Genomic DNA, 72,089 nt, shown 5'->3' on the forward strand with positions numbered 1-72,089 from the left:
GAGTGTCCCTCACCGCTTCAGCAACTTGGGACAACGAAGCCGTTGTGTCATTGAAAATGCTTTTAAAATGTTCTGCCAGAAGATTACATTTCTCAAAGGAATAGCTGACGATTCTATCACCCAGGTGAATTTCGACTGGTAGCCCCTCCTCCTTTCGTTTGGTATTCACGAATGACAAGACCTGCTTTGGATTAAGCCGTAAATTAGCCTGCACACGCCTTGTGTAGCTCTTGTAAAGAATGCGGTTATATGTGCGATATTCGTTGCTCGTTGTTGAAAATAATCGTTAGGTGAATGGGTTACGAGTACGACAGTATTTACGGAGGGCCTTCGATCTCAGACGCTTCAAATTCCGTAGTCGAGCATTGGACCATGCGGGTTTGGGAGAGGGTCTCCTCAGTGGGACAGAATCAGTTATTGCCCGGCCAGCGACCTCCGCGAAGTAGTTGACGACTTCATCAATAGATGAACACGTGTCAAGGAACTGCCAATCTGCCTGGGCAAGCGAGTGACTCAGCGCGACGAAATCTGCTCTACGAAAGTCGAGCTCATGTACATCAACAGGGGGGGCTATCGTAGCGAACAGGAACAGATAGGTTGATGGAAACTTCCTGGTTCTGGGGCTTCTAGGATAGAGCATTCCAGTCCTGCAGCTTCGTTGGCCAGAACGAGATCAAGCAGCCGAGAGTTGCTATGCAGTATCTAGTTGATTTGCGTTAAGCCATGAAGGTTGAAACCATCAAGGAGAGCACAGCAGGATGCGGGAATGTTCGAGCGAAGAACATCAATACTAAGAAGATCGTTTGCAGGAACGTTCCATGAGAGCCCAGACTGATTGTAGTCACCAAATACCAGAGCTAGGTCGTTTTGTTTTAGTCGAGAGAATACGTTACTAATCAAACTGATGTGGTTTGCAATGCTGCTTGAATCAGATTTCCGGTCTGGAGGTAGATACATAGCGTCAATACTTATTGATTATTGATTATTTTGACCCACAGCTGCTCTAGATAAGTGCAAACTGGAGCAGGATCGATGCAGGAGCTTAGGCGTTTGGATACCGCATTCAAGACGTCTCCCCTACGCGATTTGGTACTATTCTGGTCAACAAACGCATACTTGCCTGATGTAGAAGGTTGGAAGATCATTCCACGTTCTGCTAGCGAATGAGCAACATCAGGGTCTGTTGTCTCGTCACATGGCATTGCATTGAAAGTATTTTTTCACCGCGAAAAGTTTTTTATTTGCAAGTAGTTATTGTGCCTTAGGTGACTCGCGCATTTCGGAAGGAAGCAGCCGATCCTGGCGAAGCCTACGGTCGGTCTGTTCAACATTAACCCGCTTCGACGATATCGAAATTCTTGCCGCAAAATTAGCCGTAGTTAGCAGCAAGAACGGTTAAACAGTGGCAATCACACGGACTGGAAACAATAACCAGCAGAAAGCAGTGAGCCACCGCACGGACGGTGTGTACGACCGGCATCTATTGTGGCAGAGCAGCAACAGTATAAGCAGTAGAAACGGTAAGGGCAAATAATAGCACGTATCTGTTTTTTTGTATACCCATTCCTCTGACTGTTTGCTTGTGAATCGTCTGTCTCTCCCCCAGTGGAATCGTTCCACATAGGGTGGTTCTTTAATAAAAAATTAATTACTTCTTAACGAAAGTTTTCAATTTCATATGGATGAAGGACAGGGGGGCGTCAAGCCTCCCAATGATAAAGTAAGAAAGCGTCATTACCAGGCGTCTTCTGCTTCGCCTTGGGTTGTCTACTTTCGGCAGAAAGAGAAAGCCCTAAACTTCTTAGGGATTAAAAGAACGTTGACGCGTCGTTTCCCGGGGACCGAATTTTATCAGGTCAATCGGAACAAACTGCGTATAACTGCACTCACATATAAAGTCGCAAATGAGATTGCTGACGACGAGGGTTACAATGAAGAGTATTACGTCTACATCCCATCTCGAGATGTGGAGATAGACGGCGTGGTCTCTGCAGTGAGCCTGACGTGTGATGACGTCATGGAAGGTATGGGGCGCCTTCAAAATGCTGCTACATCTACCGTGGACGTTCTGGGTTGCAGGATATTGTATTCAGCGACCACGGTAGATGGTCAAAAGACTTATTCCCCTTCAGGCTCACTACAGGTGTCTTTCGCTGGATCGGTTCTCCCAAAGTTCTTAGAAATTGAAAATGTTTTTTTCACGGTGCGACTTTTTGTACCAAGGGTATATAATTGTACCAACTGCAAAAAGTTGGGTCACACAGCTGCTTTTTGTGACAACAAGCCCCGTTGTGGCAAATGTAGCCAAGACCACATGGAGGGTGCTTGCCAACAGGAAGCAACTAAATGTGCTTACTGTGGCAAAGAACCTCTTCATGCTTTGCAGGACTGCCCCGCGTACAAGAAGCGTACCAACAATGTGAAGCGTTCAATAAAAGAACGCTCCAAGCTGACGTTTGCAGAAATGGTTAAGTTGCAAAATGGAACCTCTGCTTCGTTGGCATCAGCCGCTCAAAATGAAAACACTTTTGAGATTTTGTCTTCCGATGAACTGGACTCTGACATAGCAGATGAGAGTGAGTCTCCGGAGGTACACGTCCCTGGTAAAAGGAAGCCGACTAGCTCCCCGGGAGTGCGCCGGAAAAAAAAAAATAAAACCACTCTCAAAAGCATGCAAAAATCTGAAGGTAGCGGGGATTTATTGAAAAAGCCGAACAAATCGGTAATTGCTGCTCCATCTGATCCTTGCTGCAGCTTTTCCACCCCGCCGCTACCTAATAAAGGTAATCGTAAGAGATTACCAAAAATAAACACTACGTCTACTCGCAATTCAAAGAAAACCCTCCCGTCCAAGCGAGGAAAGATTAAATTTAAGGACATTGTGGATAACATTTTGAATGCCCTCGGCTTTCCCGACGAATCGCCACTTCGAGGGCTTATTGACCTGCTTGTTCCTATAGTCGGAAACTACTTCAAGCAATTGACTGCATCATGGCCCCTCATTGGTGAATTCATATCTTTCGATGGATAATTCGTCGAGTGAGGATCAAGATATGATCACTTTATTACAATGGAACTGTCGTAGTTTAATACCTAAATTAGACTCGTTCAAGTATTTGATTCACAATTCTGATTGTGATATATTTGCACTCTGTGAAACTTGGCTTTCTTCTGAAGATGAACTAAACTTCCACGATTTTAACATTATCCGCCTGGACCGAGATGATTCATATGGTGGCGTACTTTTGGGGATCAAAAAGTGCTACCCCTTCTATAAAATCTCAATCCCAATAATTTCAGGCATTGAAATTGTCGCTTGCCAAATAAATGTGAAGAACAAAGATCTTTGCATAGCTTCTGTATATGTCCCTCCAAAGACTTCCATAAACCGCCGTCAGCTTTGGAGTTCAGTTAATATCCTTCCATCTCCAGTTCTAATACTTGGCGATATGAACTCACACGGTACTGGTTGGGGCGAATCATACGATGACAATAGAGCGGGTATTTTCTATGATTTGTGCGACGATTTCAACTTGACTATCTTGAACACTGGTGAAGCAACACGTATAGCAAACCCTCCTGCTCGAGAGAGCCGTCTTGACATTTCTTTGTGCTCTAACTCACTATCATTAGATTGTCTGTGGAAGGTTATCAATGATCCCCATGGTAGTGATCACTTGCCAATTATTATTTCAATCAAAAGTGGTCGTCTAAAAACAGATCAGTCAATTCAAGTTCCTTTTGACCTCACGAGGAACATTGATTGGCAAAAATTTGTATCGGCGGTAACTCTTGGTATTGATTCTACCGATCCTCTACCACCACTGGAAGAGTATCGTTTCTTTACCGAGCTAATCTACAAAAGCGCATTAGAAGCTCAGAAACGACGTGTTCCAAGTGCATCCCTCAAAAGAAGACCCGCCACCCCTGGCTGGGATGACGAATGCACAAAGTTGTATCTTGAGAAATCCAATGCCTTTAAAGATTATCGTAGACATGAAAGATCTGAGCTTTTTGAAAAGTATCTAAAGCTTGAAAAAAAGCTTAAAAACTTACTAAAAGCAAAGAAACGAAACTACTGGCGTACTTTTATCGAGGGACTTTCTAGAGAAACCTCGATGACAACGCTTTGGAAAAAGGCTCGCTATATGCGAAACCGCTCATCTTCCAATGAGAGTGAAGAATACTCCTCACAATGGATATTCGACTTCGCTAAAAAGGTTTGTCCAGATTCAGTTCCAGCACAACCAACTTTACGGGATACAGCCCGAAGTAATGGTTCTCTGGATGAACCATTCACAATGCTGGAATTTTCAATGGCACTTCTTTCATCGAATAACTCTGCTCCGGGTAGCGATATGATCAAATTCGACCTTCTAAAAAACCTCCCTGATATCGCTAAAAGACGATTACTTAACCTGTATAATTCATTTATGGAATTCAATATAGTTCCACCAGCATGGAGACAGGTTAAAGTAATAGCTATTCAAAAGCCTGGGAAACCAGCGTCTGATCACAATTCTTACCGTCCGATCTCTATGTTATCATGCCTGAGGAAATTATTAGAAAAAATGATCCTATTAAGGCTTGACCATTGGGTTGAATCAAACAATCTACTTTCAAATACGCAATTTGGTTTCCGAAAGAGTAAAGGAACAAACGATTGTCTAGCGATGCTTTCATCTGATATTCAACTGGCCTTTGCGCACAAGGAGCAATTGGCTTCAGTCTTTTTGGATATTAAGGGCGCATTTGATTCGGTTTCCATAGACATACTGTCAGACAATTTGCACAGTAATGGATTACCCGGTATTTTGAATAATTTCTTGTATAATTTGCTGTCAGAAAAACAAATGACCTTCAAACTAGGTCAACTGACAACTTCTAGAATTAGCTACATGGGCTTACCCCAAGGTTCATGTTTAAGTCCCTTACTTTATAATTTCTATGTCAAAGATATTGATAACTGCTTAGATAATCTATGCACGCTTAGACAGCTTGCAGACGATGCCGTGGTTTCCATGAGAGGTCCACGTGCGGAAATCTTGCAAAGACCATTGCAAAATTCCCTAAATAATCTGTCTTTCTGGGCAAGAAATTTAGGGATCGAGTTTTCACCGCAAAAAACTGAATTGGTAGTGTTTACAAGGAAGCGGTTTCCAGCCCAACTGCGTCTAAATCTTTTGGGCAGAGACATTACCCAATCTTTAACCTTCAAATACCTTGGAGTCTGGTTTGATTCAAAATGCACTTGGGGTACCCATATTACGTATTTGAAACAAAAGTGTCAACAAAGGATCAACTTTCTACGATCAATTTCTGGGACATGGTGGGGTGCTCACCCGGAAGACCTCATTAAACTATATAAAACGACTATTCTTTCAGTTCTTGAGTATGGCTCTTTTTGCTTCCTCTCGGCAAGAAAAACCCACCTAATTAAATTGGAACGCATTCAATATCGTTGTTTACGTATTGCCCTTGGCTGTATGCATTCAACACACAATATGAGCCTAGAGGTCCTAGCGGGCGTAAAACCCCTGCAGAACCGTTTCTGGGAGCTCTCATTAAGATTATTGATCAAATGTAGTGTCAGTAACAACCTTGTGATTGAAAACTTCGAAGAAATGCTCGAATTGAGCATCCAGTCTAGATTCGTGCGAATCTATCTTAATTATATGTCATCGGATATTAGCCTTCCTTGCTATAACCCCTCTCGTGTATGCTTTACTAACTACAGTTCCCCCATTGACTATGATCTCTCCATGAAACAGGCTATTCAAGGAGTTCCAGATCAACTTCGACCTATCTTAATTCCCCGCATTTTCGCTGAAAAGTACCAACAAGTCAATTGCAATAGAAGATTTTTCACTGATGGATCACGCATTGATGGATCCACTGGCTTCGGCGTCTTCAATGAATACTCAACCGCCTTTCGGAAACTTCAGGAACCTTGTTCCGTTTATGTTGCTGAGCTAGCAGCAATCAACTTCGCATTGGGGATGATTTCCGATATGCCCATAGACCATTACTTCATCTTCTCGGATAGTCTCAGTTCGATTGAGGCTATTCGGTCGATGAAACAAGGTAGGCACTCATCTTATTTCCTTTCAAAGGTAAGGGAGCAGATGAGTTTGCTGGTCGAAAGATCATATATGATTACCTTTGTATGGGTCCCCTCACATTGCTCAATCCCAGGCAATGAGAAGGCAGACTCTCTCGCAAAGGTGGGCGCACAACAAGGCGAGATTTATGATAGAAGACTTTCACATGATGAATTTTTCCCATTAGTACGTCAGAGTTCTCTTTTAAGTTGGCAAAACGATTGGACAAGTAATTCTCTTGGGCGGTGGTTACATTCCATTATTCCAAATGTTTCTTCGAGAGCGTGGTTCAAAGGTCTGGATGTAAGTCGGGGATTCATACGAGTGATGTCAAGACTTATGTCCAACCACTACTCGCTAGACGCTCATCTCTATAGATTAAACATCGTTGACAGCAATATATGTAGGTGCAGAATCGGTTATGATGACATCGATCACGCAGTTTGGTGTTTCCCGGGTAATGACGCCTCCAGAGCACGACTATTGGATACCCTAGTGGCCCGAGGTAGACAACCCTTCCGTGAAGTAAGAGATGTATTGGGAACACGTGATCTTCCCTACATGCAAGCGATCTACGAATTCCTTTGTTTGTCTGATGTTAGAGTTTGATGTGACCATCCCATCCTTTCCAAACAATTTCCCGCCATTGTGTCCCAGTCTTATTATCCTCCTGTTCCTGTGCTACTTGCCCCTGCCCAGCCAGGATTTGGTCAACCGTCCGAGAGTAGTATCTGAAGGAGGCTTCAGAAACCAGTTTCCTACCTAGCTCCTTCCCATCGAAATTGTTACCCATTAACCTCGAGCCCGCCACGAGTAATTGGTACCCAATACTAACCTAGAACTACTGCTATATAAAATGTAAAATCAAACATTACTGATTTTGGCTCCGCAAAGTGTCACACACGACTGAGCCTAGTAAATAAACGAACTAGTAAAAAAAAAAAAAAAAAAAGGTTGGAAGACCCCTTCACCATTCCCAACCACAGGGCCAGAACGACTACGATGACAGGAATCAGTAAGCGCGACTGGGTTGAGTGGCTCAGGGGCTTCCTTGAGGCAGCAGGCAGCGCGTTCTGGTCTGGGATGTTCCAAAACGTGGCGAGCAAGATCCGGTGCAGTGCTGTATATCCCATCGGTGATGTGGGATTTGAAACCATCGGAGTATGACGTATTGCTGCAACTCGGAAAGAAATCAGGCGGAGAGGAGTTTGTTATTCTAATATACTTGCCGAATTAGGTGCTTGGAAGACTCCGTCATCATCATCAACCACAGGGCCAGAACGACTACGCAGGCAGAAACCAGAAGGCGCGACTGTGTTGAGTGGATCGAGAGCTTCCTTGAGGCGGCAGGCAGTGCATTCTGGTTTGAGCTGATCATGATAAGAAAGAATGGTGGTCGGTACAACATAATCTCGGTACTTGTTGTCGATTTCTCTTCTTATTTTTCTTTTGGTAGTTCAATACATATATTTAAAGGAAAAAAAAATCGTTTATTCTTTTAATTTTCGCTCCACAGTGCTCAATCGGTTCCAAATTGGGTCCTGATTATCTTCCCAAATTTAAGCTCATTTGATTAGAAACTGACTTGACTCAAACTATTTGAAGCTTATATGGAGATTACTATAGGAAAACCAAACTTTGTGTTCATTGCCTTCTAGTCTTTTTTTTCCATATTGCACTGCCAAAAAGTTCTGCAGATGTTCTTATGGAAAATTCTCTCAGCTACAGCTTTGCAGAAGATCGTTTTCCAGCCAAACTTCAAATTAAATATTGATGACAGATTGATAATCTTATGGCAAGATTAAGCAACTGTATTCTGGGCAACACTGTATTATGCAGTGTGACATAGTAGCCATGATATTTGTGCTCTATTCTTCGCTACAGAAACACCAATGTTGCCTGCTGCCCAACAAACAATTTTAGCTGCAGACTAGCTTATACAGGCAAATATTAGCCGTATAAGTCATTTTTTGGCTGTATAAGCTAATCTGCAGCTAAAATTGTTAGTTGGGTGAACAGTTCATTGAACATACTCATAAAACATCAGTGACTTGAATCATGAATATCTTTTGTTCCGTACATTTGATCGAAAAGTAGTATTAGACAATGTTGTAGCTGAGAAAAATTTTCTACAAGCAAAGCAGTGTGACATTGTGCATTTTTAGACATTTGGTTTTCCCATAGTAATTTCCAAATAAACTTCGTAGGGTTTGTGCCAAATCAGTTTCTTAATAAACTAGTTAAAATTTTGAGAGGCTAATCAGTACCAAATTTGGAAACGCTTGAGCATCGTGGAGCAACAATTTCAAATTTTGCATCAGTCTACTCTCCATATCGTTAGGACATCAACTCAGCTTATCGTTCACCAAAACGAACCCTGCTGCAAACCCTAACTTCTTACCCAACATCCCTGTGAAGTCTTGTAAGCGGTCACGGTAGTCGACACATTTTCTGTGATAATTGACTGCCTTTGCCTCGACACTTGCAAAACAAGCTATCATAGTACAGTACCAAACTAAAATGTCGTATGACAGGCTCTGTCATACGACACTATCGCCGAAGACCGTCTCGAATGTATGTATTTTAGTTTTTCTCATAATAAGAGCTGCTGATGGTGTGTTTGTGTGAATTCTGAAAATAGCAAGCAATGATGTCCTAGTAATAATATTTCTGATCAGAAATGGTTTGATTTACACCAAATTGAGGAATTACAACGAAATCACACATGTCATATGATAGCTATTTTGATAATTTTCTTTTAGCTTGAATGTTATTCTACCGCTCGTGTTGTGTGAGAGAGACGACGGCAGAGCATGAGTGTTCGAATACAAACAGACTGTCGCGCACGACAACGAAGCGAGTGTAGTAAAAAACGTCAATTGTTTCAACCCCTGTCCCTGTGATTTCACAAGTGCAGAGTTCAATCGTCGTGAAGGAATTCTAGAAAAAATAAAAAATATTATTTAGCATTGATTTTCCACCAGAAAAGCTCAAAACTACCACTCATTTATCTGGTCATATCTCAAAAACTATTTGTCAAAATCATTTGTTCTTGAAAACACATCAAGAAGAAGAGTTTTCCAAAGAGTGGTGAAAATTTGAGCCCAAAATATTAGGAAATAAAAAATCGCGCCCATAGAGTTCTCTACCTTCTTCTTCTTCTTCTTCGCATTTCAAGCTTATTGCTATCGCATATTATCTTATTGCGTGCTCTCAACTTAGTGTTCTAGATGCACTTCCACAGTTATTAATTGAGAGCTTTCGATGCCTGTACCATTTTTGCATTGATATGATTGTGTGGCAAGTCCAATCATACTTCTATGCCCAGGGAAGTCGAGAAATTTTCCAACCCGAAAAATTCCTAGACCGAACCGGGAATCGAACCCAGCCACCTCCAGCATGGTCTTGCTTTGTAGCTGCGCCTTTACCGACTGAGCTAAGGGAGGCCTCAGTTCTCTACCACCTTTAGTATTAGTGAGAAGTTTCACTAATACATGCATTTTACTGGTTGAAAAAAAAAAAAAAAAAAAAAAAAAACAAACCGCTGTCAAGTCGAACACATGACAGCTGATTTTGTGGTTGAAAATAATAAACAAAACGATTTTACACGACTAAGCTCACTAGGTTGTATTAGTGAGATCTTACGTCGAGAAGTCAATGGTGCAAATAGGCCATTTTTTGACAATTTGGATACCTGCTGGCAGGGTGCCTTCCATTCATTTTGACTAAAAAAATGTTTTAAGAAATTATGGAATAATAAGATATTATGAAAATATTTTGATTATGTAAACAACAAGAAAAGATTGTTAAGTTTGGGTTTGACACATAATACCTGCCAATTTTGCTACATGAGAGACGCAATAAGCGATTTTGTAATTTATCTCACCCACTCTTCGCTCTTCACTCTTCGCTCTTCACTCTTCGCGAAGAGGCGATCAGAAAAACGCTCATTGTGACTCTGTCAAAGCTAAATTTGCAGGTTTGATGGGTGAAACACAAACTTTACAATCGTTTCTTATTACTTACATATACAAAATATCATCATAATATCTTATTATTCCATAATTTCATAAAACATTGTTTTAGTCAGAATGAATGGAAGGCACCCTGCCTGCTGGTAATCAGTGTGTTTACTGTAGTTACTATAAAAAAAATCAAAATGTGGGTACACCTATGCAAATTTACATTAAAAAACCTTCAAATTGACGTTCTAAGATCACAAATAGCTTATTTGGTTATGGAGCAATCTCTTTTGAAAGTTGAATTTTTTTTTAAATCTCGAAAATCCAGGAAGGATCTAGGCATTTTAGAGTAAAATCAAAAAATGCGTTTGTTCAGAATGCCAAAATAAGCGTTTTGATCAAGTTTGGCTTAAATCCGTGACATCGACCACAACTTTTTTAAATTCTGTACCCACTTGAGCTGGAATGACTCATATAACGTTTGCATTTAAAAAAATGGACAAAAATTGTGAATTTTTCATGTGTTTACCCTAGGGGCAAGACAGCTCCTAATCATGGGCAATTTCTGAGTTGATTTCGATGCACTTCGAGTGCTCAGTGAGAAAGATCACTGTCATTTGATTTCTCACTTTTCGCATCATAGCAACATATAAAGGTGCACCTTTATTCGAAGTCGAAAAGCTGCTGTCAATCAAAACATCAATAAAAACATGTTTACAGAACTTATTAATTCAGCGAAACTTGGAGACACTTAAATTGATTGATTTGATTATCCTGCATCATCTCTGCTTAATAACCTTCGCTCAATCCTTATCAACTGTGAACGTGAACGGAACCTATTGCTGCCTAGCTACCTTACGGCGAATGCTTGTCTGGCTTGATATGGTGGAAAAACTCGATCTGCCTGACCAAATACTCAAAATCCGGCAAATTACGTACTCCGCACGTACTACAATACTTGTCGAAGCAATCCCGTTCCCATGGCTTGGCAAACTGCCACTGGATGAAACAGCGAACCGAGCTCTGAATTGCCACTGTGCCGATCTACTGACGGTGGACATCCATCCTTTCTCTTATGCTTCTATTGTGCCTTCTGGATGATCGTGATACGGTCACGTTTCTGCGATACACCACCGTGATTTTGCTACGACGTGTTCTTCAGTTTCTCGTTGGCTAAGTCCATAGCGGCCCAGGTGTAGAATTTGTTGTTCATCTTCATCTGTTAATGAACAGCGCTGACGATATCGAGTGATTGATAGCGATCTTGTGAACTTGATCACGTCTCATGATGATGCTATACTTGGTCTTAACATGGCCATGGGAATGCAAATAGAAAGTCGACGAAGATAATCTATCAGCTTGATTTGTTCTTCGTCTTCCTGACCGGTTTTCACTTCGATTTTGTCCGGTTGATCGTTGATGGGTCTGAAGTCCGGACGAAGAAAGCACTCACCGAAAACATTGGTACCGGTTACTTCAACGTCCTCCTCCTCTACGGCTTCGGAAATGACGGCAGCTGCTCTGGCTGAACATTCCGCGGGGGTAATGGTGGGTAGCGTTGCCGTCGGACCTGGAATTGGGTGTTAATCGGTTGTTGTCCCACCGGGGAAATGTTTTCTAAATCAGAAACTGTAGCGGTGGATTTTATTGGGTGTGCTGTGATGGAATCTTCACGCAATAGCGAACTTGCATGGTGCTAACGATAAGGGGATCAGAGTTAGTTATTACCATTTTCATTGGGACTGCTGTTACGACTACTGGATCATTCGTGCTAATGGGATCGTTGCAATATAGGTGAAATTCCAGATGTTTAGAAGAATAGCTGTTTGAAGAGCTTGTTTGATCAGCGATGATCTTTTGAAGTGACAACTGGGACTGGCTGCTGAGAAGGAAGAACAACTGCTGAAAGCTGGCTGGAACTGTAAGTTCTTGCTGGTAGTAAGCAGGCACCGGCACAGGTTCTTCCATAATATTCAAGCTATTCGAAAGCCTCTGGATACACTTGGGCTTACTTTGTGTACAAACAAAACTGACGTTAAATATGAGCAGCATATTCTTAAAGGGAGTAAACGGAGTGAGCAGAGAAAAAAAAATCGATGAACGTCGATTAAATTTTGAGGTACATTGAGTTACTCGCTGCAAAAAAGCAACTCAGAGTAAACCTGTCTCACCCGCACTGACGAAACTACCCATGCAGCATCAATCATAGTAACCCATGAGTCAGCACACAAAATTTGACAGCTCTATCAGTCGAACTCTAAAACGCTGTACAGACTGGAGAGTTATAACATGATAGCCATGATAACCAACATCAAGATAGCGCTATAACATGTTATAACTCTGTAGTCTGAACGTACTATAACCGTGATGGCAAAGTCGCGTCGAAAACGGACATCTAAAACATCTTGGCACTATTAGACAACAATTAGAGCATCGAAGGAAAACCCGGTTCCGGACGGCCGACGACCTTAAGCGACAAGAAGCTCCAAAGGATGTTGAAGAGGAAGATCGAGGGAAAAGTGGCTACATCGCTGCGTGCGCTTGGCCGGTAGGACGGTGCAACCGTCCAAACAGTGAAAAAGTACTTGGCGAACATGAATATACATGTCAGGAAGCGGAAGTCACGTCCACTGGTTTCGGAGCTGCAGGCAATGACGCAGCGGCAGCGGCTGAATAAGATGGTCAACTCGTTTTTCCCGGCGAATCGCGATGTGGCGGTGGTGATGGACGACGAGACCTGGATGGCAACGACTGGCAGGGCACTTCGTATTTTACTTCCCCCACGAAGGAAGTGAGCTCCGAGGTGAAGTTCATTTCACAATCAGCGAGAAGGGGATGTCAAAGCCACTCATCTTTCGCTCCGGACTGGCCGTGAACGGGGAAATTTATAGCACGAAATGCCTGCCGAAAGTTGCGTCGTTCATCAAGAAATACCATAAGGGCAAAGACGCGATGTTCTGGCCGGATCTGGCGTCGGTCCACTACTCGAAGCGATCGTTGGAGGAGATGGAGTGGCTGAATATCGATGTGGTATCCAAGTCGGTGAACCCGCCCAACGTCCCCTAGCTGCGTCTCATCGAGAATTTCTTTGCCAACCTGAAGCGTAAGATCTACTCCAACAATTTTGTCGCGAAAACTGAGGATGAATTGACAAATAAAACGAAGAAAGAACGCAAAAACATGCCTACACGCATGTTTTCGTCCGCCATGGCGAATGTTCCGGTTAACTGCCGGAAGGCCGCTCGCGAGGGCGAAGAATTTTTTTGCAAGTAAGCTTAAATAATTATCTTCCATGGGAAATTTATCAAAAGAAATTATCTGTCTTAGCTTTTTTTTTATCACAATCCGAAAAAAGTAATTTTTTGTTTTAGTGCAAACGTTATGAGTTTCATAAACTCCAGATCGCGTCTACCCAAAATATCCCGAACTGGAACTCTAGGTTGTCTACCTCGAGCCTGAAGGGAATCATACAGCTCAGATCTCACTTCACGATGCTCAGCACAAGACCAAATAATGTGATCTGCGTCCTGGTAACCTTGTCCACATTCACAGAGATTGCTGTCCCCCAGTCCAACACGGAACAAGTGAGCGTTTAACGAGTAGTGATTGGACATGATGCGATACATACGAATGAAATCTCGACCCACATCCAACCCCTTGAACCAAGGTCTCTTCGACATCTTAGGGATGATCGAATATAGCCATCGTCCCAAACTCCCCTTGCTCTATTTATTCTGCCAGCTGACGAGTGACTGTTATAAATCAAGAAAAAATCCGAGGATCCGTTCCAGTTTGATGATGTGCGTTTTAGCTGCCGACTGGAAGCAAACACTACCGTACTCTAAAACCGACAAAATCGTTTTCCGGTACAACGTAAGAAAATCTTGCAGATGGGCTCCCCACCACGTTCCGGTAATTGTACGGAGAAAATTGATCCTTTGTTGGCATTTCCGCTTCAGATACTCAATGTGGGAACTCCAGGTGCATTTTAAATCGAACCAGACCCTAAGATATTTAAAGGACATAGAATGAGTGATCGATTTGCCCAAAAGTTGAAGCTTTGGTTGTGCTGGGCTATGCTTCCTAGAAAAAAAAACGACTAACTCAGTTTTCTCCGTGGAAAATTCGATACCTAGCTGAATAGCCCAAGTAGACAAATTGCCTAAGGTGTGTAAGGGTCCTTGCAGGTCGAACCCTTTGGACCCTGTGACAGACACTAAGCCGTCATATCCAAGTTTTCTCAACGTGCAGTTGACAGTAAGACAATTATCAATTTCTCTGACATAGAAATTATTCAAAAGGGGGCTTAAACATGAGCCCTGGGGGACACCCGTGTAGCTAAATCGAAAAGCTGTAGAGTTTCCTTGAGAAAAGCTCATATGCTTCTCTGGCAGCAAATTATACAAAAAGTTATTGATTAATCGGGGAAGACCACAAGCGTGGAGTTTGTCTGAAAGGACTTCAAGCGATACTGATTCAAAAGCCCCATCCAAGAACACAGAAGTCATTTGCTCTTTAAAAAAAAAAGCCAACAGAATTTCTGTGGAAAGCGGTGGTTCGTCTCAACCGATTGGTCGAAAATGATTATTTTCTCCAAAAACATTCGAAAGCACGACAACATCGCGAGTTGTAATCTGTCCTATCAACCCCCTATCAAGGAGCACGAGTGAGAGCTCCAGCATTGTAAAAGGCCTAATCTTGTCTACCGAATTCGTCGTTTTGCGAGGAATCATCGGTGCCAGCACAGAATCCGGACATACTTTTAGCGAGAACTGAGAATCCAACAATCCGAGTACTTCTCGCTCTCGTTGTTTGAAGACCGGCTACGCATCCTTCGCGCCGCGTTCCAAAGCGTAAGTTTCGCACGATAATCCGTCCATGAATTGCCGCCAGTATCCGCGTTTCTTGGCTTTAATGAGGCTTTTGAGTTTGCGTTCAAGAGTCGAGTATGCTTAGAAATGCGGAACGTTTCCGGAAAAGCTTAAACACGTCAGACTTTTCACGATAAACCTCTGTGCATTGCTGGTCCCACCAAGGGGAAGGAGGTTTCCTACGGAAAGACGATCCTGGAACCGGTCGAGTTTGAGCTTGAAGCGGTCTGTCCAAGGGGTAGGTCACTCCGCACACCAATCTTGGGTCATCGTTTTTGTCAGTGTGCTGTAAGTATGCCGATTGTGCCGGTCATAGAGCAAGCTGCGATTGTTTGTAATATACCCATCCCGGCAACCCGGTATTTCTGACACCTTGAATGTTTTGGTTTGAAATCGCAAGGATAAATCGGATTGAGGGTGACGTGGGAAGAGGCGTGTGTGTTGAACTTTTTTGTTTTAGTGTTTTATAATGCCCTAAAAGGCAGACCAGAAATCTAGCCTTTCGGCCGGAATGAGTTGGAACCGGTGGGGAGCATTGTTAGAGACCGACTATAGAGGGTGATGAATAGACTTCTTTAGTTTGTTTTGTGTGATTTGCAGCATTATTTGAATTAAAGGTACTAATGAGGTCTGATTAACTGGCTCTTCCTCTTGAGTCCACTCTAGAACCTACATTTAATATTTAGATCTATAAGTGAACTGCTGGTCAGAGTTCCTCTGATATATTAAATTAGAAGATGTTCCTGAACATACATTAAAACAGCACGTAATGTTCTGAACAACTTCAATGACAGCTGTCCAGCAGTGCTCCCATTTTATTTACAACAATCTAATGCCTACGAGATTGTGCCGAAGGTATGCCGAAAATGTGCCGATGGATGTGCCCAAGCTGTGTAGAATATAATTCAGGCACAATGTGCTGAGTAACTTACCCCTTGTGTCTGTCCAAGATCAGATTGGAGAGGGAGTTATATTCCTTAAACAGTGGAAGCCTTTTTACCGATGTTATGGCTTCATCAATCACAGTCTTGAACTTTACCCAATCGATATTACGGGTACCGTATGCGTGATAATGTTTGCATCATCGTACAAATAAGGTTCCCGTTTCACCTGTGCATACAATGCCTTGGTTTTCTTTGCATGCACGTAACCTATAGCTCATACCGACATACCGTAGTAGGCTGTGTATAAAAGAAAATGATTTACTTAGTTTGACAGCTGTACCATGACGAAGTGGCAGCATATTCGTGATTTGTCCCACGCGCAAATGTCGCAAAAAAAAACATTTCAATCGCCGTGGGAGTGTCCCGGTTGACCGTCAAAAGGGTTTTAGACCGAGAAAATAAAGGACAACTATCCGCGAAAGTGGCCACAGGTCGTCCGAGGTCAGCTCGGGTTCCGAGGGTTATCGCTGCTATCAAAAGGAAGATTCGGGTGAATCCAGTGCGTTCAATAAGGAAAATGGCAAAGGAACACGGGATCAGTGACTCTACGGCACGGAAATTCGTAAAGGAAGATTGCGGGACGAAGTCGAGGGCACGGAAAAAAACTCACATGATTACCAACCGCACCCGGGAGCTACGAGTCGAACGATGCAAGAAAACCTTGAACTTCCTTAAGCGAAAAATTCCGGTAATCCTGTTCACCGACGAGAGCATGTGTACCGTCGATCCCGTATCAAATTCCAGAACCAATCGGTATATTAGTTCTCTTCCGGTAAAATACGCGGCCGACGAGCACAAGAACGTGTATCTGACCAAGCATTCTGCTAGCGTTATGGTGTTTGGATTGGTGGCTTCCGATGGCAAAAAAATGGACCCGGTATTCATTTCAGAAGGCGACAAGGTCAACACGGAGGTCTACATCGGGATTTTAAGAAAGTATGTTCTTCCGTGGATCAAAGAACAGTACGGTCCGAAGTCAAATGTTGTATTTCAACAAGATGGGTCTCCGTGCCACACCTCGAACCGCACTCAGAAGTGGTTGCAGGAACATCTTCCATTCTGGGTGAAGGATATGTGGCCGCCATCCAGCCCCTATCTTAATCCGCTGGATTACTCAATATGGCGCGTCATGAAAGCCAAGGCCTGTTCTAAACGCCACCCGAGTACAGCAAGCCTCAGACAAACATTGACCCGTACCTGGAGAGAAATGGATCCAGACTGCATTATTAGAACCTGCCGTGCATTCCGGAAGCGTGTGTAGGCCGTAATTGAAGCAAGTGGAAACTCAATCGATGATTAACATACAAGACTCTGAGAACCATCCCCCTTTTGAATAAATAAAAAAAAAACTCGAAAACGACATTGCTCAATGGTGCAAACATTATCACGCATACGATAAGATCGTACGCGACGTTAACAGGTTCCGACTGGCAACTGAAACATTGATCGGCAAGTGATCACTACCGTGGGTATCTTGGATCACATTCCACGTGCAATCCAGCGATGATGAATTAGAGCAAAGTGTGAGGTCTCATTTACTTCCATTCGAGGATGGGCCAACCAAACGTGTTACTTCTCCATTGTTAAGAATTTTCATATTGAAGTTGTCTCAGAGGTAGAACGGTTGTCATCATACAGCTCCGCCCAGCCTGTACCGTGGGAATTAAAATTAAAGTAGATAATTGCCACACCCTCCTCCCTCCCCCCCATAAACTGTCTACGTAGTTAATGAACAGCCCCTAACTGTAAAAGTGCATCTAGAATACTGAGTTGAGAGCCAGAAAAACCTAGAATAACAATAATACAGGGACGCATTACTACGGGTACAGATAAGAAACACGCTTATTCTTCTTCGCATTTCAAGCTTATTGCGTGCTCTCAACTTAGTGTTCTAGATGCACTTCCATAGTTATTAATTGAGAGCCATCTATGCCTTTACCATTTTTGCATTAATATAATTGTGTGGCAAGTACAATAATACCCTATTGCCCAGGGAAGTTGAGAAATTTTATAACCCGTACCAACTTCTCAGTATCCCTTTAGAATATAAAACAAATGCTAGACTTACTCAGAAGTAATTTAACTGGAAACATAAAAACAAGTTTAACGGTAGTCATCTGAAGTGTCCAGAACCAAACTGGTTACATTCGGAGATGTCCCAGTTGCCCCCGGATTAGTTTCCAGCAAGGTTGCAAATACTCATTTCAGCTAAAATAATGTTTTTCGGAATAATAAAACCAAAATATGGTATGATGGCATGTTTAACTTGTAACTTACAAGAAGAGGTTACAAAGTATGCGTTTGAAACATAAAACCTGTAAATTTTGCTTTCTATGAGTCACAATCAGCGATTTTCTTATCGCTGAGTGAGTGAGTGAGTGAGTGAGTGAGTGAGTGAGTGAGTGAGTGAGTGAGTTTGTGAAAAATCGCTGATTGTGATTCTCATGAAGTGAAATAAACAGGTTTAATATGTCAAACACATTCTTTGCAACCTCTTCTTGTATCCTACCAATTCAAAATTTGATCATGGCATCTAATTATTTCATAATTTAGAAAAACATTGTTTAAGCTGAAATGAGTATTTGCAACCTTGGTTTCCAGTTTCTGCCTTGTTCCAAAACCCATCATGCGCCACCTAAAATTACATGTGAATTCATAAACAACTTCAATGCTAATTATATTACGTGCCCTGGACCATATTGGTTACATCTGGACATGTTTCGGGTGCATTCTTGGTAGTATTCATACGACACATTAAATCACATGTGCCCTAAAAGACGTTGTTCATTGGCGGTCACATCGAGACATATGTCAGGCCACATTGGTCGTACCCGGATATATTCCGAACACCTTCGGGGAAGCCAAAACGTGACTTGACCAAACCCATCATACATTGTTCTTACCCAGTAATGCCTTGAATGTTCCACTTAGATTTTGAAATGATACCGCATGTTTAAGAATATTGAACCCAGGGAAACAATGGCAACACATGCTTATGAAATTAATCAAAGTCACATAAAATTACAACAAAATTCAATGATAATTTTGAGCAATTTTGAGCAATTTTGAGCACCTAAAATCGCGTCGCCAAAATCGCCTACTCAAGCGCAGACCAAGTGCTCTCTGTTCAAAATATGCCATGAACCAAAACGCATCGCATGATTGTTCACACACAGACCCACGTATCATTCAGATATTATATTACTTCTCTTCCCTGTGTGCAAAATTAAACCTCTTTAAATCAGGTTAAATTACTCTATACAATGTTTGCAAATGTTTTACAGTTGCATTTTTGTAATTTCTACGTTTTCCCTGTCGAAAATCCAAAACCACCACAATGATAGCGCAACTCATCCATCCTTTCGTCTTAGGAAGTCTTCCCTTCCGGCGCAGTCCTAAATCATTCTTAACTACGTCCTAACGGTAACCAAAACCACACGCGTAGTCCATTAAAATGGCCATTATTCTTGTTTCTGGCATAATAGTGGGCAGTATTGCTTACAAGAATGAAGTAGATACCAAACTGCTACTAACCACACACGTTTTCGTTTCTTCGGACAAACCACCGGGAAAAAAGGGAAGGATTAGATTTCCAACATCGAACCAGCAGGATTCAAAATACATACTCGATAAATTATGAACCGATTTCCAACCTCTCTAACCCTGAGTGGACACACGCATACTCACCCTGATTCATTGATTTACGGCTAATGCCATAGCTTCCACAGGAAGGCGATATTTCTGTGATCTAGTTTTTTTTTTTCATTATACCAAGTCATCCCCTTTGCCGGAAACCTACCTCATAACGATCGTCAAATTAAACTCAAGTCAACCCCATCTCCAAACTTATTCTGATTTTTAATTTCCTACCCCTTTCCGAAGGCACCTGAAGCATCAAGGCTGTCAAAAAATGTGCAATCTCATTTGCCTAAGAAGAAGTTTGAGTTTGAAAATCGCCTCCGGATAGCTCTTGTGCCGCTTGCTCGTGTGGCTCGTTCTACATACGTGGTGCCACATGTATGTTCACTCGCGGTAAATTAAGTGGGCCGCGTCAAACCCGTTGGCAGAAGATGTTTGATGTTGATTTATTACACAATTTTTCGCGGTGTTCCCCCGGTGTCTTCCTTTTAAACAACCAACAGCCTCTCGGTTACCCGCGTCTTTTGGCTTTACATCTAGTGGGTTAGATGGTTTTTTGGGCTGGGGGTGGGGAAATTCATTCACGATAAGGAATTTGTCGGTATGAGCAATAATAAACAAACGTGCGAGCCAAGTCCTAGGTGAAAAACTTCGTTCGCCCGCAATCGTGTGTCAATATTTGTTTATTTGCGTATTAACGTACGATGAATGAGCAGTTTTGAATCTTGATGAGCGAATGCGTTTGAGGATGTTGGGAAGGAAATGTAATTAATTTGTAATGATGTAATAACATCACATGGGTTGGGGCTGTAGTATTTAATTTTGAAAGAGTGAGATATTTTGAACTGGTTGTAAATCACTTTCTTAAGTAATGCATTAAACAAAAGAAATTAAATTCCTTGATTGTGGCAACATTCCACTATTCAAATCACAATTGGCCACATTTGATTTGACCTACATTCGGCCCCTTTTTCCTGGATAGTTGCCGTCCATGTCACATAATACATGATCAAGCAATCACACCCTACACCGAGCACGGAAATTCATCCCGGAAAGAAAGGATATTTTTATGATTTACTTCGCAAAACGCGGAAATGGCCAAAGTTTCCGGGATAAATGACACTCTCCCATCGACGAACTCGGCCCATGCTTCTATCATGGGGAAATTAATGTTCTGTGTCCGATGCTTTTCCATTTGACGTTTTTTTTTTTTTTGATCATCCAAACATCTTTCGATAAAAACGGAAAAGGGGGAAATGGCATTCCTCTGTTGGTAGTCCTCTTGCGCCGCCTGATGGATGCTTTATGCTCATGGTGATATGATTGCGTGCAAGATTGAGTCCTCTGCTTGTTTTGTTTAGCTGGGCACCACCGAGCATGGAAGGAGAGCAGCAATAAAACGGAAAATATTGACTGAGCCGGAACGATTTCCTGTACTGACTTGTTTTTGCTGTTGGTGAAAAATGGCCCCCCTTTGACGCTAGGAGGTGGACTTTGCTTGGCGCTTCGCACATCCGATAATGTATTCAAAATTTGATCATAAATAAAGTGATCCAAATCCCGTGCTGAAAATGGCCTGCTGGTGAGGTAAGGGCGGAGGACTTCTTAATAAAGCCCTAAATTTTTCTGGAACAATCCTTCGGAGAGTATTTAAAGATAAGAACGGTGACGCAAATCCTCCTTCAGCCACAGAATCGCTCCTCGGAGGGAAATCTTTTTTATCGTCATTTTATGTCGGCTAGATTTACATGTTGCTGGATGGCTGCTTGTGCGTACGATCCTTGCCTGAAGCTGTCCTAGTCGGCTTATGCATTGAGATTGGGAAATCATCTTCCCGGTTTGTTCTTAGGACGGGTACGGAATGGTCACCTATATAGTGTGTGTTGGTTTTTGGGCAATCGTGGCATGAGGAAAAGTAAACAGCTTTGGAGGGGTATGGGATATAAATCCTTCCAATAAAAACAGATTAGAATAATGGACTTGCGGGCATGACTGGTCAGTGTAGCTTTTGCAGTAAATTGGAATTAGTCTGATTGGGAAGACGGTGAAGGAAACACGCATCTTCAGTGAACTAACTAATTTCCCCTGGGATTGAAAATTGTTCGATTCACTATGAAGTGCCATTAGCGATTATTAAGTAAATTAATTGCACTTCGGACTGAAGACAACTGATGATATTGAGTTAGAATATGTGAATTTTTTATAATAATTATGAAAACTGAAGTTTGTTGCCATGTCCGGAATAAAATTATTGGTTTCACAAGCTTTAAATGAAAAAAAAAAAAAAAAAAAAAAAAAACATTGATAAACTATTTCGGCCTACTGGTTTGGATTTTGTAAAGATAAAGGCTTAGAAACCAACTTACATTGGAATTACGAGTAATAAGAAGAACCAGTAGATTAAATCCATAGCCTGGTGGAATCTGGACTGCCTTGAAATTAGGGCGCAACTGCTTTTGCAATTTTTAATCGATAAACCGATTTCTCGCGAATCGTAAACTTACAACACAAATAGGTAGGGGAATGATGCCTCTACCAGTTGGTATAGTAAGTTTATGAGCGTGAGCTGTTATATGCGAGAAATCGGGGATTGAAAATTGTAAAAGCAGTTGCGCCCTAATCTCAAGGCAGTCCAGATTCCACCAGGCTATGGATTTAATGCATGGATCGCTACTGGTTCTTCTTATTACTCGTAATTCCAATGTAAGTTGGTTTCTAAGCCATTATCTTTACAAAATCCAAACCAGTAGGCCAAAATAGTTTATCAATGTTTTTTTTTTTTTTTTTTTCATTTAAAGCTTGTGAAACCAATAATTTGAAGTCAATGCTAACAAAAACAGTTGCACCCCAATCTCAAATCAGATTGGATTTTTCTTCATCTATAATAATTACTGAGGAAATATTTGGCGCCGTAGAAAGGATCTTTTCTGTAGCTACGACGCGGTAGGGGAAATAGGGGAAAGGAATTCCGTAGAAGTTCAGGAAACTTCGCAGAAAATCATATAAATTCCTAAAAGTAAAGTGAACTTTGTAGAAGAGAATTTTGTTAGAGATCAAAGAACTTTAAAAAAAAATCGGCAAACTTTGTAGAAGTTCGGCAAAATTTGTAGGCTAAAAAGAAGCTCAGAACATTGCTTAAATGCTGACTAAATTAAGTAGAAATTCATCAAACTTCTTAGAACTTTAACGATCTTCATATCAGTTTAGGAAACTGTGTAACTTTGGAAGCTTCCTATAAAACGATCATAGTGGAGCCAGTGGTGTAGTGGTAAGCGTGATAACCTCTCACTCCAGCAGGCGTGGGTTCAATCCCAGTCGGCGTCGCCGGGATGTTCTGAGGCATAACATCTCTGATCACGCCTTCCTTCCGAAGGGAAGTAAAGCCGTTGGTCCCCGGTTCATGAGTTGATGCGTCGATAGGTAGGGTCTAGGTGAAGCAGCTGTCTCCCTGGCGTCGGCAGCATTGGTGCTCAGCACGGAAAACAAGATCGAAGGAAAACAAATAAAGGAAAAAAAAAACGATCACGTTCTTTCCGGAAGTTTGAAGAAGTGGATGGATGGTATGAAACCGAATCAAAATTATGGATCTTAAGAAGTTAAGGTATTCTTTTAAAAGTTGAAGGAACTTTGAAGGAGCTCATAGAATATTGTATGAAATATAGGAAATTTGTTCAAGATCAACAAGCTATCAAAAAATTAAAAGTTGTAAACTGTGGAAAAATCTTTGAAGAACTGGGAACTTCGTTGAAGTTTACGAAAATTCTCAGAATTTTGTCGAACATTCCACATATTCAAGAAACTTCACAGAGGCTTTGAGTTCATGGAACTGAGTTTAAGCTCAAGAAACTTCATGAAAGTTCACGAAGTGTCGGAGAATGTTAGATGACTTTGTTGATTTCCACGGATTTTCAATGAGATATCTATAAAGTTCACTGGATATTATTTAAGACTTTTCAAGTTGATCGAGTAATGTTTTGAAGAGCTGAAACTGTTAAAAAAAATCAAATGACGTCCTTCAGATATCTTTCCAAGACGGAAGCTTTTTTTTCATAGTTCGGGACCTATCACCACTGCACCAGTAATTTGACCTTTAGTAGTATATCCCGTATTCTTAGTTTAGTGCATGTCGGATTACTCCATCACTATTGATAAATGATGAAGTATTCGATTTTTTTACAGTTGCCATTCTTGCATTTATCGTAAGAATTTGACTCTAATTGAAAGGTCCCGCTATTTATACTCTTCGGAGTGTTGAAACACTCTCCAAAGGTGCGCCCCTTTGTCAGTCAAAATTGAATTCCTTAGCAACAAAACTAAGGAATGACACCGATAATTACCATGCATCAGAACCCTAATTTCAACCGCTTCAAACTAGAAAACAACGAATAGAAGATTAGGAACCACATAGATGAAGACTAGCTCATTTTTTCTTTGTTCTAAAATCATCCTCGGTGGACAAAGCCGAGTATTGTTACCATTAACAAGGCATAAAAAGTAACAAGGACTAAGATGTGTTCCTTTGATTACTGAAAAATCCTGTTTGGTTTGAAGGTTTGAAGTAGTCAGGACTAGGAATCGGTGGTACATCCCGTACCGTACCAAGAAAAGGTGAACTACCCACGTTACGGGGCAAGACGGAAGCTTGATTAGAGAGTATTTAAAGGAGTACAGGCCTCTGGATTTGTTTCAAACCTTCAGGTTGTTCGATTATTATTCTTAAGTTATTAAACTGTTCAAAATATTCAAATTACGTCTCCAGATGGTCTCACAAGATTGAGGGTTGATCAGATATTAGTTAATTCATGTTGATCAGGAAGATCGGAAGATCTGAAAATGACACGTTGATCAAAAAGTATTCAATAGATTTCCAGCTAATCGAAGTGTGGAGTTCTGTGAATATTCAAGTAAATCATGTTTTATTCCGCATTATCCGATTTTCGATACATTATTCATATAAGGCGTTTATAGGAATGAGCTTTTAAAATGAACTTTAAATCTTCATTTATTTATCAAAAATGTTCATATGCCAACTAAAAATTAAAAAAAAGCCATCGGAAGTCTTCTTTAGATTAAGCATTGTAGTAGATGTGACATGGTAGTAATTAAAGAAAAATCAATTATTCTTCATTTGGTGTGAAGTCAGCAAATTGAATTTGACAGCACTGAGTCGTCTACACGAATAGCTTATTGACAGATACGCACCGAGATTGGATTGAACTTGAGCTTCGGAAAGCTCCGAATACACGAATATGATCCGTGCCTGTGTAGTGGCAATCGAAGATCGGCTTCGAAACGACGAATACATAAGATGCGAAGTGAGGGAGATGAAATTAAGAATGGGAATAAGCCTTTGGGTTGGAAGAGTGCGACACGACGCACACTGGGGCAGATCAGTGATTTTCTCGGAAAAAATTAATAACTTTTGAACGAAGCATCCAATCAGAATACTGTTTCCAATAAAGTTGTTTGTATTAGTTAAGCGCTTCTTTTGAATAACTTAATTAGTTCGCAACTTGGTCGTAGAGCTGGCGCGCAAATCTAACTTTTGAATAAAGCATCCTAGACATATGGGATATTCAACAAAGTTTTTTATCTATTAAAATGAAGGATAGTTGCAGAAGACATGAAACTTCCATAACCTTTAGTTTTGAAGATTTAGGGTATATTAAAAAATATGAAGCCAAAATTCTTATTTGTTAACTTTTTTATATATTTTCATATTTTTGCTCTGGTTTCTGCATTTATGCCAACGGAAACAAACTAGGTGCGAATTTTCATTGAACTATTTGTGGAATTTATAGTGACTTCAGTGAAATATTCTCGAAAAACATGATATTTTGCATGTATTTTAGGTGGGTGGGATTCTCATAAGGGCAGCTAAGGGCAGCTGGACTTTGTCTCTTTTGGTAGCTCATGTCATCGTCTAACATATACCAGAAAATTGAAGACATGATATTCGATGATTTTTTTAATTTCACTTTATATATACCGATAAAAACATCTTTTACCTTGAAATGAACTGTTTCACAAAATGGATAACATTTTATAAATTTTTGAAATGTCACCATTTTTAAATGCTGTGCTGAATTTTGAGATTGTTTACTTATCATGAGCTGCCAACGAACCAGGGGCCTGTTTTTGTTGCTATCATCCATGTTTTTGATGCTATCATCTGCTTTTGTCTCTCTGCTTACAACACGATTATCCGTCCCTTTCCACCATGTATACGTCAGCTCAATCAGCTGCATTACCCAGGTAAAGTTGTATGTGTGACATCATCGTACAAGCTGTGTGCTGCCGTGCCAACGTGATCGTGTACAACGTACAATTTTCGATTACTTTTTCGAAGAGAAGTATCAGCAGGGTTGCTTCCACTCACTTGATAAAAAAAATGTTTTTCGGAATTATAAATTCATTAGGTGTTGTTATGATGTTTTGTGCTTGTAAGTTAATAGCAGTGGTTGTGAAGTATGTGTTGCACACATGAAATCTGTCCATTTCGCTTTCAAAGTGTCACAATCAGCGATTTTATCATTCGTGATCGTTCACTCAGAGTGAGCGCTCGCGAGTCGTAAAAAAATCGCTGATTGTGGCTATCTGACAGCGAATTTGACAGGTTTTACGTGTCAAACACTTGCCTTTCAACCTCTTCTTGTATCTGACAAGTACAAACTATCGTTATAACTTCTAATGATTCCAAATTTCCGAAAATCAGTTTTTTTATAGCAAATGAGTGGAAGCAAGCCTGCGTATCAGCTGTTGTAAAAAATGCATTTGATCATCGGTTTGGCGTAACTGGTAGCTCGTCCACCCATACTAACACCACTATCATGTAGTATACGTGAGCGAGCTACCAGTTACGCCAAACCGACGATCAAATGCATTGTTTACAAAAGCTAATACGTCTCTTCAAAAAAGTAATCAAGCATTATTTATGTGCGTCAATGTTTCAGTAGTTGGTATCCATAAGCATTACTACAACCACCGGATTTATTTGACGATAGTGACAATTAAGGAAATGATTCAACCTATTTCTGAATGCTTTAACTTAAGAGATAGTTTAATCTTTAAACCATTACTGTTTCTGTAATTTACAAAGTTTAACGAATAAAAATTATACAAACTGGCAGGTTTCCTGAGTAGTAGAGATACTTGTAACGGTTTACAAAAAGTGAAATTAAAAAAATCATCGAATATCATGCCTTCAGTTTTCTGGTATATGTTAAAGGATGACATGAGCTAACAAATGATACAAAGTCCAGCTGCCCTTATGAAAATCCCACCCACCTAAAATACAGGCAACATATCATGTTCTTCGAGAATATTTCATTAAATTCACTATAAATTCCACATATAGTTCAATGAAAATTCGCACCTACTTTGTTTGCGTTGGAATAAATGCAGAAACCAGAGCAAACATATGAAAATATATACAAAAGTTAACAAATAAGAATTTTGGCTTCATATTTTTTAATGTACGCTATATCTCCGAAACTAAAGGTTATGGAAGTTTCATGTCTTGTGCAACTTTCCTTCATTTTAATAAAAGATAAAAAACTTTGTTCAAAACCCCATACGTCTAGGACGCTTTATTCAAAAGTTAGATTTGCGCGCCATCTCTACGACCAAGTTGCGAACTAATTAAGTTATTCAAAAGAAGCACTTAACTAATACAAACAACTTTATTGAAAACATTATTCTGATTGGATGCTTCGTTCAAAAGTTATTAATTTTTTTTCCGAGAAAATCACAGATCTGCCCCAGTGTGCGACGTGTGAACTAGTTAATCGAGCTCGTTCAGATTAGCTCGTTATGTTATTCTGTTATAAATTTTAAAAGCGGACAGTCGCTGGTGTGGATCGCGGAAGAGTTTGGCTGGCGTCGTTTTTGACAGTGAACAATGGAAAAGGCTTGAAACCTCGACCAGTTCACGATAAGAATGTCTTCATACAACTTCACAAATCATGCAAAGTCTTCAAAATATATGCATGAAAAAAATACTTTCACATAATTCTAAATGAACAGAAGCAGACCACTCTCAATGTGTGTCACGCAATCGTCTGTTTACTCAGCAGGAACAATTGTGTGGTTCTCCTCATTGCTCTTCATCAGCAGTCCTTTCAGTCGATGTGTCGTCGACTTTGGAAAACAACCGTTTCGTGATGAATGTGTAAGTGCTGACCACGTTTTGCGTCCATTGCTGCAATGTAAACGCTCTGACCCCCGTTGGCGAATCTGCCATACAATGAAACCACTAGAAGCGGCTCCCGTTCTGGTGGATAAGGCTTATTGGATAGCGGAAGATAAAATGTTTATTGTTTTGTTCCTTTTTAGGTAATCAGCAACACTGTTAGCTACATATACCGCTGCGTTTGGTCGTTAATTACTTGCACTTCTTTATGTTGTTATTATGGTTATAAATTATACCTTCATCGTTCGATCGTCAGTTTATGTTCTACTGCATTAAAGTGCCGTGAATTTCTTTCGGTGTGTTGTGTTTTTGTGGTGCTGTTTTAAAGTGAAAGTGAAGCATTTTGAACATTGTTTACAAACACTTTCTTAAGCAAACGCCACGCGATTTTTTTTCCCGAAGCGCCATCTACCAGCAAAATTTTGAAGCTTGTGAGCTTTTGTTGAGCTCGTGGAGAAACTGTTGCAAACATGTTGGCGCATTGCTATCGCCTGGATTCTACCGTTGTATTGCACTTTCGCCGTCAAGCTTACCTGCTCTGTTGTTGCATACTACTCTAGGCACATTACTTTAAACTGTGTAATAGCGCTGCTTTGGCAATCGCATCAAATCCTGAGAATTACTTCAATCCTCAAAATGACTTCTACTTGCCACTCCTGTGCTACTGAAGTCATTGACGATTCCATTTCATGCAGCGGCTTCTGCAAGGTGGAATTTCACCTCAAATGCGTCAATATCACTTCAGCTGTTAACGATGAGATGAAAATGAACTCGCAATTGTTCTGGATGTACAAGTGGTGTACCAAATTAATGGATGACATTCGTTTCCGCAATTCCATTCGGCGCTTATGAGACTGGGCAAGAACATGTCCTTGGCGATCATAATGAGATCGTTCAAAGAGTTAAGTCGGAAATCATGAATGAACTCAAAAGTGAACTTCGTCTGAACTTCACCGCTTTGATCAATTCCAGTGCACTTACACCAAAATCATCAACTCGTAATACGACTGCCGCTGGATCTTTGCGAAGCCGACGATTGTTCCGTAAACCTGAAGCTGCTGAACGCCATCAACAGGATTTGATGTGTGGAACTGCAAGCTCAATACCTCCATCTATCGGCACTTTTGCTGTACAACCTCCAAGGCAGAATTTTTGGCTCTACCTTTCGCGTATCTCTCGTAACGTCACAGTGGAGCAAGTACGTGAACTGGCGATGCAGAGGTTAGGAATAAATGACGTTGAGACATTCAGACTAGTCGCTCATGGTAAGAATGTCAACAGTCTGTCATTTATTTCGTTCAAACTCGGTATGAGTCCTGAGCTGATAGCAAAGGCTCTTTCGACTGCAACGTGGCAAAAAGGAATACCAAATGCCAATTTATCCCCCAGCATGGAGTCACCCAATTACCCGGATCACCAAGACAACGCCATGACATAATAAGTGACAAATCCCATCGCTGCACATAGCTCGTCAACCAACCTGTTCCTGAATGGCCGGTTTCGTCATTGCCATCTTCTTTGACACATGTTTCACTTGTCTCTACTGAACTTCATCCAAACTCTTTGCCAGTCCAGCAAATTCCATTTGGATATTCTTATCAGCCACAGTTAGGCAGCTGTACACTGGGACGCACCGAAGTTGTCCTAATGGAAGCCCTTGTACTTCCCACCGCAGTTGAGCCATTCCAGCCAGCGCTCAACAGTCGTCCCGGCCCTGCGTGTGGGAGTAGTGCAGGGGTCTTCCAACTCGACAGCATAGGCAAGTCAACTTCTGTTATCGATTCAACGATTCCTGATCCGCTCATTGCTTGCAGCCAATATTCGCCTGCACCATCAAGGCATCCTTCGCAAGTTGCTCAGACTCTAGGACGTATTGAAACTATACCTGCTCCTTCAGACTTGCTGCTGTATTATCAGAACGTCGGTGGTATCAACTGTGATGTCGACGATTTTCGCGTAGCTACCTCGGATCTTTGCTACGACGTCATTATTCTCACGGAGACATGGTTGGATTCACGCACGCTCTCTCGTCAGTTGTTCGGTGACGATTATGAAGTTTTCTGTTGCGATAGGAATGCTGCTAATAGTCGGAAAGTTTTTTTTTTTCCTTTGGTTTGTTTTTTCCGTCGATCTTGTTTTCCGTGCTGAGCACCAATGCTACCGACGTGCCAGGAAGGCAGCTCCCACACCTGGACCCTACCTATCGACCCATCAACTCATGAACCGGGGACCAACGGCTTTACTTCCCATCCGAAGGAAGGCGTGATCAGAGATGTTATGCCTCAGAACATCCCGGCGGCGCCGACTGAGATTGAACCCAGGCCTGCTGGGGTGAGAGGTAATCACGCTTACCACCACACCACCGGCGCCGTTGATAGTCGGAAAGTTAAAGGTGGAGGTGTTTATTGGCTATAAATTCTAGGTTTAGAGCAAGGTTACTAGAAAATAATGCTTGGACATGCTTAGAGCAGGTGTGGACGTCGATTAAACTGGGCGATCGTACCTTGTTTCTCTGTGCGTTTTACTTTCCTCCCGACCGTATACGGGAGCGTGACCTCATAGAAAACGATTGCTAATCGGTTTTCTCTGTTCTGGATACCGCCAAAGCAACCGATGAAGTTATTGTGTTTGGTGACTTCAATCTCCCGGGGATTTCATGGAAAAACAAACTCGCAACGGCTTCCTCTATCCTGACATGGATCACTTTGTCATCCATTCCTAAGCTTCGCTCCTTCTGGACAATTACAGCTCAGCCACTCTTTCTCAAATCAACCATGTTATTAACCAATAATAATATAACCAGAACAACCGCAGTTTGGATCTTTGTTTTGTAAGCGCCCAGGACATGGCTGCTCTCTTATGCGAGGCGCCCACTCCTCTGGTGAGACTGGATCGTCACCACCTGCCGCTACTGGTGACGTTAAGTACTAAGCTGATGCATGATTTTAATATTTCACCTGCCACCGTTTCCTACGATTTTCGCAACGCCGACCATGGTAGTATCGCCGAGTTACTTTCCAATTTAGATTGGGACGACTTATTGGACACCGTTGACACTGAGTCCGCCGCTCAAACTATTTCCATATTGTATGTCTTGGCATATCTTATTTACAGACACGTTCCGAAAAAGATTCATCATCATACGACCCATCCACCATGGCATACGAGCCAATTTCGTCGACTGAAATCCAGAAAGAGAGCCGCTCTTAGGAAGTTCACCAAGCACCGCACACTATCCCTTCAACGTCACTATGTCAGGATCAATCACACATACAAACGAGTTGCGAAACGGTGCTTTCTTCAGTATCGACGTGGATTGCAGAGAAAGCTTAAGTCACGTCCCAAGCAGTTTTGGAAGTTTGTCAACGAACAACGTCATGAAGCTGGTCTGCCGTCGTCTATGACACATAAGGGTAACGTGGCCTCATCTACGCAAGACATAGCTGTTCTATGAAAAATTTGCTAATTTGCTAATAAATAATTATTTTTTTTGGCTACATACATAGTTTTAAGATGTATTGTATAGTGAACAAGACTCCTCGGCTCTGTAAAGTTGATTCAGTTGTGCCTAATCAAATAAAATAATAAACAAAAAAAGAATTCTAAATGCATCCAAAATGAAGACATATCTTCAAATCGGGGGCCCTGTTATTGCTGTTATCTCTTTTTTTATTATTATTATTTTTCAAAGGAGATGAACAGTGCAAAAAAAAAATTCAGAACATGGTTAAAAAACTAATCAGAAACATACGACTATTAAAATAGCAAACTAACTTTATTCACTTCCCGGGATCCCGGAATTTCCCGGGACATCAAATAAATATTTCGGGAATCCCGGGATGCCTCTATTAACAACCCTGGTTGGGATCCAATATTTTTCTGCAAAACTATCACAAGATTGGAGGAAATCAATTAATTAATTAAATTAGTTAGGGTAGAGCGCTACTTCGTCATAATCGCCCATTTCCGTAATCATCAATAATATCCATGATTTCACCGTACACAAATCAATAATACGTTTATTTCGATGCATTAGCTCATAGGCTACAAAACAAAGTCCATACGAGTAGGTGGCATGAATATTTAAACTCATTGTTCTCAAAACAAATGAAGCGCTCCTAGTAAATCAATTTTTTCTGTTTTCATTTGAAGAACAAAGAAAAAACTAGAAAAAAAACCAATGGCATTTCAATGCGTTAGGACGGAATTGAAACTCGTAGAACGAATTTGCAATCAAGAAGCAGTGTTAGATCTCTTACAATATCACTCTCTTTATCAAATCCAACGTTATGTGTATAAAGGTAAATAAATTTGAAAGTCATATATAGTAGAATCACTCCATTTTTGAGTTCACATCCGTTCGAAAAAAGTGAGGTTATGTATGGGTTATGCTTAGTAGGGCGGCAATTGACCACTTTGTCAAGCAGTTTTGGCGTGACTTTCTACCAGCGATTTCACAAAACTAATTTCCATTTTTTATGAAACGCACAAATGTTGGCTACTTTTCTCGAGGTTCTAGAAGAAAAAATCTCAAAATAATGTTTTATTTCAAAGTTCGAGTGGTAGTAAACGTCATTTTAACTGCACGAATGAAGTGGTTAATTAGATTCAAATCCCTACCAGAAATTTTATAAATAATATTTCAAATTTCTTCAAACCGCCAGCTGTTAAAACCAAAATTGGTGGTGATTTATTACTGTCTTTGCAAATATTTTATACAAAGCAGAAAGAGAATCTTACATTCCCTGATTGAGGAAGAAATAAGTACGTAACAAAAGAAATCACAACACAAATGAAGCCAGCAGCTCGTGCTCGATTGCACAATGTAAAGAAACGACAAAAGTTCTCCTGGTTTCACCAGAACCCCAACATTTAGGCAAACAAGTATGAGGAAGTAGTGAGAATAACAATTCATTCACCTTTCAGTCAGACCGTACTGATTATAATTTTTGATTTTGATTGTTCTATTATGCTCAATTACGAATGAAATTATTTAGAATACCGATGAATTTCGTGCAAGCGCAGGGTCACCAGATAATCGAACAAAAAATATAACTTTTCCTCCGCATAAGAATGGTAAAAACGACAACAACAGCCCACGATTAGTGTATTATTATTATGTTGCTTTTCAAGGGCAAGCAAGGGTAAATTTTTATGTTGCCTGTTTTCTTCTTTTTATGTTTTTTTTTTCTGTCGATGAATTGCATCGACGCGATCATTTTCATTCGCGTTTAGCGTTTACTTGTGTGTGTTAGTTTGTTTTGGCGATTTTTTGTTCCCCGTGCCTCTTCTGTTATTCTTCACTTGATTCCAGTTGTTATTTTTGCGAACGGGCTTTACTTGAAAGGTTCTCGTTTTAGTGCTCGATTTCATACGCTGCAGCTCAGTTTTTTTTTGGTTTGCTGCTTCCTAGGCCTGTGTGTGCCGATGAATATATTTAATTACGAGGTGCTCTTTGCAATGGTTCTCGGCTGTTCATGTGTGGCAAAAAAAAAACAGAAATTAGGCTGCCTTTGCGAAAATGAAAGCGTTGTTTTGGTTGCTAAATTTAGTATCCATGTGCAGAGGCGGGAATTGCGAAACAGGGAGAGAAGCGTTGGGCGGAAGGGATTAGCATCAAAATATTTGCCAAGGGGCCTTTCAATGAGAGTGGTATTTGTTTGGATAAAGCACATTGTAGAACATGACAGTCATTTTGCATTGCTGCTAGTCTTGCCGGAAGTCAATTAATCTATGACATACACATAATTTTTATCTGAATGCACAATACTATCTTTGGAACTGGGAATGTTCAGGGAAATGAACTTTTCTAAATTTGTATGGACGAATGCACTTAAGATAATTTAGACGAGATTTTTTTTATAAAAATTAACATGTTATATTCTTCATTCAATTTTCCCGAAGATTATATCTCGATGAACATTTCAAATGGTCCTATCTGCTTTGATCGATTCTCTTCATCGACATTCTCTTTTCATAACCACTGCTATGCAAACAGATTTCGCGCTAATTCTACCACATAGTTTGATAAAGGAGGTTCTTATCTAGCGTCCAAAACGTCAAATACAACAAGGAATGGTTTTGCAGCTGAGTGATTGACGAAAGAGAAAGTCGATGAAGAGAATCGATCAAAGTAGATAGGACCATTTGAAATGTTCATCGAGATATGATGATCTCTAATAAATAAAGCCCCACTCTCCTGTCAAATGTTCTTTAGTGCGTGATCTCGGTGCACCCGTCCATGGTGAAATGTAATGTTACGCTCCATGATAAAAATGGAGTTTATTTCAATATCAAATCGTATTTTAATTTCTCGCTCTTCATATCAATTGTTTACTATTTGAAAGTCACTATTTGGTCACTATTTCCGTAGTTTTAGTCGCTACTATTAAATGGTGTCAGCCCTGTGCATTATAACGAAAGAATGCAGTACAAAGAATATCCACGTTCGTTTATTTACAGCGGTACAGACAGACTGCAGCTTCAATCCCTTTAACCGAAATGTTCGTCAGGAAATGTTCGTTTTCATCAAGAACACTAAAATTGTCTCGACTGAACCCAAATATCCCCACACGTACACTAATTTTGTGGAAATTCCAAAGAACGCCGTACAATTGGATCGAATCGGTTCCACATACAAGAACAGACATTTAGAGTGAAATTTTCGTGTCCTGACTCATTTGGTTAGATACTGACTGTTTGGACACGGTCAGATTCTAACCAAATAAATTCAAATATTGGAAGGCTGATCAGGACCTGAAATAGACCAGTTTAAAATTTTGCATAAGCTTAATGGGCATACATCAAATTCGGGTATCTGACACTCAAGGACCTTCCGGAGATGAATCGGCGTCTGGCTGAAAATCTCCTTAATAAAGACAACCAACCAACCAATCAGGAACCAGTTCTGTGAAGAAATTCTGGAACTGATTTTTTTTTATTAATCTATTGCTCCGAGTAGCGGCGCCGGTGGTGTAGTGGTAAGCGTGATAACTTCTCACCCCAGCAGGCCTGGGTTCAATCCCAGTCGGCGCCGCCGGGATGTTCTGAGGCATAACATCTCTGATCACGCCTTCCTTCGGAAGGGAAGTAAAGCCGTTGGTCCCCGGTTCATGAGTTGATGGGTCGATAGGTAGGATCCAGGTGTGGGAGCTGCCTCTCTGGCGTCGGTAGGATTGGTGCTCAGCACGGAAAACAAGATCGACGGAAAACAAATCAAGGAAAAAAAATTGCTCCGGGTGGCAAGTGAACCAGGAAAACCGGGAAATGGTCTGGATGTTTTTTTGACCAGGAAAAAAAAACGGGAAAAAGTCGAAAATTTAATAAGTCTACCAGGAAAATCATGCTAATTCTATTATTTAAATAGCTTTTGAACTTGACATAGGTGATAATGGCATAAGCTTTAATAAAACGGATGTGATCGTTTATCATCGACTTGGCTCACACAACTAGAACTATGCTGCAAGATGAACTAAATCTACCTAAAAAGAGTACTCAATTGGATTCTGCAACGTGATTCGTTGATTGCAGAATCAAGCGAAATTCGACAGATGGGTAAACCCTGGCATTTGTAACAGCTAAGCGATCGCTTATTAGAGTTGATCAATAATTTGCTTCCGAGCTATAAACTATTTTTGTTTTAACAGATAAAATGAATCAAAATGGGGAAATCTAAGCCAAAAACGATTTGTCGCAGTCCTTAATCTATAATTTTCGACTTTGTACTCGGTGAGAACATTTTTCACATTCTTTCAGTTTCTCGCCTGATCCGTTCTACTGCTGTCAATTATGAGCAGGGTTACTTCCACTCACTTCGCTATAAAAATGATTTCGAAATTTGTGGAATCATTGGATGCTATAATGGTATTTTGTACTTGTCTGATGCAAGACGAGGTTGGAAAGTATGTGTTTGACACCTAGTGCTGTCAATTTTGCTTTCAGTGCGTCACAATCAGCGAATTTATGACTCGTGAGCGTTCACTCGGAGTGAGCGTTAACGAATCGTAAAATCGCTTATTGTGAGGCACTGAATGAAATAATGACAGGTTTTATGTATCAAACTTTTCTTGTGACTTACTAGTACTAATCACCATTTTCGGTTCTAATGATTTCTTAATTCCGAAAAACATTTTTTTCTAGCAAGTGAGTGGAAGCAACCCTGATTATGAGTATTTGTGCAATGCATCTTATGCAATCATCTGCTTGCACTTGTTCATCTTTTTTAGCTTTCAACCTGCTGCTCGCTTGAATTAATGAATTTTCCCAAAATGATTCACTTAAAAATGGGTTAACTGCACTTTCTGCCAAAATACAATGCTTTGCAATTGTTTTCACAACTGTCATAGAAGCAGTAAACATTATGATTTAAAGTAACAGTGAAAGTCATAAAACCTGCTCATTATATGTATTTTAAAAACTTCAAAATTGACTCAACCGAATCGATGAATTTATGGAGCTTTTGACAATTTGGGTTTAAATGGAAGATAACGTTTTTTGCCATCAAATTGGGTAAAATGTATTGTTCCTCGGGTTCAGTAGTGTGATCGTTGATTGCTTCCTCTACGAAGTGCATCGATAGAGCCGAAAACACGAGTGTTGCGCATATCATGCCTCACATGATGAAGTAAAAGCACATCCAGGATTCATCAAGGTGGGTTGATGCCGTGATTAGGTCGGAATTCATCAGGGTATGTATTCAAAACGTCCCCTCGCTGAAACTGTATGGGTGCATGGGTTATGCATCGAACGACGGCTTAGAGAATCTCTTTTTTGCTGCCGCGAGAAGAATCCTGTCCGATGGGAGAAGGCGGTTACCATTGCGATCCCCGTCATTGAATTCAGAATATCATATTAGCATAGCTGGCAACCTACATTTATTTGTACAACATCACATTTAAGATAAGACATAATCAACAATAGTACGCCACAATACTCGGTTTGCGGCTGCCGCTCTCCATCCTCGGTCATGCCCAATGCTCGCTAGATCACGCTCTACCTGGTCCGCCCATCGTGCTCTCTGCGCTCCACGCCTTTTTGTGCCAACCGGATCAGTAGCGAACACCAACTTTGCAGGGTTGTTGTCCGGCATTCTTGCAACATGCCCTGCCCACCGCATCCTTCCGGCTTTGGCCACCTTCTGGATGCTGGGTTCGCCGTAGAGTGCAGCGAGCTCGTGGTTCATTCTTCGCCGCCACTCACCGTTCTCCTGTACACCGCCGAAGATCGTCCTTAGCACACGTCGCTCGAAAACTCCGAGTGCTTGCAGGTACTCCTCGAGCATAGTCCATGTCTCGTGTCCATAGAGGACCACCGGTCTTATTATCGTTTTGTACATGGTACATTTGGTGCGGGGGTGAATCTTTTTTGACCGTACTTTCTTCTGGAGCCCGTAGTAGGCACGACTTCCACTGATGATGCACCTTCGTATTTCACGACTCACATTGTTGTCAGCCGTCATTAAGGATCCAAGGTAAACGAATTCCTCCACTACCTCGAAAGTATCCCCGTCTATCGTGACATTACTTCCTAGACGAATCCTGTCATGTTCGGTTCCGCATACTAGCATGTACTTTGTTTTTGACGCACTCACCACCAGTCCGACCTTTGCTGCTTCGTGTTTCAGGCGGGTGTATAGTTCTACCACCGTTCCAAATGTTCTTGCGATAATGTCCATGTCGTCCGCAAAGCACACAAATTGACCGGATTTCGTGAAAAATCGTACCCCGGCTGTTGAGCCCGGCTCGTCGCATTACACCTTCTAGAGCAATGTTGAAGAGTAGGCATGAGAGTCCGTCACCTTGTCGCAGTCCCCGGTGAGATTCGAATGAACTGGATAGTTCACCCGAAACCTTTACGCAGTTTTGCACACCGTCCATCGTTGCTTCGATCAGTCTGATCAGCTTCCCAGGAAAACCGTTCTCGTTCATGATTTTCCATAGCTCTGTGCGGTCGATACTGTCGTATGCCGCCTTAAAGTCGATGAACAAATGATGCGTTGGGACCTGGTATTCACGGCATTTCTGGAGGATTTGCCGTACGGTGAAGATCTGGTCCGTTGTCGATCGGCCGTCAATGAAGCCGGCTTGATAACTTCCCACGAACTCGGTCATTTTAGGTAATAGACGACGGAAGATGATCTGGGATAGCACTTTGTAGGTGGCATTCAAAATGGTGCTCGCTATGAAGTTCTCACATTCCAAATGGTCACCTTTCTTGTGAATGGGGCAGATTACCCCCTCCTTCCACTCCTCCGGTAGCTGTTCTGTTTCCCAGATCCTGATTATCATCCGGTGCAGGCAGGTGGCCAACTTTTCTGGGTCCATCTTGATGAGTTCGGCTGCGATACCATCCTTACCAGCTGCTTTGTTGTTTTTGAGCTGCTGAATGGAGTCCTTAACTTCACTCAGCGTGGGAGTTGGGTCAGTTCTGCCCTCTGCTGCACTGACGTAGTCGTTTCCTCCATTGCGCTGGTCTCCCGTGCCTACGTTCTCCTCGCCATTCAGGTGCGCATCGAAGTGCTGCTTCCACCTTTCAATCACCTCACGTCCGTCCGTCAAGAGGCTCCCATCCTTATCCTAGCACATTTCGGATCGCGGCACGAAGCCGTTGCGGGATGCGTTGAGCTTCTGGTAAACGCACTCCGCTTCTTCCAGGCGGCGTTTTTTCTCCCGAAAGATGCGGGTCTGCTGTTTCCGCTTCTGTTTATACCGTTCCACGTTCTGTCGGGTTCTATGCTGCAGCATTACCGCCCGCGCTGCGTTCTTCTCCTCCAAAATCGCTCTGCACTCCTCGTCGAACCATTCATTCCGTCGACTTGTTTCCACGTACCCGATGGTGCTCTCAGCTGCGTCGGTGATGGCTGCTTTTACTGTACTCCAGCAGTCCTCAGTTTGACCATCACCAGGTAGTGGTCAGAGTCGATGTTAGCGCCACGATAGGTCCTGACGTCGATAATGTCGGAGAAGTGCCGTCCATCAATCAGAACGTGGTCGATTTGCGATTCCGTCTGCTGTGGTGATCTCCAGGTGTAACGATAGGGGAGGTGGTGTTGGAAGAAGGTGCTACGTATGGCCATGTTCTTGCAGGCGGCGAAATCGATGAGTCGTAGGCCGTTCCCGTTCGTCAGCTGGTGGGCGCTGAACTTTCCAATCGTCGGTCTGAATTCCTCCTCCTGGCCTACCAGAACGTTTAGGTCTCCTATGATGATCTTGACGTCGTGGCTTGGGCAGCGATCGTACTCGCGGTCGAGCTGCGCGTAAAATGCGTCCTTGTCATCATCAGTGCTTCCGGAGTGAGGGCTGTGCACGTTGATTATGCTAAAGTTGAAGAATCGGCCCTTGATCCTCAACCTGCACATTCTTTCGTCGATCGGCCACCAACCGATTACGCGCATCTGCATTTCGCCCATTACGATGAAAGCTGTGCCCAGCTCGCATGTGTTGCCACAACTCTGGTAGATGGTATGATTACCTCTGAACGTTCGCACCATGGATCCTGTCCAACACACTTTCTGCAGCGCTACGATGCCGAATCCGCGGTCCTTTAGTAGATTGGCGAGTATTCGGGTGCTCCCGATGAAATTGAGAGATCGACAGTTCCACGTGCCGAGTTTCCAATCGCAAGTCCTATTTCGTCGCTGGGGTCGTTGCCGTTGGTCTCGGTTCGTATTCCTCTGTTGTTGATTTACCGTTGCAATGCTTTTTTACGGCTGGCTCGCAGGGCCGGACACCAACCCCCTAACTTTCCGGAGGACCAGGGTGCACAGTTGTGCTTAGAGTCCTTCACTGGCACTCGGACGTAGATCAGCCGCCCCTAACATGGGAACAGACGCTGTTGTGAGCCGCTCCTCCTGGAGAACAGACGCTCAGGCTTGCCGAAGCAAACCCCCCCCCCCCCTTTCCCTGTCAGTCTATGACCAAAGTTCCCACCGGGGTTGGTTACCCGATCTTCCCTAAGGTTGCTCACAGTTCCCGGCCGGTACCACGGGGAGGTAGGGATAGGAGTTGCTGGGAAGAGGCTAGTGATCTCAATGGGATCTGTATTTCGCATTACCCAGCATTAACCAACCAGCTGGCAACCTATATAAGGTATTGATGAGCCCGACATAAGAGGTAAAATACCAAAAAAATAAATATCAACTTTTGTTATTTTCAAAGTATTTTGCATGTATTTTTTTGAAATAATTCTTTGGTATTTTACCTCTTATGTCATGCTTGTCAATACCAAATTTTGGTATCAGGTCAGAATTAGGTATTCATTAGTCATTTCCTCCCGCTCGGGAACATATCAAAAATACCCGAGCAGGAAAAAATAACTTATTTATACCAAATTCAGGTTTGAAAATAGCATAACTGGCAACCTAAATATGGTATTAGTGAGGCTGACATAAGCAGGAACCGATAGCTGATCGATAACAAATGAATATCTTAATGTGGTATGATGCCAGATTTTGGTATGCTTGTGGTATAAAACCTTGTTTGATATTATTCAGTTATCGAAATATTTTGTTAAATATCAATTGAATACCAAAATAACAAAATTTGATGAAAGAAGAAGTTTTTAGATTTTTTTTTTTTATTAGAAAACCTTCAAAATGACAAACTGTGGTTTTCTGAATCTAAAAAAGTATCTGTTATCCGTTTGTTATTGTTATCACTAAATTATTAATTAGTTCGTTATTCGTTATATATTTTTGGTGATTTACCTCTTATGTCAACATCACTAATACCATATTTAGGTTACCAGTTATGCTATTTTCATACTTGAATTTGGTATTAATAAGTTATTTTTTCCTGCTCGGGTATCGGTTCCTGCTCGGATAGTACCTCAAAAATCTACCAATAACGAACTAATAAATATTTTAGTTATTACAACAACTGACGGACAACAAACACTTTTTTTTTATTTAAAAGGTCTTCTAAGCCCAATCCAATAACTCTTTCAGGTATTATTTTCTAAATACTGAAAGATCTCGGTTTGTTGTTTTGGTAATAATTTGATATTTTACAAAATATTTCGATAGCTGAATAATATCAAAACAAGGTTTTATACCACAAACATATCAAAATAAGATATCATAACTCATTAAGATATTCATCTGTTATCGGTAGCTATCGTTTTTCGCTCTGGATTCGATTGCCGTCATTGAATGGCAATCAATGTCCGTCGGTGATTGGCGGTGATTGCGGAAACAGAGAGCGATTTTAAATAAAAGAATCAAGAAGTTGTAAATCATCACTACAAACAGTATTTTCATCCAAATACATAATTGCCTGCCATCAGAAAACAATCAATTCTCGGACCCCTCGCCAACACGTGTCTTGAAATTTTGTTTTGAAAAACAATTTTTTGTTCCTTTTTAAGGGTTTTCCCTTCCAGCCATGGCAGTCCAGCACACACATCTATGTAATCCAATACTGTAACGTGCTTGTTATGGCCAGGTATTTAGCGAGCCCTGCTGCTGTCGTCGAAAGGTTAGGTAATGAATATTGAGCCTTTCCGCACCAAGCTCGGAGCTCCTCCTCCAGTTTTCTCCTCATTCACGCTCCCTCTATGCTTAGAACCTAGAAAGAGGCTTGGAGGGTATAGAATTCAATATGGCGTTTACTGTTAATTTCCTGTTTTCGTTTTAATACGGGAGAAGTGGTTTTTTGGGTTTGGCAAAAAAAAAACTGAATAACAACGAAAACCGAAACAAAACACGCGCATTTTGGAAGCAAAAAAAAAAAGGGTAAAAAGTAGGCCACAGATGGCGCCTTCTTGAGCGGGAGCCCTTTGTTATTGTTTTGGTGTTAAGCATTAGGCTATATGTCAAGTGGTGGTAGCTATTAGGCGGGTGTAAAGGAGGAGAGGTTTCTGCGTTGCAGAAAAAAATAACAACAAGATGAGGAACCACTGAAATTTTTGGATGATTGTAGAATCAAAAACAACCAATACCGTGATGGTGTGAATCATATTAAACTGATCCCAGAAGAAAAGAAAAGAAAGAAAGAAAAAAAACAATGTTTCGTGACTTTTGGCAGTAAAAATTAATGAATTTTCAAGGCGCACACGGGACACAAAACACATGGGAAAGGAATGTTTAATGGCACGTAATTTGGCTTGTCGATTGATGGACGAGTTAGCGCGTTTTTATTTTTGGCGGGAGCATGTGATACATCGTTGGGTTGGTGGCTTGGTTCTTCCAAATTATTTAGTTTTATTCTGTGCTAGCTCGAGCAAACGGCATAATATATGCGTCAAATCATCGCGTAATCCTAGGGTGTATAAATTATGCCTTAGGGGCTGCGCAAAATGAGTGCTGAAGTTTCAAGGTCATTTTCGAAAACAGGAAGCAATATACATTTGTTTCTGTAAGGGGTGGATATATGTCACTGTGAAACGTCAAATGGCCAATGGATACTTCATTGCTGCGTTTCTACACTGCTTTATCCGAGGGGTATTCAATGGTAGTCCAATTCCAGGCTGACAGTATGTGAAATGTCTCAAAAAATAGTAGCGGCTTGTCTAAAAAAAATAGTGTCGGCACATGTTCCTAATTCATTCGAATTGTCGCTACTCAGATCCACATCGTTTGGATCCAAAACGTATAGGCGTGTTTAGTTTTCAGTATAATGTTCATCCACATCACTCTAAGTTTTGTTTCCCACCCGTGAGAACTCTGCACACACTCCTGGTTAAGATTCAACCTAAATAATAAAAGCAAATCTCCCAAACAAATGGCACACAATTTATAACAGTCTTCCATGCGTGACATCAAACGACGAAACCTTGGAATTATATCATCGTGACAGCAGTGTCGGCGGCGGTGGCGGCAGTAGCGGTTCTTTGTTTTGATTTTTAACGCTTTCCTCAAACCGCAACTTCTTGGGAACCTCGCAATAAACTGTCCCCCAAAAATCGTTCTTTGCGCACACATGTGTGGTGGAGATTTGAGTATTTTTTTTGGAATTGAATAACATAAAAGTTTCCAGGAACCTCCTTTTCCTCCGGAAAAAGTCCTCCTCCCAAGTCGCACTTCCCGAGTTGTGTTTTTATGTTTTGTCTTCAAGATCCCCTGAAGAGTGGAACAATTTAGGAGGTTTCAAAGTAGTGCAAAACAAAATCAAGAACCCTTTTCTCAACTCCTTTTCAACACACAATCCAAAACGAGGAAAGCAGCAAAAAAGTGCAACTCCTTCCTTTGCTGATCATGCTTCTGTTCCATTCTTGTGCACTGCCGGAGGGATACAAAACAAAAACTCGTTATTATGCAATCAGGTTATTTTTTTGTTTGTTTCGCTGCTGTGTGCCTTCTTTGTTTTGTCAGTCTAAATTTTCTGACAAATAGGCTTAGAGGAGGATCGAAAGAAAAAGATGTTTTATCCTCCACAAGGAAAGAAACGACGCAGTAAGCGATGTTCATCGAAAAGGGAATTGTGCAATCTGCAGCAGCAGCAGCGTCGAAAATGTGTGCATTCAAAACAAAGCATGCTGTGTTCTTTGCTTCTTTCTAACACAGAAACCTACATTTCAAGGATTGTTCTACAGGGAAGAGCGATGCGTGGTCGGTGGCGAGGCGCGGAATCTTCGGTCGAATTCGAATGAAAGTATGGGGCCTGATGGGTTATTTTCTTGGAAGTGGAATTGTTTTTTTTTTTTTTGGGGGGAATCTTATACTGGGTTAATATGCTTCGAACGCAGCTTGTGGTGCTAAAATTAGACTGAAAATGGCGCAAGATTCCAGGGAAGTGATTATGTAAGAGTTGGATGAAAGAAAAACTGAATTCGGATGTGTGGAACGATCGGTTGAGCTTGATGATTTTGATGATAGGTTAGATGTCTCATTTATACAAAATTAACTTATTGTGAAGAATCCAAAAATATCACAGCTGAGGGGAAAATATTCCTCAGAAGGGTTAGAAGAGTAAAAATGTGTTCTGATCATTTCTATCTTTTATTGTTTTATAAAAAATGGTCTTCTGATGATTTTTTTTAACTAGGGGAAATGGATGTAGTGTTGGCCTAAATGCCCCTAATTTGGGCCCATACATAAATTCAGCACCCGACTGAATTTTCAATAGCAACCACAAATATCCATTAGTACCATCTCAATGACGCGTTCATCTAGATAAAATTGATAAATAGCAGCACACATTTTTACTCTTTTAACCCTTCATACAAAGAAGGGTAGGGGAAACTGAACACACTTGATCCCTGGCGCGAAAGGGGGCCTCCCAAAATTCCTAGCAGATTTTGATCTGGTAAGCTTCCTCAAAGTTTCGTTCAGATAGAAAATAATTTTATGGTAATAGGTATTTGCGTCAGATTGTGGAACGAATATGTTTTTGAGAGCAGTTCGAATATGATTACTCCCATAGACTTTTTTTTTGTAATCATGAAGATTCTTAATAACTTTTTGGATTTTCTACCAAAATACATAAAATTTTCATACCTCAAGCTGTGAATGAGTCGAATCTATTAAAATCATTGTATTGGGGATTTTCTATTTGTATAACTCTTTATTGTGATTGTGATTGTGATTGTGATTGTGTAGTATAAAAGGGGGTCAAGGGCCAGGTCTCCGATACTTTTCTGCACCGTTTATGCCATACCAGCAGACAGGGGAGGGGGTTGCATCACAACATCTTTACCAGCAGTTTAAATAAGTTCTGTGTAATCCACGAATGTGAAACAGGGCAAGCCATAGTAACATCACCGGTAAGGTAGCTTATCGGCAAGACCCCATCTCAAGATTAATGTATTAGCTGCCATAAGGGAAAAGACAAGGGAGGGTGGATTTGTGTCGATTCATAGATAGCTGTAACTTAAGGTGGTTAATTCGAGTATAAGTAACATATAGGTAAAATTAGTAAGAAATTACCTGATTGTTTATGATGCCTGGCTTTACCGTGATGTTGTTGTTGGCGCCGCCCTCTATAGGTCTGACGATGAATGAAAATCCCAGCATGGCGTTTATTCCCTCATCAGGGAATCCCTTGAATTTCTTTGGGTAAAGGTCATCGCTGCTGCTATCGTCTGATACTGTTCCATCGCTCGCTTCGAACACAGATTCAACCATTGTAGTGGCGTTGTAGGTGACGTTTTGCAATTGTTTTCTGTTATTTGCCAGCTCTTTCCAGAAATTCAAGGAATGCCCTGATCTCTGGATTTCCTGTTTCACACTAGTTTTCCAGGTGTAATATGACGACCAATTTTTTCTTCCCTGTGATTAATGATCGTTGTCTTCTTAAAAACTTCATCGTCTTGATCTAAAGATAAGAAAATCGCCACTCGATCAAGCCAAATTCAAAGGTAGTACCTGTGTGATGTCGCATTCCAAAAGTGTTGAACCAAATGAATAATAAAAAAAAATATTTATATTTTCGCAGTCTAATGACTTATTAAGAAAAAAAAAATAACTGACTTTTCCCAGGATTTTCCACCTCTTCCGGGGACATCCAAAACCCCTGATGCCCCAACTTTAAGAACAGAAACCCCTTCTTCATCTGGGTTGTTCTCATTTGATGACATTGTGGACGGTATTCTCAAATACCTCAACATTTCTGATCCTCTGAAAAGCATTGTCCTCACATTGCTTCCCACTGTGAAATCCTTCTTGAAGCAATTGACTTCAAAATGGCCCCTTCTTGCAGCTATCATCTCCTTCGATGGATAATTTTCCAAACGAGGTCGGGGATTTGATCACTGTTCTACAGTGGAATTGTCGAAGTCTTATTCCGAAATTAGATTCGTTCAAGTATTTAGTCCATAACAATAATTGCGATGCATTTGCCCTCTGTGAAACATGGCTCTCTTCAGAAATTGGTCTCCCTTTTTACGATTTTAACATTATTCGATTGGATCGTGAGGATTCACGTGGAGGAGGGGTACTTTTGGGGATCAAAAAGTGCCATTCCTTCTATAGAGTGAATCTTCCCGAATTCCCCGGTATTGAAGTTGTCGCATGTCAGGCTACCATTAAAGGTAAGAGCCTTTGTATTGCTTCTGTATCTATAGCTCCTAGAGTCTCTGTTAATCGCAAACAACTTTTCGACATATGTGCGGTACTTCCCGCCCCATGGTTGATCATGGGAGATTTTAACTCCCACGGTACAGGCTGGGGGGAGCTGTACGATGATAACCGTTCTACTTTGATTTATGATCTCTGCGACAACTTCAACATGACAATCCTTAGCAATGGAGAAGTAACACGTTTGGCTGGTCCATCCTCTAATGGTAGCAGATTAGACCTCACCTTTTGCTCCAATTCACTATCGTTGGATTGCACTTGGCATGTAATCCAGGATCCGCACGGTAGTGATCATCTGCCGATCAAAATTTCGATTGCCAGTGGGTTCAACTCGTCAGAATCCGTTAACGTCGCGTATGATCTAACCCGTAACATCGATTGGACTAAGTTCCACTCCGTGATAGACGATACAGTATCGTCAGTGGAAGAGCTTCCGCTGTTGGAGGAATATAATTTCCTCTCTAATCTCATCGTCGACAGCGCACTTAAAGCTCAAACATGACCGGTGCCGCGATCGTCAATCCGTAAGAAAACACCATCGCTCTGGTGGGATCAACAATGCACGGAGGTTTACCGTAAAAAGTCCGACGCGTTTAAACTTTTTCGGAAACGCGGAACACGCGAGCATTTTGACGCATACACATCTCTTGAACGCGAACTCAAGTGCCTCATCAAGGCCAAAAAACGGGGCTACTGGCGGCAATTTGTAGACGGATTGTCGCGCGAAACGTCTATGAATACGCTTTGGAGTACGGCGCGAAGAATGCGTAACCGGTCTACTAACAACGAAAGCGAGGAATGCTCGGATCAATGGATTCTTAAATTCGCGCGAAAAGTGTGTCCGGATTCCGTGCCGTCGCAGTTGATTCCTCGCGAAACCGCGAATTCGGTAGACGAAATCAGTCAGCCTTTTTCAATGGTGGAAGTTTCACTCGCTCTCCTTTCGTGTGGCAATTCTGCCCCGGGATCTGATAGAATCAAGTTCAACTTGCTGAAAAACCTCCCAGACGTCGCTAAGAGGTGCATGTTGAACTTGTACAATCAGTTCTTGGAGCTCAATATTGTTCCCGACGATTGGAGACGAGTAAGGGTGATAGCCATTAAAAAGCCTGATAAACCCGCGTCGGATCACAATTCGTATCGGCCCATCGCGATGCTGTCGTGTATTCGGAAATTGATGGAGAAAATGATCCTTTTTCGCCTCGACAAATGGGTTGAGACGAACCACCTTCTTTCAGATACTCAATTTGGTTTCCGTAGGGGTAAGGGAACGAACGACTGTCTTGCGTTGCTTTCCTCGGAAATTCAGTTGGCTTTTGCTAAGAAAGAGCAAATGGCTTCTGTGTTCTTGGATATCAAGGGGGCTTTTGATTCAGTATCCGTTGAAGTTCTTTCAGAGAAACTCCACGCTTGTGGATTGTCTCCATTAATGAATAATTTTTTGTACAATTTGCTGTCAGAAAAACATATGAGCTTTTCTCATGGAAACTCTACAGCTTTTTGATTTAGCTACATGGGTTTCCCCCAAGGCTCATGTTTAAGCCCCCTTTTGTACAATTTCTACGTTAGAGAAATTGACAATTGTCTAAGTGACAACTGCACGCTGAGACAACTTGCAGATGACGGCGTAGTGTCTATCACAGGGCCAAAAGAGGTTGACCTGCAAGGACCCTTACAGGATACCTTGGACAATTTGTCTACTTGGGCTATTCAGCTGGGTATCGAATTCTCCACGGAGAAAACTGAGTTGATCGTTTTTTCTAGGAAGCATAGCCCAGCACAACCGAAGCTTCAACTTTTGGGTAAAGCGATCACTCATTCCATGTCTTTTAAATATCTCGGGGTCTGGTTCGATTCCAAATGCACCTGGAGATCCCACATTGAGTATCTGAGACGAAAATGCCAACCAAGGATCAATTTCTTTCGATCAATTACCGGAACGTGGTGGGGAGCCCATCCACAAGATCTTCTGACGTTGTACCGGACAACGATTTTATCGGTTTTAGAATATGGTAGTTTTTGTTTCCAGTCGGCAGCTAAAACGCACATCATCAAGCTGGAACGGATCCAGTATCGTTGTCTTCGTATCGCGTTGGGATGCATGCACTCGACTCATACTATGAGTCTCGAAGTGCTGGCGGGCATGTTGCCACTATCCGTCCGTTTTTCAGAGTTATCTCTGAGGCTCCTCACCCGTTGCGAAGTAATGAACCCACTGGTGATCGAAAACTTTGAGAAGCTTCTGGAGCTAAATCCTCAAACATGTTTTATGACTTTGTACTACCTATATTTAACACAGGATGTCAGCCCTTCAAGAAATATTCCCAATCGTGTAGTCTTCTCCGATATCGGCAATTCAGTGAATTTTGATTTATCTATGACGCAGGAAATCCGCGGAATTCCAGAGCATCATCGTCCTATGATTGCTCCGTCATTATACGCTGCAAAGTTTGGCCATGTTGATTCTGCAAGAACGTTTTTCACAGATGGATCTCTAATAGAGGAGTCCGCTGGTTTTGGTGTATTTAATGAATTTCATAGCGCCTCTCGAAAACTTGAAGCTCCTTGTTCTACTTTATTTTTACGGATAGTCTCAGTTCTGTCGAGGCTATCCGTTCCATTAGGCCGGTAAAGCACTTCTCGTATTTTCTCTTGAAAATACGAGAACTGCTTAGTGCTTTATCCGTGCGCTCTTTCATCATCACCTTCGCGTGGGTCCCTTCGCATTGCTCAATTTTGGGCAATGAGAAGGTGGATTCACTTGCGAGGGTGGGCGCTATGGAAGGCGACATTTATGATCGACAGATCGCCTATAGTGAATTTTTCTCTATTTATCGTCAGCAGTCGCTCGTTAGCTGGCAACATCAATGGAGTGAAGGGAGCTTGGGACGATGGCTACATTCAATTATCCCTAAGATGTCGAAGTTTGCGAAGTGCATTCTCGTTAATCAAATTACTAAAGAATTACCTCTTGGATCTTCAGTACTTGTTTTAAAAATATAACATAATTGAAAAATATTCATAGCTACAAAAAATATTTAGGTTATACTTTAAAAAATTGTCAATTTTACCCCGTTTTACGGTACTTAAATTTGGATACATAATAAATCAATATCCAGAACTGTTATTCTGCATTTTCTAAAGTAACCTTATTTTAAAATTACAATTATCTTTTGGATAACAAACATCCTTTTGACAAGCAGGCTTGCGCACCAGGAGGGTGGTTGCCTTGATTGGAAATCAAAGTAAAAATATCGAACCTCCACCAGTGCTTTTCGTGCTGGTCAGGTTTGCGCGGACAGAGTGGAAAGAAGTATAGTCATATCACAATATTTGAGTGTGTTGCAGTTAAGCCAGGTCTCTGTAAAAGCGAATAAATCATATCCGAGCAAGCAAGTGAATTATCAGCTACACAGCAAAAAAATAATTTTGATATCACGTCAAAGTGGATGCACTACAATCATGTCGATCATATGGTGTAATATTACTTGCTAAAAAGGACAAAATTATCATTAATACAATGCATGAACTGACATTACGCTGCTTTTACTGCATTTGTTTATTTATGTGGTCATAAAAATTACATGAAATTTTCGACATGATTGTAGTGCATCCACTTTGATGTGATATCAAAATTATTTTTTTGCTGTGTAGAGCAGTATTCATGCCACCTAGATTTTGATAATAGCAATTATGTTCACTAGAGTTCCTCTGATTCTGGGGGCAGAATTTTCGAAGCAATACTGGTTGGGGAGCTAATGCTTTGGAAGCTCCTGGGGGTTGAAGACGTGGAACTCTTGTTGTCGAGACGACATAGTTGATTGATTGTTCACAGTGGGTGTGCAGCTATTCGGACGTGCTTGTGGTCGAGTGCCAGTCGGTTTGCGGCTGTTGGATCTCCGGTCTAAAAATGGTGTTATGGAAAGTCAATTTGGCCAAAATCTGTTCGAAAGCAACATTTCTTTAATTTACATTGAGTTTGAACGACAAGAATGACAGTGGTCTGACTTTAGTGGGCAATAATATCACCTTTATGGTGTGCAATGAGAAATATATGAACGACCATGATCGATTTTGGAAAGTATTCGCCATAAAACCAGCTGCACAAATGGAAAAAAGAGGAACTTTATTTTTTGAGCCTGACCTTTTCATTTTAGCCATAAAGTGTATTCAGACGATTTGTTTGTATGAACATCCATCCAACGTTTTTATTTAAAGATATAGAGGCATTATGTTTTGAGCAAAGTTGTAGAAAATGTCAAATTCTAAGTCCAGTGTTTTCAGTGTTATGGAACCTTTTTTAAGACAGCCTCTTTAATTTAATTTTTCGATCACAAATTTGAAGTGATTACTTTTTTCAGCACACAATGTTCTAAACAATTATCAGAACCGCAAAAGCACACGTTTTTGTCGAATTATTTATTATAATTATTTTTTGAAGCGCTGCAGCACATTCTTGAAGTATTTTTTTTAAACTTCATGCACTTCTAGGAGAATGGGGCAAAGTTGAGTTTGTCACCTTCCACCCATATTTGAGTACGGTAGCCTTATATTCTTTCATATGTTTTATTATATCATTATATTTGAAAAAAATCGAATTTTTGGCCCACTCTATCATGGAAATGGTCATCCTAATGACAAAGTAAAAAGAAAAGTGTCTAATATTTTGTTCCTTATCACATAACTAATAGTAGTGGTAAGCGTGATTACCTCTCGCCCCAGCAGGCCAACCCCAGTCGGCGCAGCCGGGATGTTCTGAGGCATCACATCTCTGATCACGCCTTCCTTCGGAAGGGAAGCAAAGCCGTTGGTCCCCGGTTCATGAGTTGATGGGTCGATAGGTAGGGTCCAGGTGTGGGAGCTGCCTCTCTGGCGTCGGTAGCATTGGTGCTCAGCACGGAAAACAAGATCGACGGAAAACAAATCAAAGAAAAAAAAAAATGAGATACGATGTTCTAGATAACGAATGAAACAGTGCCCTATTAGTATTATGGAAACAATATATTTTTGCATTCCATAGAGAAGCTACGATATTTTTCCAGATTATTTTTGAAAACTCAGCTGTGACTTTAAATTTCTTCATCTTTTATTATGTTTTTTTTGTTACACGCTAAGGTTAAAAATATTCATTAATTAATTTAGAAAACATTTGAAATGTTGTGAATAAGTGTCTGTATGTATGTATGTATGTATATTCAATCCAACTTCCACTGTCCGGCAGTGTTTTTATGGAAGAAAAATGTTCGCAATATAATCTATTATTATCTTACACTGATCCCATTGCAAACAATTTTAGCCCGGAAGTTGAAAGGTGATAGCTCTGTTGAGATTCAGTAACCCATTTCAGAATGTCTGGTCACTCACGTCCATTCCGAGGTTACTTTCACTTACAACAAGCCCCGCATACACGTAGTACCGATATAAAATGTATATTGGTACTGCGTGTACACTTCCATCATCAAAGCAATTCCTGCTTTGAAGATGGCACGTATTTAGTAGGATGCATTTCATATTTTTATATCTAGCTGTAATCAGTTAGATCTCACCGCTTATGTATTGTGTCCTTGCTTCTGAACCGTTGTCATCTCGATTCTCGTAGAGTCCTGTTGAATAATAGGCATCTGTAGTGGAATAGTCTTCTCTCGCTTTCTCTATCACTTTTCGATGTTTTTCGTATCTCTTCTAACCGAAGATAGTACCAGAGCCGAGCCAAAAAGTTGAGCATGTTTCTTCGGGACCTTCTGGTCTTAGAGTTACCTCTATGGCTCTACTGCAGATCCAGCAGCCCATTTCAGAATGCCTGGTTATTCACGTCTATTCTGAGGTCGCTTTCACATACAATAATACCGTTACAATTACCATTATCAATTGAATAATGGTAATGCCAGCACACTTCCAGATTCAAAAACATGATGTTTTCAAATCCAGTGCGTATTTAGTAATAGTGGAACAGCGTTTTTGATTAACTTATAATAAGATTTATCGCACCAAACATTCCGCCTCCTGTAAATCAGGCAATTTCACAAGCACACTAACACAATACTACACAACCCGCCAAACTTTCTTTCGAACCGTTCACTAAAGTCAGTTTTAAAATATCTTTGTATCCTTACTTTTTTGAAAAGGCACAAAACTAAAATTAAAATAACACCAAGTTTTATCACCGAGAGAGAAAAGCTACTGGAAACACAACATATCGACCCGCAAGCAAAGCATATTTGGAAGTTTTTTTTTCTGGCTTTAGTTTAACCTTCAAAACTATCTTTCCCGTGATCGGGGGGCAGAACGCCAACACCAAAAACGTAAACGAAAACTTTTCTTTCGGAAGCGGAGGCGTACCACCGAACACGCGAAAAGAAAAATCCACCGAAGCTAGCATGACGCTACAGCAACAATTCTATTTATACCAAGTTCTTGTTCGGGAGTTTTCACAATAATGTTCAGAATTATTCACATTAATGAAAACGAATTTCTTTTTGCATTGGTATCAGATAAAAAGCACGCGGAAAACACAAAATTTGTGACAGCGAATTTTTCGAAATGTTGTGGATAAGTGTCTGATCTTCAAAATAATACTGAATAAACTTTTTTTTTAATTTTTCAAGACTTTGAAAAACATCGAGAGAACATTATTGAAATAATATTGAAACTCCATGGATATCAACAAAGTTCTACAAAGCTGATACGGAGGTTCCTGTACTTTTCCAAAGTTTATTTAAATCACTTCCATGAAAGCAAATAAAGCACTCTGAACTTCTTCCCAATCCACTGAATTTATCCCTGAGTATAAAGAATGAGAGAGAATATTAATTTCCATTTAATTCCTTTACCTTATTTGCGTATCCTTGACAGATACGCGTATTTCACCTACAATGTGCAGATTTCTTCAGTGTCTTGTTCTAATGCTCGACTCAAGTACAAGGCACTTAAGAAGTCTGCACATTGTAGATGAAATACGCATATATGTCAAGGATAAGCATAAGGTAGTGGAATTAAATGGATATTACTAATCCTTCTCTCGTTCTTTATACAGGTATTCCACTAAGACGCCCACCATCATTAGGATTAAATTCTTACTTCGGCAGGATGTTCGAAAGAGTTAACCCATATATCAAGCAGACCTGGTCTTGAACACTTTAGAAGCACCCTGCTGCATAGGGCTCTGCATTTTCGAAACAAAGAAAAGAAAATGAACTCTCCGCAGAATCGCTTCATTTCGAGCAATATCATTTTTGTGTACGTCATTGTGTTTCTTGTTATCGAATCACGATGAACGTTCCTCCTTTCAAACATGACTTGACTATCGCTTGTGTCGTTCGTCAAGTGCTTCAGTTCATTTCATTTCAAGCAAAGACTTGTTTCAATTGACGCAGTGAATGATTCGAAAACTGCTTCCCTCGTTTTTTTCCACTTTCACTTCAATTCGGGCTCATTCGACTTCTCACGCACCACGTCGTCAAGCATCAAAATATAGTATCCGCACAATATGGGTTGCCGATAAGGATGGCATCCGGGTTATATGTAGTAATTATATCTTATTTTATATTAAACGAAAATTAAATTGACGAGGTCATTCTGGAGTCCAAGATGGCGGACATTGGGGTCAGGAAAAGTCTCAAATACCCTACAATATGGGTATTTTTGGAACGGGGACGATACGAAGGTGCCGAAAATGGTTATCCGACTCCATTTTGGAATCCAAAATGGCAGCCATTGGGTCTTTAAAAAAGTGTCAAATACCCTACAATAGGGTATTTTCGGAACGGGGATGGCGCGTAGAAGCTGTAAATCGATAACCGACGCTATTTTGGAATTCAAAATAGCGACCATCGGTTTTCGGAAGTGTCAAATACCCTATTTTAGGAACGGGAACAACGCGTAAATATCAAAAATCGATATCCGACGCTAGACGCTCCAAGATGGTGGCCATAAAGTTTCATAAAACGTGTCAAATACCCTAAGATATGGATATTTTCGAAACGGGGACAACGCATGCCGAAAATCGATATCCGACTCCATTTTGGAATCCAATATGGCGGCCATCGGGCTTCATAAAAAGTATCAAATACCCTAATTTCTGGGTATTTTGCGGAACGGGGACGACGCGTGGATGCTGACATCGATTTCTGGTTTCTTGATGTCACCCGATTAAAAAAAAGAACATTGATCAATATTTGACAGTCCATATTTCAAATTTTCTCTGAACCAAAGCCGTCATCTTGGATTTAAAGACGGCGTGACATCAATTTCCAACATCTACGTCTCATCCCTATTCTGAAAACAACCATATTTTAGGGTATTTGACACTTTCCCACAAATCGGAAGTCGCAGTCTTGGATTTCCAAATGGCGCCGAATATCGATTTCTGGCTTCTAGACGCCATCCTGATTCAAAAAATACCTATATTGATGGGTATTTGACAATATTTCCCACTTGTTCTGAAATCGGAAGCCGCCATATTGGATTTCTAGACGTTACCCTAATTTAATAAAAAACCGTATGTATGGGTATTTGATAGAATTTACAACTTTTTTTTAAACCGAAGGCCGTCATCATGGATTTCAAAATGGCGTCGGATATCGATTTCCAATCTCCAGACGTCACTCCGATACCAAAAATACCCATATTGATGGGACGGCATCGGCATTTCCCACTTAGTGGCGCCGGTGGTGTAGTAGTAAGCGTGATTACCTCTCACCATAGCAGACCTGGGCATAACATTTATGATCACGCCTTCCTTCGGTAGGGAAGTAAATTCGTTGGTCCCCAGTTCATGAGTTGATGGGTCGATAGGTAGGGTCCTGGTGCTTCATCGTCACTTGACGATTTTTGATTGCCTTTTGATGCCTTCTGACCAAACACTGAAGCCCTTTGAGTTTACTGAAACCTCAATTTACGAAGTATTATTCCCTCTTTTTACGAAGTAAATCCGAAATAGGAGTTTTTTATTTCCGTGGCAATTTCCTAACAACGAGGAAACTGGGCAATACTGTGAAATACTCCATAATATGGGTTTTTGTTTGGTATCGGGGTGACGTGTAGGAACCGAATTTCGATGCTGCTGTTGCTGATGCCGACGACCGGTCACCACCACACACGGTGATTGGACTGAATCCGATCAGCGGTTGACGTCAGCCTTGAAAGCTAGCTTGCGGGGAGCCTTTCGTTGTGTACTGAAGAACACCGCGTGGTGATTGAATAAACACCGTGTGGTGAGACCGGATGGAATTCATCGTTGAAATCTGTGTTAGGGAAATCGCTTTGTTGCAGGCAATCGGTGATAATTTTAATTATCATAGCAACAGTTGTACTTTTGTGCTATTTTCAATGGTGAAGTTTTAAAAAATGATAAAGCCTTGAATATTTCTGATCGATTGGTGTTAAAGATATTGAAATTGGTCCAGGGTCAGCTGAGTTATTAACGTTCAAAATCTTTCATAATTTTGTTACACGTTCCATTTTCGGTTTTCACAAAGTGTACCCCTATATAGAATACACAGACGTAGTCCTACGTCAAAAACTCTTCTGAAACTTTTCTTTCTAGGAGATGATCTAGCCCGTGGTTTAAAATGTGTCTAAGCTTAGAAAAAAATCTTCTGTAAATTTTCTTGTTTTCATTAATTGCCTATTCACGGCTGATGGCTGGCCTTCATCATTTATCCCCTATTTTGCTACACGCAATCGACTCATATAAAGGTTGAATCTCTTCGTTTGTTTTGATGATATGTATTAATTTTGAAAACATTTGAAATTCTGTGAAGAAGTGCTTCTGATCTTAAAAATAATACTGAATAAACCCTTTCATTTTCCAGGACTTTTAAAACCATCAAGGGAACTTTATTCACATCATATTGAAAATCTAAACTTCCTATTTCTATGAAGTTTCTTGAATTCAATTCCACGAACTCAAATAAAATTCCCTAAATGTCTTCCCAATCCATTTAACTTATCCCTTAGCATCTATAAAGTTTCCTTAATGTGAATGAAGGTTTGGAAATTGCTGGCAAGCTGCATCCACTTCTACGAAGTTTTCTGAACTCATACGATTTGTTTATAGCTTACACAAACTACATGTAAATGATTACCAAGATAGTTTAACTTGTAAATATTTCCTATACCTCATTCACTGTTCCCAGAAATTTAACCAATATCTCAGAACACCATGTTGAATTTCTACATTATTCTCATCTACAAAACTCCCTGAATTCCAATAAAATCTCGATGATTTTGTCCCTGAACTTTTACATAATTCCTTGCTCTTCAAAGAAGTTTTGCGGAGTTTCTCGATTTTCTATTTAGTTCGCTCAACTTGTACAATGATCACTGAGCTAATATACATTCGCAGCCTTTCTTTGAAGTTTTCCGAGAAGCTTTTAAGAATTTCGTTTATTTTCTGTTTCCTGAAGCTCTACAAAAAAAAAAATGAAATTTTATTAAATTCCCTAAGCTATTCCAATTTATTATTTTTTAAGAAGCGCTAAAGACAAAAGAAGGTCCCACCTTTTTTAAAAGTTTCCTGTGATAAAACAAAGTTTCATTAACTTCTTTGAACTTTCTCAAACTAGTACACTACCGATCATAAGTTTAAGGACACCCCCAAAAAAACCATGCAAATATGTTTTGTTCAATGATCTCTCATTTTACGTTCAATTTTCGATATCCAAAGGTTATTTGAATGGTATGAATGGTATAGCATAAGTGTTCTACTACAACTTTTATTTCAAAATTTGGCCAACCTAATTCTGAGAAAATCAGTCACGATTCTTCAGAGCATATATTGAAAAATATTGTAACTTTGGGTAAACTTTTAGCACACAAAATTTGAAAATTATAATGGAGAAAAGTTCCACCTTTCAAATGATCTAAAGAGAACGAAAATTGGACGTAACTTGACAGAGATATGAATATAGCAAATTTGTCATGTTTTTTTGGGTGTCCTTAAACTTATGATCGGGAGTGTACATGTTCCCAACTTTTACAAAGTTTCCCGGTAAAACTTCGAAGCTCTCCGAATTTATATTAGATTCCAAGCATTTCCACGATTTATCTTGAACATCTCCAAAGCTACTAAATGTTAAGAAACTCAATGAAGGTAAAGAAAAATGCCAAAACTCTAACGAGCTTTCCCACATTTCAGTAATTTGATGAAGTTCTGCTAAATAATTTTCTATGTTTCTATAAAATTCTAAAAAAAATTCTACGGTGCTATGAAATTTCAGAAGATTTATGAAATTTCTTGTAGTTGTAGGGGCTTCCCTTAGCTATGTTGGTAAAGGCACAGCTACAAAGCATGACCATACTGGAGGTGGCTCGGTTCGATTCCCATTCCGGTCTAGGAATTTTTCGGGATGAACATTTTCTCGACTTTCTTGGGCATAGAGTGTGCAACACAATTATACTAATGCAAAAATGGTACAGACTTGGAAAGCTTTCAATTAATAACCATGGAAGTGCACAGTTGTAGGCACCCAATAAGCTTGAAATGCGAAGGGGAAGAGAGATGGAAGATGTAGTTACATAAAATTCCATAAACTTTTAAAAAGTTTCCTAACAATCCACGTCGTTCCCTAAAAAAAATCTCTGAAATAATTTTCATTGATTTCTAAGAATGTCGCTGAACTTATGCAAATACACAGTTTAAAAAAAAGAGTGTACATCTTTTGCCACCCGTAATTTTTAAATGTAGAAGTGAAGACATTTTGTCGATAGTTTTTTGTCAGCTAGGGCCAAGGCCCCCCATATCGGATGTATTTTATCTTCCATTTCAACATTGGGACCGTTCTAGAGGATATTATTGTTCCAGATGAGTAGCATATAATATTAGGTAGCAATGTACGGAGTGATTTTTCGATAATCGTTGGCATTAACCTAAATTTTAATTGAAATGGGCGATGTTTACGTTCGTTCGAAAATCCCAGTGCCCTCCACAAAGCTGCACGTTAACTAGTTTTTCTCAAAAAATGATCGTGTTACATAACATCTTCAATCGTATTTGAAGAATTTTATAGATAGTGAATTCCAGTTAGGTACGTTGGTCTTGACCAGTCAAAAAGTGTTCCAAGGATATTCAGGAATAATTTCTGAAAGTATCTGATCATTTGATCAGGTTTTCTCTAATGCATCATCGAAAAAAATGGAATTTTTAAATAATATTAATTTTTATTTAAATCACTGGTAAATTCTATCAGAAAGTGAATTCCAGTTAGGTACGTTGGTCTCGACCGATCAGAAAGTTATCAAGACATTTCTCATGATGGAGTTTTCCAAGCAGCACCGTGCGTGTCCATAATTATTCATGAAATTAACGGTTTTGTTCGAAATTAGTACATATTTTCCAGGGATGCAAAAAAAAATGTTTTTGGTCCTCAAATTGGCTAGAATGCACTTTAGTATAATGTTTTTTATATGAAATCGGTCTAAAAATTCACCGTACCCAGAATTCTTATATAAACCGATTTAAAAAGTTTAGTATAAGCGTTTAAGTGAAAATAAGAGGTACGTTAAAAATGAATTACAGATTCGCAAAGAACGCATTTGGTACGTCAAATTTCCGTAGAAATCTGGTCGATCGACTTGGTCATTGCTGAAATCGTATGTCTATCCAGCGGGACACAAGTTTTTCGGGAAGTTTTGAGGTACGTTCAAAATCTTTGAAGGTACGCTATGGTACGCTATTGGTACATTCCAAAACACGTATCAACTTTGAAATTCGTTAAGTTCGTCTCTCTATCCAGCGTAAGCTTCTATGCATTCGTTCGAATGTTTATTTTTTGGTGCAATGTTCATTCGACGAAATGTGTTTCTGAACTTTGTAATAAGATCCAGGAGCATGGAGTTTTGACTTTGCTTCTTCTCTAGGGTCTTTCGGTAAGCCCTAGAAACTTGTGTCATACATCCCTTTAGATTTTGTTTTTGCTTAATGCCTGAGCGATAGGCCCAAGTTCAGAATGTAAAGCAAGATTGAATCCCATAACTCTAAACCTTTTGAGAATCCTACTGTCGTGGGTGACCACAATGTGCCTTCGATCTAATTAATCATTCATATTGTATTGCGCTACGCAAATGAAATACAAAAATAAAATGCACTCAGCAAAATGAACATGTTGATCTCGCATCCCATAAAGCCGGACCTCATGAGCAAAACTGGCGATCAGCTACGAAGACGACACCGTCAAGAAGATCACCATCAACAATCCAGAAACCAGTTCCCGGGTGAAAACGCGCTTTCGAAACCAAGTTAGTGGAGTAGGTATTACACAAGATCACTCTTTCCCACAAGAACGCTGCTGCACACACATGTGCGCCTTTCAGAACAGCTACATACTACCATCCATCGTCGTCGTCGTCGACGGTATGTGTTCCCATTTCAGGTTTGGCTCCGCAGAGTGTTTTATTTTTTTGCACAACTTCCAGCTTGAACAATCCCAACTACAACGCGACTGCCAAGAGGAAGAAGCTTCAAGTTCAAGATCTTCCATTCTTCTACTTGGTTCTTGCCGCGCAGGAGGAAGAAACCCAGCAGAACGCAACGAAGCAGCAGCTGTAGGCTTCAGTTCTCGGTTGTTCTTATAAGAACGTTTTGCAGATCTCTTGTTGGGGGGGAAGCTAAGAATAAGCTACGCCATCACGCAGAACTCCTCGTTCGTTCTTATGGCAAGAAAAAATCGAAGCAAATTCTTGAGCTCCCTGAGTGCGAGCTCTCTAAATCGCGCCTTCTCGTTCTGGTGGACGAGCGAAAGCCTACCCGTACGCAGCAGGTCCATCTCTGTCCGACGATTTCAAGGCCAAATTTGTTTTGGATCGACCGTCGCGGTGGAGCGAAGCGCTGCGCTTACATGTGACGATGACGAGAGGTGAGACGGGAAGCACTCGTTCAGGAAAGCGAAAAGAGAATCTGTCAGAACGAAGAACACCGAAGTGGACAACGTGTGTCGCGAATCCGCGAGGGGGTGGGGGAGGGGGGGGGGGGCGGAGCAAGAGCGGCGTTGGTGAGTCAAGAAATAGCATAACTGAAGGAAGCAGTGTGGGGAGGAAGGCGGACGCCGGGTGAAAGAAGTTGCAAAAATAAAGAACCATTTGAAGCGTTCAGCTCAGCGCGCACTGGTTTGATGTTGTTGGTATGGCAGTCGGGAATTGGGCTAAGGAATGGACGAGCAGAGAGGAGCACATTTGGAAACTCGTTCCCCGATGCCCGCGATGCCAATCTGGTTTTATTCTCACTCACTCAACGACGACACAGGAAGATTTTCTCGACCGAAAACGAGCGCCTTGAGAGGCAAATGCAGTAGTGGGTAAATAAAAAAATATCCAGATGAAAAAAAAATGTAAGACCAGAACTCGTTCCATGCCTTTTGCGAAGGCATATTGTAATAATTTGAAAGAGCTGTCTTTCTCTTTCAATGGGGGTTTATAAAAAAAAGCCGGGATGGCATAGTTGTGAGAAGTCGAAATATGAATGATGACACAACACAGCAAAGTTGCTGTGCAAGGAAATGAAAATATTATGGTGTGGTTTGATTGTTTTGATGGAAGCCTAAAATTAGTTCAATGGGATGTAACCTAATGAAACACTTTTTGCACATTTTGATTTTGTTGCCACACGGCTGGAGGATTTTTTGTGCAAATCAATAACTTTGTATTGTATGGATCATCATATTTAACATGCAACCAATGTTTGTTAGTATTGATTAATACCTTGAAATTGGATGCAATTTTTAAAATGCGGGTGGTGTTGCTACCTTATTTCTGCTACCTAACTTCCTGAGAATAATAATAACCTTGGAGGTTTGAGTTATAAAATATGTAATGCGGTGAGAAGCACGCTTGATTTAAGCGAATTTCTCGTCTTTTGTGCCTGAACTGTGTTTCATATGTGATGGTTTCTTAGAACCGAAATTTATATGTGTTTTACGAATTGTACCGTGCCGATTCAAATTTCGGACACTTAAACTCGAATTTCGGACACTTTTAAAAGTTGATTGTCTCGGTCGAATATGATCCACATATCTTGTAAATTTAAAATTTTTTTTGACTAGTGCCCTCCACGATCATCTAACATTATTACTTTGTTTCTAACTGGATGTAATATTTCAGTGCTAACATTTGAAAACGGCACAAAAGCCATTTGTAAACAAATGGTTTGTGGGCCCTTTACTCACTACTTGAAGTACACCCACGCGACACAACAGCAACATCGGGTAGGGGAAATTTTCCCCTTCCTGACGATGCTGTTGGTTTGCGTGGGCGTTCTTCGGGTAGCGAGTAAAGGGCCCACAAACCATTTGTTTACAAATGGCTTTTGCGCCGTTTTCAAATGTTAGCACTGATTTAATTAAAAATGAAAGTGTCCGAAATTTGAATCGTCCGAAATTTGAATCGGAACGGTATATGATTACTTCCTATGATTGATTGAATTGAATTCATTCACTGTTTGCTTTGCTTTCTTCAGCTTCTTCTTTAAATATTAAGACAACCCCGGCGTAGTGGTCAACATTTATACCTCTCCCACCAAAGTCATGAGTTCAAAGCTCATCCCGGACAAGTCACAAATGAGCCAAGAGTGACCATAATAATAATAATAACAATAATAATAATAAAGACTAACCAGTTGGTTCCAATCCAAAGATTTCATCTGTATGAGTTTTATGATTGTGGTACATTTTTCTTTTTTTTTAAATAAACAGAAGCACACACAAGACCGAAAGGATTTCTGCCACTGTAAATATCAATATTGCCAATTCACAGAAACCTTAGCATGCTTCGAATTTTCACAAATAATAAGAAGAAACATCCGCAGTTGTCAAACATTATAAACACTGATACAAAAACGCAGAAAGGAAAAAAATGGAAGGATACGAACCAGGTTCATTCCGAGGCTTACCTCGAGCAGCTGAGGAGGAAAATGATCATTTGAATTCGAGCTCTAACAATGCGCTCTCGGAGGTTCTTTCCGATTCCGCAACCAGGTATAGACCAGGTTGGGTCGCATCGTGTGATGGGAAGACAGCGCTCCCGGAGCAGGCTCCGTGAGAAATCAGAGAAGAACAGTGGTGAGGGTAGGTCGAGTGTACCTATTTCAATTTTTTTTTTTGCTTTATTAGAGAGATTTTCAGCCTTAAAATATTTCAAATTGGTACGCTACCCAAGTAACAATTTTGGTTTTATGAGGTTTCTGCAGACCATGATTTAGACTTGTAGTATGCTTTAAAACCACTATAAAACTTGCAATGTTACTTGGGTATTCTTCCCACCGATGTTGGGAATACCACCTCCGTCACGGTGACGCTTCACCGGAAGAAAAACCAACTCCATAACTATTGAGAAATTATGAAGTATTCGATTTTCTTACAGTTGTCATTCTTGCATTTATCGCAAGGATCCGACTCTAATTGAAAGGTTCCGCTATGTATACCCTTCGGAGTGTTGAAGCACCCTCAAAGGCGCGCCCCTTTGTCAGTCAAAATTGGATTCCTTAGCAACAAAGTTAAGGAATGACACCGATAATGGCCATGCATCAGAGTCCTAGTCTTAACCACTTCAAACTAGGGAACAACGAATAGAAGATTAGGAATGACATAGATGAAGCCTAACTAACTCATTAATTCCCTTGTTACAAGTTCATCCTCGGTGGACAGAGCCGAGTCTTGTCACTACCAACAAGGCATACAAAGTAACAAGGACTAAGATGCGTTCCTTTGATTACTGGAAAATCCTGTTCCCCTATTTTGAAGATGTCAGGACTAGGAATGGGTGGTAGATCTTACATCCCGTAACGCACCATGAAAAGGTGATCTACCCACGTTCCGGGGCCTACCAAACTTCATATCGTGGAGGCCATCGCGATGTGACTCAGTGCCAACGGTGTCTGAACTTCGGACACGGCATCCGCAACTGCAACATTAAGCCACGCTGCGGCAATTGCGCTCAAGACCACGCCACCTCCGAATGTGCTGCGGATGAAGCTGTGCCAAATGCGTCAACTTTGGAGGTGCTCACCAAGGATCTGACAAGTAGTGCCCTAAACGCGAGAATTCAATGCGCATTCGACAACCGCTATATTGAGTAATCCAGCGGATTAAGATCGGAGCTGGATGGCGGCCACATATCCTTCGCCCAGAACGGAAGATGTTCCTGCAACCACTTATGAGTGCGGTTCGTAGTGTGGTATGGAGCCCCATATTGTTGAAATACAACATTTGGCTTCGGACCGTACTGTTCTTTGATCTACAGAAGAACATACTTACTTAAAATCCCGATATAGACCTCCTTGTCGCCTTCTGGAATGAACACCGGGTCCATTTTTGCCATCGGAAGCCACCAATCCAAACACCATAACGCTAGCAGGATACTTGGTCAGATACACGTTCTTTTACCGGAAGAGAACTAATATACCGGTGGGTTCTGGAATTTGATACGGGATTGTCGGTAAACATGCTCTCGTCGGTGAACAGGATTATCGGATTTTTTCGCATAAGGAAGTTCAAGATTTTCTTGCATCGTTCGACTTTTATCTCCCGGATGTGGTTGATAATCATGTGAGTTTTTTTCCGTGCCCTCGAATTCGCCCCGCAATCTTCCTTTACGATCTTCCACGCCGTAAAGTCATTGATCCCGTGTTCCTTTGCCATTTTCCTTATTGAACGCACTGGATTCACCCGAATCTTTCTTTTGATAGCAGCGATAACCCTCGGAACCCGAGCTGACCTCGGACGACATGTGGCCACCTTTTCTAGGTCTAAAACCCTTTTGACGGTCCACCGGGACACTCACACGGCGATTGAAATGTCTTTTTGCGACATTTGCGCGTTGGACACTGCCTACTACGGTATGAGCTATAGGTTACGTGCATGCAAAGAAAACCAAGGCATTGTATGCACAGGTGAAACGGGAACCTTATTTGTACTATGGTGCAAACATTATCACGCATACGGTAGTGTGGAGGTGGAATCACCAACTGGAAACGTCCGGTTTATCGCCGTTTACTGCCCATGCCAGTATACCGCAAGCAACGGAGTAGAAATCCAATTCAAGAACGACCTGACCGCCTTCACCCGTACTAGCTCCCGATTCAACGGGAAATGGCCGATCTGAACAGGCAGATTGCTTCCAGAATGGACTTAATCCGAAATGAAGTTTCGGGTGTGTTGTCCAGAATCTGGACGACCGGTCCAGACCATTCTAGAAGGTAGTCAAGGTCCTGAAAACACATCCCAAACCCTTTCCACCTCTCAGAGTCGAAAATGATGACGATCGGCTTTTAATACCCCACAGGAGAAAGCAAATGCAATCGGCGAGCATGTAGCTTCATCGCATTTGCTTGGCTCGACTATCCAAAGTCCGCTCGATGATCAGGTTGCGCAATGCGTTCAAAACCTAGATACCTCCCTTTGTGTTGTGCCTCCGGCGGATATGATTACAGTACAACAGATTTGCTCAGCGCTGAAATGCACCAAGAACATGAAGGCTCCCGGGTTTGAAGGTATATTCAACTTGATCTTGAACAGACTCAGCATGAAAGTGCAGTCTCTTCCAACCGCTATCTTCAACAGATGCTTGGAACTGCACTACTTTCCAAGCATCTGGAAAGTAGCAAAAATCATACCAATCCGCAAGCCCGGTAAGGATCCAACATTGCCTTCCAGCTACAGACCAACCAGCCTCCTTTCAGCGCTGAGCAAATTGTTCAAGAAACTCATTCTCAATCGTTTGCACAAGTTTGTCGAGGAACACAACATTCTCCTTCCGGAACAGTTTGGATTCAGAAAGGGGCACTCCATCAATCAACAGCTAGTACGGGTGATGAATAACATTCGAAGTAACAAAGCTGTCAAATCCAAGTCCACAGCCATGGCCTTGTTAGACGTTGAAAAGGCGCTTGACAATGTTTGGCATGGCGGACTTGTGTACAAGCTTTGTATCTTCAACTTCCCATTACATCTGGTTAAAATCTCCCGTAACTACCTCCAGCAAAGGTCGTTTAAGGTATCGTTGAATGGTTGTCTTTCAGACACGTTTTCTATCCCAGCAGGTGTTCCGCAAGGAAGTCTGTTGGGCCTTTTGCTTGACAGCATTTACACTTCCGACATTCCTCCCCTCGGAGACGGTTGTGTGTTTTTCCTGACCGCAGATAATAGCTGTCAAAGGAAGAATGCCTCGCGAAATAACGAACAAACTTCAACGATGCCTTAACGCCTTTGCTGATTATACCACCACGTGGAAAAATAAAATCAATCCCTCCAAAACTCATGTTCCTCCATCGGCAATCGCCCAAACTGAAACCGGCTCCATCTTGTACAGTAATCATGGATGGCACAAGGGTTGAGTGGTCTGCCGAAGTTACCGATCTGTTGTTGGGATGTTGTTCGATGAAAAACTCCTCTTCCGTTTACCTGTAGGGAAAACCGTAGTCAAGAGTTCAGTCTTGGCTAGGTGTCTGTTGTTGATTTGCCGCAGATCCCGCCTCTCAAACTGACCTTGTACACACAAATCATAGCACCTGCGATCCTCTACGCAGCTCCGGTGTGGGAATCATGAGCACAGAATAGAAAGCGTAGTAGACTGATACAAAATTTGACTTTTTCACTCCACAGTGCTTAAATTGTTTCAAATCGGGTCCTGATTAGCCTCCCAAAGTTACAACTCATTTGGTTAGAAACAGGCTTCGCACAAGCCATTTGAAATTTACATGTAAATTACTATGGGAAATCTCAACTTTTTGTTCATCGCCTTCTAGTCTTTTTCCATATTGAGCTGCCATTCTTATAGAAAATCAGCTACAACTTTGCTGAAGATCGTTTCTATGTAAAACGAGACAGGAAAAAGTTATTAAGTGATCAAGCAGCCACTCTGTAGGCAACACTGTATTTTGCAGTGTGACATAGTAGCCATGATTTTTGTGTCCTATTCAACGCCCCAGAAAACACCAATGTTGCCTGCTGAGTAGTTGATTGAGCATGATCATAAGACATCAGTGCATTGAACCATTGAAAACTTTCGATTCTTTCATTTAATAAAAAAGTGATCTTCAGCAAAGTTGTAGCTGGAAAAATTTCCTACAAGTACAGTTGAAAGTTTTTGAAGCAGACTAATATGGTGAATTATTAGATAGACATGAACAAAAATCTTGGTTTTACCATAGTAATTCCCATACAAACTTCAAATGGTTTGTGCCATCTCAGTTTCTCACCAAATGGGTTCAAATTTTGGGAGGTTAGTCAAGATCCAATTTGGAATCGTTTAAGTATTGTGGAGCGAAAATTTCAAATGTTGCATCACTCTAGTGCTGAGGATGGTACTTGATCGTCCTTTCGATACAAGAATTTCCAATCTCCATCTAGAGGCGAACGTTCCTAAATTAGATAGCTGATTGATTGATTGCTGACATTATGGGGAAGCTCACCGCTCCGAAAAAATAATAACGTTTTGATTTTTCTAAAAATATTGGAAAAAGGTATCAAAAATCTAAAAAAATCACTTTTTTTCTAAGTTTTCAAAAAAAAAAATTCACGTGCAAAAACATTTTTTATAAGTCATTATGGCATAAAGTTGGACTCAAAAAAAAACACAAAACATCGACTATTCGGTTTCATGATGTATTTTTTGACAAAAATCTAAGGAAGAAACTGATTTTCTTGGATTTTCGATAATTTTTCCCAATATTTTTAGAAAAATAAAAACGAACCGAAATTTAATTTTCTTTGGTTTGTGCAAAAGTACAATACATCAGAACATGCTTTGATAAGCAATTTGTATATAATATGTTAGGTGTATATAGTAGTTGTAGGTTAGTTGTAGTTGTTAATAGGAGTTTTAAGTAGTCTCCTTTTGACGTGGACTACGTCTTACGGGAAGGTACTGGGGGTAAATCGAAAATCTAAAATTGCGACCGTCACGAAAAGGTGTAAGATTTTGAACGCTTACAACTTTGCCATTTATCGACGAAACTAAAATCCAAATACACCAATCGATAGGAAATAACTCTCACAATTTGTTACATTAAATGCTTTTCCAGTTTGTGATAATTTTATTAATGTTTCAATGAAATAAACGTTCTCCCCAAACCAAGTCGTCGTAATCGAGTACCATTTGGTTGCGCATCGTTTTGCTTGAACCTGTAAAATTATATAAGAGCTCTGCTGTCGTTCCTCCGCTCATCATTCTTTGCTGGACTGTCGAGCTGTTTAGTCCGTATTTTCGCTCGAGTTCTCGTGTTTCGTTTTGTTTCGTTTTGTGCTGTTGCGTTGCGCCGTGGAAGTGTCGCCACTTTCTCGCGTTTTGGCAAGTTTAATTGAACTTGCAAACACGAAACAAATGGTACGTAAACGTGCCAATGAGCTAGCAGCGGGCCCTTCAAAGAAGGTGCTAATCAAGCCCAGCGCGTCGCAGGATGACGCCGGAAAACGATTACTGCAAGCCAACCAGTATGCAGTACTCCCGGAAGAAAATGGCGATGGTGACGCCGTTTCCATTGCAAGACGAGAGCGGATTCCTCCGCTTTTCACGCCGGTGAAGGATGTTGCCAAGCTCGGTGCCGAACTGGCAAAACACAAGCTGCTGCCTCGCTTCAAGCTTTGCAGCATCGGTACCAAAATCATGTGCTCCAGCCTGGAAGAGTACAAACAAATAGGAAGTTTCCTGAAGAACAACAACGTGGACTTCTTCACGCATGATCTGCCATCGAGCAAGCCACTGAAGGTGGTTTTGCGTGGATTACCGTCGTTCGAGGCTGCTGCGGTGAAGTCCGAGTTGGAGCGGCTTGGGCTCCAACGTGAGGCCGTGTTCCAGATGAACCGGCGTCCCAACCAAAACACCAGCTTCCGTGATCAGTTGTTCCTTGTGCATTTCACGAAGGGATCCACCAGTCTTGCAGCTCTGAGATCCAAAATCCGGAACTGGAACTCACTCAACTGCGTCCTGTGAGCAAGTCGATGACATCGAGCCAACGTGTGTCAACTGCGGTCGAAACCACCAAGCTTCCAATTGCGGATGTCCCAAGCGAGTGGAGTTCATTAATATCCGTCGGAAGGCCACAATCAACAACCATGTCGGTCGCCTTCGTAATCATCGTTCGCCTCCTGTACTAACGGAAGTCCAGTACCCAGCTCTCCAGCCCCGTCGACATGTTCCGAACCTAGCTCCGCTTCCGCTCAACAACCAACAAGCCAATCCTGCGAGTATCCAAATGGTTCCCAACAGTCAGACAGTTCAGCATCGTCTCGCTGTTGCTGCGGCTCAGCCAATTCCAGATTAATCCACCGCCCCTGGTTTATCATACGCTGGTGCTGTCTCAGGTGAATCTGTCGACGATTCTTCGTTCACCTCAGAGGAACTTGTGACGCTCGTGGCCGAGGTCATCATCATCATGCGTACCTGCAAGACTCGATCTGAACAGCTTCATGCTGCCTTGTCACTCATCACCAAGTATGGACCGTGAAGCTATAAAAATTGCAAATTGGAACGCTTGCTCACTGACGAACAAACATAGAGAGCTACTCGATTTCCTCAACACCAAGGAGGTCGACATTGCTATCATCACCGAGACGCATTTGAAGCCCGAACTGAACATATTCCTTCCCGACTTTTGGCTCGTCAGACTTGATCGCACCTGCTCTGGAGGTGGAGGAGTGGCCATCGCTGCAAGACAGAACATCAGTTGCCGGCTGCTACCAAACTTCCAGCTGAAGACAATTGAAGTCATTGGAGTGGAGGTGAGCACATCGCTTGGCCCAATCACCATCATCGTGGCCTACTGCCCCAAGCAAACCAACATCAGGGACGGGTCATCATCGGAAAGACATCATCAAACTCACCCGGAGGAGCGGGAACTTTATCATCGCTGGCGATCTGAACGCAAAACACCAAGCTTGGGGCAATAGAAACGGCATCATCCTCAATGAAGACCTGCAAGAGGGCCACTATACCATCTTGGCCCCGGACTCTCCCACCCGGTTGAGTCGGTCTGGGTTCCATGCGACCATCGACATCTTCGTAAGCAACATGCGACGCAACGTCTCGCAACCTGTGGCATTCCAGGAGCTGAGCTCGGACCACTACCCGATGGTGGCCGAAGTTGGATCCTCGGTAAACCGATTCGAAGCTTCCCGGCGCAACTATCATTGAGTCAACTGGGCGCAATATCAACACTGCGTCGACACAACCATCGACTACGACTACCGGGGACGTCCGAAGATATTGACCGGTGTTTACAAACCATCGAGGAGGCGATTTTCCGGGCCAGGGAACAACACGTGCCAGTATCCAGACAGACTCATTAGAATCCGTAACACCATTCGTAGGCAGTACCAGCGTACTGGCTTGCCAAACTTGAAGACCAATTGTAATCGATTAACAAATATCATTCAGGCCAGGATGGTGGATCTCAGAAATAACGATTTTGCTAGTAAGATCCGCTTTTTAATCAGTGCCTCAGACTTGGCTACTTCCCCTCGTGTTGGAAGTCAGCTAAAGTCATACCCATCCGGAAACCTGGGAAGGATCCGTCCTCTCCTTCAAATTATCGACCAATCAGCCTTCTCTCAGGGTTATCAAAACTGTTCGAAAGAGCACTGTACCACCGGCTCCTAACATATGCCGATGAAAACAACTTGTTACTCGAGGAGCAGTTTGGTTTTCGGAAAGGTCGTTCGACCGTCCACAAAAAACTGACTCGAGTAACAAACATTTTCAGACGGAACAAGTCTGTTTCGAAAACATCTGCCATGGCGTTGTTGGACGTTGAAAAAGCGTTCGATAATGTCTCGCATGATGGCCTGGTGTTCAAATTGCAGCAGTACGGTCTTCCAATCTTCCTAGTGAAGATAATAAACAACTATCTATCAGACAGGACGTTCCGAGTCTCTCTGAATGGCATCACATCGGATGCTTTCAACATCGGTGCCGGGGTTCCACAAGGAAGCATCCTTGGCCCCATCCTATTCAACCTGTTCACCTCCGATATGCAGGCTCTCCCTGATGGTGGATCGTTGTCTCTGTTCGCAGATGACACATCCATCGTCTACAAGGGTAGAGTGTAGAATATGTAGAAAAAAGGACGGACTTCGAATGTTGTATATAAATTATAGATGCATTACTGTAAGAACTGTCAAAATCCTATGAATTTACACGCTAGTGCTGGTGAGATTCTGATTATTTGATTATTTGGGCCGTCCCTGTGTTGAAGTGGGAATCAAAGGGACGGTAAAAAATCATTTTCATCTTTAAGTAGAGCTTAACATTATTGTTTGTTACAAAATTCATGCACCAAGTGGATTAACGATTATAGTTCGGTCCAACAAAAGTTAAGCCTCTGAAAATGGGTTGGAGCGTCTTTGCGTAAATGCAAAAATGGCAAAAAGTTAGGAGATATATTTATGAATACTTGTAGTTCTAGTTCCTCATTGTGTGCTTAAGAAGTGGATAAATTAGGACGTCAAACTACCCAATGAACATTTAGATTTATGATCCTGCTTGGATGTACGAATTTTTGGTTGCTTCAAGCAAATTATGATAAAATATTGAACATGGACCAATCTTTCTAATTTTGTGAAAGCCCAACTCTGATTATAAAATTTTCGATTATGCCGATGAAAAGAAAGTGAAGGGGCAATCCCAAGTAACCAACAAGCCTGCCTAGTTATAATCCGACTAATAATGCGGCAAAGCCCTGTATTAGTCGTATGTTAGCTTTATATAACAAAATCAATCCAAATGAGCGGGCTTATTGGTTACCTCCTAAATAACAATTTGGGTTTTATGAGGGTTCTGTAGATCATGATTTAGACTTGTAGAGTGCTTTAAAACTTCAATAAAACTTAAAATGTTACTTGGGCTGGGATGTGCAATACATGCTTGTGAACGATTTCCCACCGAAGGTATTCCACTGCGATAAAGCGTTTGATTAAACGTATTATCCATAACAATTGTTCAACGGAGATGGGATGGGCATTGAAGTGTGCACGGGGAATATATTTTATAACTTAGGACTAAAGACAAGTGTTTCATATGTGGAAATATCCCTAACGAAAAATCTAGAAACAGTCAGAAAAATAAATAATAAGGGTGAGGAAATTGACATGTCTAGGAGAGGAAATGGAGTAAATTGAGGAAATAAGCTACTTTTACTGTACTTTAAATCAATATCATGAAAAAAGAAGTTCACTAAACATCTCAACGTAGTCTACGTCTTGTACATACCCACCATTTTTTTCTAATTTAAAACAACCCCCCCCCCCCCCTTAAGGTGGTCATTCGGTAAACAGACCTGATAGGACTAGGAAATGTAATTAATAATAATTTAAATTTAAAAAGAACACACGCTGATAAAACGCATCTTTTTCACTTGTTAAGTCATACTTGTAAACCCCATAAATACAAGAAATATAGATCATTTTAAGTATGAAAAAGTCAGAAAATGAATCAGTTGTTGTTTATAGATTCTCATGCATTAATTTCACTTGATTGAACTGTTCTAGAAATTTGAATTGTGATTTTTTTTAATTTGAGTGTTCGTATGAATCGTATCCGATTCGTTGTATTTTCTCGAATATATTCGGACATCTGGTTAAAGAGATCTAAACGAAGCAGTGGACTTTTGTCTGAATTTTCCAATTTAATTGGTTTTGTGGAATAGTCAAAATAAAATAATAAAATTTAAAAAGTTAAATCTATAACCAATTTCACTTCGTGCCATGACCCCACATTGGACTAGCTGAAATATTCAGTTTCCTTACTATACGAAGCTAAGACTGTGGTACTTTTCCACTTGATACCATCATTGCAAACGATGCAGTTGAAAATGTCCAAGCCAGCTACGAAAAAAAAAAAACAGGAATGAGCAACACACGCAGAGGGAAAGAAGTTCTTGCAGAACGAAATAATTGCACAATACACACTTGCAGAAGAACAAGAAACTTTCCGCGAGCAAATGAGGCAAGTGGTAAGTAGAAGAACATTACTCAACGAGCAGAAAAAAAAAAGAGTCAGAACCCGAGACCACATTATGGAACCAAGCCGAAACGTCTCTTTTCATAGAAGCGTTCGCACGAAAAACGCTTCGTTTCGACTTCCCCAATGAGGCCCTGATTTTCTAGAGGAATATCTCGAGCGTGACTGTCTTCGGTTTGCGTGCAACGACGGCAAGGAGCGAGGGGAAAATTGATGAGTTCTGTAGGTAGTCTTCCCGCTTGTTCATGTTCCTACAGAGTGCATTTTTTTTTTTCGGTTGAAGAAGACCAACTAGAACAAGAAGCAACACTGGATCAGTAGAGCGGCTTCCGGATGGCCGGAAATTACGGCTGGCGATCACGAGATTTGTGAAAGTTGCGCGATTCAATATGCATTATCCACGCCATTCACGTGGGATTCGGTCGTGTTT

The sequence above is a fragment of the Ochlerotatus camptorhynchus genome, unplaced genomic scaffold, assembly GCF_037179485.1.
Source record: "Ochlerotatus camptorhynchus isolate MF236.1 unplaced genomic scaffold, CSIRO-AGI_Acam_v1.1 ptg000062l, whole genome shotgun sequence".
NCBI lineage: Eukaryota > Metazoa > Arthropoda > Insecta > Diptera > Culicidae > Ochlerotatus > Ochlerotatus camptorhynchus.